The sequence below is a fragment of the Apium graveolens genome, chromosome 5, assembly GCF_009905375.1.
Source record: "Apium graveolens cultivar Ventura chromosome 5, ASM990537v1, whole genome shotgun sequence".
NCBI lineage: Eukaryota > Viridiplantae > Streptophyta > Magnoliopsida > Apiales > Apiaceae > Apium > Apium graveolens.
In genome coordinates this window covers 102,485,311-102,557,399 of record NC_133651.1, presented here as the reverse complement: position 1 = coordinate 102,557,399, position 72,089 = coordinate 102,485,311, and the positions used below count along the sequence as shown (strand labels likewise).

Here is a 72,089-nt window from a genome sequence, read left to right as displayed (position 1 = left end):
ATTAAATCAGCATTACTCCAAACACTCTTTAAAGTGTTTTCGAGTCTTCAAAATGATTTTTTAAAAGTTAGAGCGGATCCCAAAACTCATTTTAATATTTAAGATCTTCTTTTTAAAAAGGGGATTTAAATACTCGCTCAAAACCTGAGGGATCCGGCTCTATGGTGTATTTTATATTCGCAACAAGGTTGCAGTTTTGGTAAATGAATTGATTACTTACCCAACGTTCGGGAAGTAAGTCCATCTATCGAGTCGGCATAAGCAACATGGGCTCAGTGGGCGTCCATGATAGTGTAAGTGGCTCAGTGGGAGTCCATCAAATGCATAAGTGGCTGAGTGGCAGTCCAGCATAAGGTCCTATTGCGACCAGGGTGATGACCAGTGGGGAATTCGTCCATCTACTAGTAGAAAAGGTTACTTATTGGTATCTTTGCCTGATCAGCAAGATATCAGGTTTATGCCAAAATTCTTTCCTTTCCAAATTTATTGGATATTGCAATTCTGTTCATACTTTACATGACAGAGGTTTTCAGGAAACGTATGTATATATATAGGTGTATATATATATCGGGACTTAATGAAGTATATCATAACTTCATTTCCTTCAAAATATTTCAAAGATTGAATCTATTCAAGTCTTATCTTGTAGTCTCATCAGTGTGATGAACTTTTGAAACTAATTATAACTTGAACGGTGGTAGTTCAAGTAGTATTTGGAAAAGATATAAGTATATTGGAGTATCTTGTAACTTCATCTTTTAAACTTATATCTAGTAAATGATTATCTTATGCATGACAAAGATTTTCAGAAAAACGTTGAGACAACATTAGATATATGAGATCACCTTGCAACGATATTTTTATACAGTTATACACTGGAACTCTGTGTGTATTATGCATGGAAGAGGACTTCCCATATTTTGAAAAGTATATGTGTATATATATATACTGAATATTTTGCGACTTCATCGCATTAAGATATCAACTTGGTTCATTTCTTTTGACCAAGACTTTCATGAGTACTATGAGAAGGCTCATATATTGTTAATCATTATACATATTATTTTGGTGGGCTTACTGCTCACCCTTGCTTCTTCTTTCATCACACAACATCAGATAGATAAGATGAACAGGACCAAGCTCCCAATTCGCAAGTGGATAGGAAACGTTCCGCAGCTTTCTGGAACCGTTGAGGCCGCTGTAGCTGAGGTAGAAATTACCAATAGGCTAAGTTTTCAACTAATAATGTACCAGACTTATGTATATTATGAATTGTAATAATGGCAAAGAAATGTAAATTTATTCAGAAACATGTTTAAGGTGCATTGGCATATAATTGTGGAATAAAACGACTTGTGATTATTTTTGGATATTCATCTTTGAGGCTATAACTTGTGGTGTGTGTGTTTAATGGTGGGGTCACAATACAGAGTAGTTGATTATTTATTAAGATTGGGTGTTGTTAAGGGAAATGGAACTCGTGACAACCCGGATCCCCGACCCCGGATTTGGGGGTGTTACATATATCCACTTGAAACGCTTTATTACAAGCTTAAATTGGTGTTTTGGACTCAAGTTATTGGTATTTTGATGTGTTTTTGTGTTATTGCATTTTAGGTATCAGTTATATGAAGAAAAGAGCTTTTAAAGGAAATATGATAAAAGGTGATCAGAATTAGAAGCCAAGGCCATTTTCAAGTTTTAGAGAATCTCAATAGCTTCGCGTGGGCAGTTGAATCGCCTAATTCTGACGAGTAGAACTCAAGTTATGGCCAAAACAAGATTCATCAGAAATTTTTCCAGAGAGGCTCCAAGCGCCCGCCCGGAGAGCTGAGCGCCCGCCCGGGAGCTGAGGCGCCCTCCCAAGGCGCGTCTGGTCGCTGATTTCGCTGAAAAGGCCTTTTTTGAGTGGAATTTGACGATTTTAAGGGTCCAGGTCCACTAGGGGCGTATATATACTTAAAAAAAGGTTTTCATCATCCGGGAAGATTGGGATACCAAGGAGAAGACCTAGAAGCACATAACAACTCTGAAAAAGAAGATCTTGTTTTCAACTTGTGATTCTTTTAATTAGTTGTAACTTTAGATGCTTGTTTTCGTTCTTATTGAACCTAGATCTCGTTTATTCGTACTTTAATTATTATTCAGTTTATTAAGACCTTGTTTTATACCATGCTTTCACTGGAACCCATGGTGATGATGAGTTTAATTATGGGCTAATCGTTGTCATGAGATTCTAGCGGATTTACTTATAGATTTCAATAATTAATTTGTTTCGATATTTTGGTGTGTGGTGATTGATTGATATCCTAGTATTGGTTGTGCTTATTCGTCTTATGTGCGTAGCTAACATATAAGATAGCGTGTTAATCTCTATTGAAGTGACAGTGAATATAGAGGTTTAGAATTTTCCATGCTAGCATAGGTTCATGTATGTGTATGCATGATTCGTAGGTAACTCTAACCGTTTTACTTGCCCTATATAATCAAGATGGATAACTTGTGCTTAAACCGTTATGTTGTCAAATTCTATAGACATATAGGGTCTCAATATAATTGGTGCCTATTCAGCTTCTATCTCTTTTATGGATGTCTGGTAGAATTGTATTCGTGCAACGAAAGTTAGCGTTTATCAGTTTCGTGTTATCTGATTAGTGTCATCACCATCACATGCTAAGATTAAGAACAATGACTTTGAATGAAGTATTTAATGAATTTAGAATCCCATGTTTGTCATATATATAGTAATTCAACCTCAATTCTCTTAGTTAATGTTATTTAGTATAATCTTAGTTTAATAAAAACCCAATTTGTTATTTGTCTTATCATTGAGCGATAACCATACATTGTTGCATAGGTGCATAAATTGAACTTAACATAAACCAGTCTCTGTTGGAACGAATCTGAATTATATCTTATACTACTTGCGAACGCGTATACTTGCATGAATATTAGCGCGTGTTTTCGCCCTAACAATCCTCAGGCTTCTTGTTCTTTTTATACTTCAAGTAAGACTGCAATGTCATGATCAGCCTCATGTTTGATCTAACACAGTGTTTGAGAATAATGAGATGCCTTTCTAGACTGGTTGTTGGACAACCATAAACTACTCCTTTGTGTTGATGTAGATAGGCTTCTGGGAAAGCTGCTATTTATGCCTTTTTGAGCTTTTGGAGTAGTTGAGTGTCTTCTTGAATCACTGAATTTACTCTGTCAATCATTACATCCAGTTCAGATGCTCTTAAGGTTTAAAGATATGGAAGAGTCACCTGGAGATACCTGTCCACACCACCGTCATTGATGTTCATGATAATCCTTTTCTCTAGGAAACTATCAACTTTCACCACCACTGCTATTATAAAATTGATGTTCTTGCAAGCCATATAGTGGTGTTTTAGAGATACTTTTAGTCCTGCAAGAAGGTCATTGAATTCCTGATCTTGATTAGGTCCTTTTGCAGCCATTAATAGTCTTTCTTTGCCAACATTAACTTGAGCACCTGAGCTTTGTCCCACCTGAATAGACTCTTTATTAGATTGTGTCTTAGCATCCCTAGATTTTGCAATCATAGCCTCAATCTCCCCCTTAGTCTTGGGAACATGCATGAGTAGGGGAGTTAGTATTTATGGCCTAATTTGCTCAGATAAAGTAGGTAGTAAAATGTTGAGCTTCCCAATGATGGCCCCCAAAGTAACAGAATTATGCATTTGAAGGTGCTTATGAGAGTCCACCAGGGTCTGGATGTCAGTTTATTGACTCTTGACTAGAGAAGTCAAGGATTGAACTTATGCAGTGAGAGAGGTATTAGAAGTCTGCAATTCTGAGACTTGGTCTTGAAGAGATTGGATTTGCAGATTTGTAGAAGTGGACCCAGGCTGATAAGAGCTAGTAGATGTTGAAGAGCCAAAGGTTGCTTCTACAACCTGTTTGATGCTATCCATGAGCAAAGCTGAAGGCTCATATCTACTTTGATGAAGTTGCTCTAGCTTGACTTTTGTGTCATTTGAGTGAGTGATTTGCTGTTGGAGCACTGTATGAAGAGAGAGGAAGGACTGTCGAGATCTCTCGACTTATATCTTCACTTTGAATTCTCTATACCATTAAATCTGAGACTTGTAGAGATCTTGACTTAGAGTATTTTTCTCCAAACAGATTTATTCAACTCCAAGCTTCTTCAAAATTCTTCTGAGGCATGATCATTTTTATCTTCTTCCGGATAGAATCCTTAGGCTTGATACTGTTTCATGAAAAAGACTCTAGTCTGCTCTTTTGCATTTTTACAGACTTTAAGTGTTACAAGTACAAAATATAAATTTAGATAACAGTATAACTTACTTAGGGTTGGCCCCAAGCTTAACTGATTATTAAAAATAACAGTTCATTAATCTCCTACTCAGATTAGATGTCCATTTGACTTGCTTTATACTTTGATCAGAGATGCTAATGACATTGTTATCTTCAGTGATCTTTGACATCATCAATTATATATTACATAGAGGTCTCTGAGTTCTCTATAAGAGAATTTAGCTTGTCGAGGTCTCTAGTCTTTATATCTCCACTTTTACTTGTCGATATCTCTGAGTTCTCTAGTGGCTTATTGACTTCTCGATAACTTAGAGTTCTCTAGTCAAATTTGACTTGTCGCTAACTCAGAGTTCTCTAGTGAATTTTGACTTATTGATATCTCTGAGTTCTTTAGTGGAATTTGACTTATCGATAACTCAAAGTTCTCTAATGAAGAAATGACTTGTCGATATCTCCAATCTTCATGTCTTCAATTTGGCTTGTCGATATCTCTGAGTTCTCTAGTAGCTTTCCTGAGTTCTCTATAACACTAAATCTGTGACTTGTAGAGATCTTGACTTAGAACATTTTTCCCAAAATAGATTTATTCAACTCCATGCTTCTTCATAATTCTTTTGAGGCATGATCTTCTTGATCTTCTTCCAGATAGAATTCTTAGGCTTGATACTGTTTAAAAGAAAAAGACTCCAGTCTTCTCTTTGACATTTTTACAGACTTTAAATGTTACAAGTACAAAATACAAATTAAAATTACAATACAACTTACTTAGGTTTGTCAATTTGACTTAGTCTTGTTAAAGTACAGTCATGTCTTGTACAACAATCTCCCCCAATTTGTGAGAAGATTGCTTAACACAAATTCATGCATGTTAACAAGACTAACCCCAAGTTTTAATGGAAGTTAAGATTAAAACATACAAATTGACAAAATTAAAACTTTTATACATTATAAGATTTACAAAGTCTAAGAGGTTATAAGCATCAGGTAAAAACTGTTTTTGCTTCTGTTTCTTCCCTAAGGATATCCCTTAACTGAACAAGAAGTTCAAGTTCTTCTATAATAGGTGTTCCACTTAGAGCTTCTACTAGTTTGATCCTGGATTCCGTTGAATAACCACTATCTAGTAAATCAATTCTAAATCTTGAGAATTGGCTAGCTTTGATGTTCAGAAACTTTCCATCTTTTGAAATTATGCCCATTCCTTTAGCCTTGAGTTCTTCTAATCTTTTCATAAATATTTCAATCTCTTCATCATATCTTCTTTTTCTTTCCTCATATTCAGCCTTATTTATTTTTCTTCTTTCTTCCCTTTCAATCAACCACTCAGCCAAAACTGATCTTCATGCTCTTGTAGCAGTATCCTTGTCTTTTAGCAAGCTTATCACTCTCTTGATTTCTGTGGGCGAGAGAGAATCCATCAAAGTACAACCAAGGAAGGTGAAGGACCCATCTTCATAATAAATTTTCACTTCCTTTAAGGATACAACCCAGACTCTAACTATTTCTTCAGCTAATTTTTGAAAATAATCTTCATTTGAGATGCACCAATTCAAGAATAGAAAGTCATTTTGCTTGAAACAATTCCAGAGAGCCCTTTCAGTGACTTCTACTTTCTCTGTAGGCTTGACTTTTCTAGGATTCTCCCAATAGACTTGAGATTGATTTTGAGTGAAGGCTTGTCTAAAGGTAAGGTAGAGATTTTCTTGAGACAGGTTTGGTTTGAGGTGATTGATGTTTTAAGAAAAGAGTTAGCTGTTTGTTTGTATAGAAATTTGGGCTTTAAGGTTTGAGATGATTTGATGTTTGAGATAGTTGATTTTGAAGGTTGAGCTAAGGGTTAAGCTAGTTGTGTATGGATTTTTAGGGTTTAGTGTGGTTTTGAACCATCATGATTCTTTTTACTCTCACTTCTTCTCTTCTTCTCCTCATCCTTTTTGTCTTCATCCTTCTTCTTTTCATCCTTACTGCCAGTTGCTTTAGAAGCTTGACTTGGATTTGAGCCAGAAGGATTTTTCTTGTCCTCCTTCTGCTCATCATCATCCTCATCTTTCCTTAGATTGTACTGAGTGTTTGGCAACATGGAGTCAGGATTCAAGAGATACTTGTCCAAGATTTTTATCATTTCAACATCCTCAGGCTTCTTGTTCTTTTTATACTTCAAGTCAGACTGCAATGTCATGATCAGCCTCATTTTTGATCTAACACAATGTTTGGGGATAATGAGATGCCTTGCTTGACTGGTTGTTGTACAGCCATTAACTACTCCTTCGTGTTGATGTAGATAGTCTTTTGGGAAAGCTGTTATTTATGCCTTTTTGAGCTATTGGAGTAGTTGAGTGTCTTCTTGAATCACTGAATTTACTATGTCAATCATTACATCCAGTTCAGATGCTCTTAAGGTTTGAAGATATGGAAGAGTCACCTGGACACACCTGTCCACACCACCATCATTGATGTTCATGACAATCCTTTTCTCTAGGAAACTATCAACTTTCACCATCACTGATATTATAAAATTGATGTTCTTGCCCAAAGTTTTTTTGCAAGCCATATAGTTGTGTTTTAGAGATACTTTTAGTCCTGCAAGAAGGTCATTGAATTCTTGATCTTGATTAGGTCCTTCTGCAACCCTTAATAGTCTTTCTTTGTCAACATCAACTTGAGCACCTGAGCTTTGTCCCATCTGAACAGGCTCTTTATTAGATTGTGTTAGCATCCCTAGATTTTGCAATCATAGCCTCAATCTCCCCCTTAGTCTTGGGAACAGGCATTAGTAGGGGAGTTGGTATTTATGGCCTAATTTTCTCAGGTAAAGCATGCAGTGAAATATTGAACTTCCCCATGATGGCCCCCAAAGCAATAAAATTCTATATTTGAAGGTGCTTATGAGAGTCCGCTAGGGTCTGGATGTCAGTTTGTTGACTCTTGACTAGAGAAGTCAAGGCTTGAACTTGTGCAGTGAGAGAGGCATTAGAAGTCTGCAATTTTGAGACTTGGTCTTGAAGAGACTGGATTTGCAGATTTGTAGAAGTGGACCCAGGATGATATGAGCTAGTAGATGTTGAGGAGCCAAAGGTTGCTTCTACAGCCTGTTTGATGCCATCCATGAGCAAAGCTGAAGGCTCGTATCTACTTTGATGAAGTTGCTCCAGCTTGACTTTTGTGTCATTTGAGTGAGTAATTTGCTGTTCGAGCACTGTATGAAGAGAGAGGAAGGATTGTTTTAGATTTTTGACTTCCTTTTCAATGGTAGCAAGATCCATCCTTGACATTTGATCAGAAAAATGCTTGAACTTGAAAGTGATCTGTACTTGAGATGTTATAATCTCATTCATTTTATCCTTCACCAGCTTCCTGATCCTATCTTCATGACCAACCAATCTCAGTCCGAGTGCTTTTCCAAAGAGATGGAAAACTTTGAGTTGAGCCTTTAAAACTTCATTGACTGCATCATATACTTCACTAGGTGTCAGTGCCTTAGAATTGCTACCCAGAATTGTCAAATAATCTTCCCTGAACCTAGCTAAAACATCCTTCATTTCCAGATTATAGTCCTTGTTCAACCAAGAATCACTATTGCCATCTTGTTCAGCTTCATTAAAAATTTTGTCTTATTGTGCTTGGACATATGATTGATAGGAGAGCATGATTTCTTGATAGTCCTGCTTAGACATGTCAGAAGTCATCAATTGTTGAGAGATTTATGTTAAGCCTGCAAGCTGATCTACCATGAATTCTTCAGGATTTGACTGAGGTGCAACTTCTTGGAACCAGTTAGAGACAGGATGTGGTTGTGAAGGTTGTGAAGTGGAGGGTTGAGCTGTTAAGGTATCAGAACCATATGTGACTGAAGTCACAGTTTTGCTCATAGATTGCTCTGTGTTTATGACAGTGTATTTTCCTCCACTTGTAGTGGGAACCTCCAATTGAGTTGGAGGGGATTTGACTGGGTTACTGTCATGTACACCAACCTCAAACCCCTGTGCTTCTTGCAAAGCACTGTCACTTGAATGTGATAAACTTGCCTCCCCCATAGCAGGATCATTGGCAATTGTACTCCTAGCATCAACTGCCAAAGCAATTTCTGCTAGGGTTTTGAGGGGAGTTGTTCCTAATTGAGGAACCTCCAATTGAATTGGAGAGGATTTAGATAGCTCCCCCTCAGGAGTAATACCCTCAAACCTTACAGTCTGTAAAGACTGATTTGCACATGACGGTGCATTTAGTATCTCCATGGGGTCTTCAGTAAAAACTGATGAATCCCCCATGGTTTTGATGGTGTCATCAAGGTCTATCCCAGATAGTAGCCTCTCACCATCTAATTGAAGTGTCTGGGTGGTGAGCAAGGTTTTTTGAACCAAGTCACTTGATTTAGCTTACACTTCAGAATTGGATTCAAGTCCTGTTGGTAGAGAAGAAATTTTAGATATGAGAGATTGTTGCTCAGATGTGAGTGTTGGCATCTCCCCCTGAATGGATGAGGGAGCTTCAAAAGATGTGCCCTCACTGTGTATGTCATCCTTATTCCTCCTACCATACACTTGAATTGCTTCAGGTGTAGGCTGTGCAGACTCTGTACAAGGTGCATTGGGGTGAATGCTCTTTTCAATAGACACACTCTGTTGAGAGGATGTATCTAGAGTCTGTTTAGTCCCCATTTTTACAACTGTATCATGTTGGGAGGATACAGAGGTGGCTTGAGTGGTCAGCTCAGATTTCTTACTCTTCTTTGATCTCTTGACCAAGGGTGACTCAGCTTCAGTTTGATCCTCACCACTCTCAGTTATAACTGTTAAGGTTACCTCATTTCTCTTCCTTTTACTCACCTCATCCTTTTGAGAAGATGAGCTGGTTGGTTTCCTAGCTACTAAGGGTTTTGAAGAAATGGTTTCAGCTTGGGAAAATACTTGTGGGTGTTCCTGTGTTTGTACTTCCACAGGTTCAGGAATCATAGTTGTGCTAGATTGTACATTTGATCTCATGTCAGGCATTGGGTAAGGGTAAGTCCTAAACCTCTCCAACATGAATGGAGTGATTTTCAGACTTACATTTACCTTATTCTTTGTAGTAAGTGAACCAAATATTATTTTGGACACTTGCTTATAATTGCCTATTTTTGTGCTATCTATACCATTTAATAAATGTATGTCTGCTACTTTATAATTTAAAGTGGACATAATAAATCTAGGAAAGAAAATTTCCTTACCTCTAGCTGTCAGGGGCATGGTCAGCCTGGTTGCAAGTTCTTCCAGGATCAATAGATCAAGATTCAAGTGTCTGTTGTGTGCTATTGAGTACACCGACTTCTACACAGCACTTGAAATGTTGTCATACCCTGTCTTCCTACATGTAAAGGCCCTCACCATAGAATCAAAGACAAAGGACCACTCCTTCATTAGATTGGTCTTGTTCAAGCTTGACAAGTTGAGTCTTCCACAATAATTGATGAAGTCCAGAAACTCAGTCAGTTCATCAGGAGTCGGCACCTCTACCAGATTTGCAGTTGGCAGCCCCATAGCTCTATTCACATCTTATTCATTGAACTCTATTTGTTGGCCTCCAATTGTGCAGGTGACCACTATAGAGAGAGAGTTATCATTTATATCAGTCATCACTACTGCTGTTGTCCAAAATTCATGCAAAACATCTAGATACAGAATAGGGTTAGCAGTCAAAGCACCTGCAAGGTAAGATTCAGACAACAGTTTCACAAACCCGTTGAAATTGTCAGGAGCTTGGTTAGCATCAGTAAAAGCGAGGTAATTAGTTCATTTCTCTGGAATAGAGGCTCTTGCAACATTGAGTGCCATTTTTGATTGATGAGAGTGAATGGATAAGAATTTTTTTGAGAAAGGAGTGAAAACGAGAGAGAAATCGATTTTTGCTTGAAAGGCTAGGTCACTGAGATCTCGAAAGTCCTAAGTATGTATATGTATCGAGATGTCTAGGTATTTATAGTAAATGCAAATGACTTGTCGAGAACTCAAAAATAGATATTTGCAATTAGTCTATCGAGAAGTCATTTTAAATTACTCTTATAGAGAACTAAAAATTGACTTATTGAGATGTCAAATAAATACTCAGTTTGTCCAAAAATGGACTGAATTAATTCCAACATTTATTTGAATAAATTCAAAATAAAATTAAAATATATTTGCCAAAAGTATTTTACCAAAATAATTTATTAAGTTAAATTATTTCAGTTCTGAGTTATTTGAGAAGTCTAAAAATATACTTGTAGAGAACTCTGTGAATTAATACTACTAGAGAACTCTACAAGGACTTATCGATAAGTCATAATAAAGCTTATCGAGAAGTCACTCGAGAAGTCAGTGAATTGACTTGTCGATGCGTCAGTTAGACTTATCGAGAATTCAGTTCTCTATATACTTTTGAACAACTTAATTCTGCCTTCTGTTGATTTTACATATTAAGGATGTAAATTAACAACTGAGCAGCTTACTTAGAATTTGAAAAATTCTAAGCTAAAATTTTTGTTTTAAAAAATAAATATGCAGAGATTTTCATAATATTTATAATTCATATTTCAGTTAATTTCCAATTAAATCAAATTAATTTTAATTTACTAGAAATTAATCTGCTGCAAAATATTAGCTGAGTTCTTGCCTTAGGGTGAAGAATTAAGCATTCCCATTTACCTACAAGTCTAGTGAAAGTTGCTTCATCCAAAGGTTTAGTAAAAATGTCAGCTAATTATTTTTCTGTTGGAACAAAAATGAGATCAATGGTACCATTTGAGCATGTTCTATAATAAAATGGTACCTTACATCAATATGCTTTGTTCTAAAATGATTAACTAGATTAGCCACTATAGATATAGCACTAGTATTGTCACACATGATAGGAATTTTGTGTAACACTAGGCCATAATCCATTAGCTGATTTATAATTCAAAGCACTTAATCACAACAACTTCCTGCAGCTATGTATTCAGCCTCTGCTGTAGAAGTTTATACAAATTGTTGTTTCTTGCTATACCAGGATATAAGTCTTTGACCAAGAAATTGGTAGCTTCCACTAGTACTCTTTCTGTCAACCCTGCGTCCAGTAAAATTTGCATCTGTGTAGCCAACAGCTTCAAAACCAGTTCCCTTAGGATACCACAATCCCAAATTTGGAGTTTCCTTCAAATATCTGAAAATCCTCTTTACAACCATTAAATGTGATTCTTTTGGATTGGCTTGAAATCTTGCACATAGACATGTTGCAAACATGATGTCTGGTCTACTTGCAGTAAGTAAAGCAATGATCCAATCTTTCCTCTATAGCTTGATGTATCTACACTCTTGCCTTTTCTATCTTCATCCAACTTTTTTTCTGTAGACATAGGAGTAGAAGCAGGTGAATAATCAACCATACCAAACTTTTTCAATAAGTCCTTGACATACTTAGTTTGGATGATGACGATTCCATCACTTCTTTGACTGACTTGTAGTCCAAGAAAGTAACTTAATTCCCCCATCATACTCATTTCATATTCACTCTGCATAAGCTTAGAAAATCTTTGGCAAAGCTTTTCATTAGTAGAACCAAAGATGATATCATCCATATAGATCTGAACTAGGATCATATCTTCACCATGTTTCTTGTAGAAGAGAGTCTTGTCTATAGTATCTCTAGTAAAACCATATTTTAGTAGGAATTCTGACAATGTATCATACCAAGCTCTAGGTGCCTGCTTTAGTCCATATAGAGCCTTGAGTAGTTTGTACACAACATTTGGAAATTATGGATCTTCAAATCCAGGTGGATGTTGCACATAAACTTCTTCTTCTAACTCACCATTTAGGAAGGCACTCTTGACATCAATTTGATACACTTTAAAATTTGAATGTGCAACAAATGCTAGAAAATCCTTATTGCTTCAAGTCTTGCAACTGGAGCAAAAGTTTCATCATAATCAATTTCTTCTTCTTGTGAGTAGCCTTTTACAACCACCCTTTCCTTGTTTCTGGTAACTATACCATTTTCATCCATCTTGTTCCTGAACACCCATTTTGTTCCAATAATGCTTCTATTCTTTGGTGCAGGAACTAACTCCCAAACTTTGTTTCTTTCAAACTGATTAAGCTCCTCTTACATTGTAGATATCCAATCAGGATCCATTAGAGCTTCTTCAGTTTTTTTGGGTTCTATTTGAGACAGAAAGCATGCATGTAGGCACTCATTAGCAGTTGCACTTCTAGTCCTCACACCAGCAGTAGGATCACCAATAATTGCTTCTCTAGTGTGACTTCTATCCCACTTCCTTGTATGAGTTTGTTGACTTGTGCCCTCATCATTTTCTTCATTATTGGTATGACTGCTAGATCCTTCTTCTCTTTCTCCCCCTGAGATTGTGCTATCAAATTCAGGTGTTTGAGATGAAGTTTTATTCCCATGATTTTTATGTTCAGTAGTCTCTTCATTTATCATCTGTTATGCATCAACTTCCTCTTTTCCATCAGAATCACTATCAATATTGAGGTTTTCAATTGCAAGGGCTTCAGCTTCATTTTCATCAAGAAATTCCAAGCCTGGACACTTGTCATCATTAAAAGTCATATATGTGCTTTCTATAATCTTCTTTTGATCCATCACATAGACCTTGTAGGCAGTTCTCTCCAATGAATATCCCAGAAAAATTGCTTCAAAAACTTTTGAGTCAAATTTTCCCACATATTCAGAGTTGTCTTTCAAAATGTAATACTTGCTTCCAAATACATGAAGGTGCTTTACAACAGGCTTTCTCTTAGACATGATTGAGTAAGGTGACTTGCCATAAGCCTTGTTAAGGAGATATCTATTTTGAGTGTAGCATTCAGTGTTAACAGCCTCTTCCTAGAAACTTGTTGGCAACTTGGCATCTTGCAGCATTGTTCCAGCAGCTTCAACTAATGTTCTGTTCTTCCTTTCAACTACTCCATTTTATTGAGGTGTTTTAGCTGCTGAGAATTCTTGAACAATGCCTTTGTTTTTGCAGAATTCAATCAATGTTGCATTTCTGAATTCTGTTCTATTGTCACTTCTCAATCTTTTTACACAATTATGATCTTCAACCTGTTTTTCTATCTTCTTGATGTGCTCAATTATGATGTGTGGAGTCTCATCCTTAGAGTACATGAACTCTACCCAAGTGTATCTTAAGAAATCATCCACCATCACAAGTGCATATTTGTTTTTTGAGATTGACAAGACATTTACTGGTCCAAACAAATCTATATGAATAACTTGCAATGGTGCACTTATAGAATTCCCAGTTTTTGACTTGTGACTTGATCTTTTCATTTTTCCTTTCTGACAAGCTTCACACAGTTCAACTAGAGCAAACTCCATTTTAGGCATGTTTCTTACTAACTCCTTTTTGACCAAGATGTTAATTTCCTTGAAATTCAAGTGAGACAACTTTTTATGCCTTAACTTGCTTTGTTCTTCTGATGCCTTGGTGTAGAAGCAACAAATTCCATCCTTATTTATTGAGTCCAAGTCTGCAACAAACAAGTTTCTTTTCCTTGCTTCTTTCAGAACAACTTCACCAGTTTTCTTGCTGATAAAAGTGCATTTTTCTTTGTTAAATAAGACTTCAAAACCTTTGTCTGCAAATTGGCTAATACTGAGAAGATTCACTTCAAGACCAGCTACTAGTGCTACATTATCAATGGCAACATTTTTAGAAATAATCTTGCCATATCCCATTATGAATCCTTTGTTGTTGTCTCCAAAGATGACCAAAGGGCCAGCCTTCTCCTCAAACTGTGATAGCAGGGCCTTATCACATGTCATATGTCTAGAACACCCACTGTCAATGATCCATATGACCTTCTTCACTTTGCCCTGAACACAATGAGTTTTAAGTGTGTTTAGCAACCCAAGCAGTGTTGGGTACTTTCTTCTTGTTAACTAATTTAGCATAAGTAGAATGAGTTGTTTCAGATAAAATAGAATTCAATGACTGTTGTGCATTTTCCCTATATGCTATAGACCCAATTTTTGTTTCCTTGAGGTCTACTCTTAGTTTGTGACAACTTTTCATCACTTTCAAGTTGCAAGGGATACTGTTAAACTTGCCATAAAATGAGTAGGGATCATTTGCATCCACTTCATTGTATTTGCAGGCTCCTTCAGCTGGCTTGCTAACAACCTTTTTACATAGGTGAGTTAGATGATTCACAGAGAGACATTTTTCATACTTCTTTCTTGGAGCATCTACAACATAAGCAAAATTATTACTTTTGTTTATCCCAATTTTCCCATTTCTGTTTTTCTTCTTCTTTCTTGCATCTTCAGTCCTGGTTTCTTTGACATGTGTCTTGGAGCTTTGATTATCCATGAGCTTCGCTTCAGTTTTGAAGGATTGAGTTGCTTCTGCATCTTTCTTCTTATTGTCTTCATCAGCAATTTCTTGCTTGATAAGCAACTCTTCTTCACTGAAGTTAACTTCACATTCCTTGAACATAGATGAATCAACCTTTTGAACATAGGTGAATCAACCTTTTTCAGGATTGTTGAAACATTTTCATTTACTGTTGTTTTCCCTTTATCACCTATATTTTTCTTCTTGCTGTTCAAGACATCATAATCAATACCAATAGCAATATTTGCACATGGCTTGTTTTTCTCATGGTATTGTCCAATTAACTCAGATGCATTCTTGAAGGACTTTAATTTAACTTCATTCTTTTTCAGCTTCTCCCTTAGCACTGCTTCAATTTCACTTGCACACTTGAGCTTGTTTTTCCGATATGCATTTTCTTGTCTTACAGTTTCAAGCTCCACCAACAATAATTAAGTTTCTTATTTCTCACTTTCAAGCTTCTCATTTATCTTTGTCAATCTGCTAACTTCTTCATTAGCAGCAACCATACTTGTATGAATGTGAAACATTTATGTGCTCATCTTTTCTATAGTTTCCTTATATTGACTCACATAAAATCAATAGTAGTGAGAGTTGGTACATGAGATTTTGATGAAGATGATTCTCCTTACTCCAAGGCCATTAAAGCATAATTTCCAACTTCCTCATCTTCATCATTATCAGAATTATCCCAACTTTTTCCCTCTGTAATATAAGCTTTGCTTTGCTGTTTCTTCAGAAGAGCTTCATACTTTACTTCCAGTTTAAGATAAACTTTGTCTTTCTTTGTTTTCTTGGGTTTCCTGTATTCTATAGAAAAATGGTCTAGTTCATCACAGTTGAAGCACCTTATCTTTGATCTGTCAACATATCCAGTTTTGTAACCATTTCTGCTATCAGATGTGTACTTCCCTTTTCCTTTCCAGCTGCTGTCTTTGTTGAAAGACTATCCTTTATCCTTGAAGAATCTTGGCTTCTTTACTCTAATGTTAGAGAACTTTCTTGCTAGATAGGCCATTGACTGATCAAGCTCATCAAGTTCATCCAAGGTGTAGAACTCATCTTCTTCCAATTCCAGAATGACTTGCTCCTGTGAATCATTAGTTATTTGCTCACTTGTTGAGGCAACTGGAGTCTGGGATCTTGGATCATCATTAGAGGTCTGGATTTCCTTGATAATTAGAGCGATTGAACCATCTACAACATGCCCTTGTCCAGTTCTTAATGATTTTCTTTGAATCATTTATAATTCATAAGTTTTCAAGATTCCATAAAGAACTTCCAGTGTTATTCTGTTTAGATCTCTCCCTTCTCTCATTGCTGAGATTTTCTGTTCCAAATGATTAGGGAGTGTGAGCAAAAACTTCAAGTTCACCTCTTCAGCTTCATAGTATTTGTCATGGAGCTTCAAGTCATTAATCAGCTTATGGAACCTTTCAAATACATCAATGATACTTTCTTTTGGCTTGGCCATGAAGCCCTCATATTGTGAAATCAGTATCCTTCTTTGATTAGATCTAACTTCCTCAGTTCCCTCACAGAGTATTTCAATCTTTTCCCAGATCTGCTTGGCAGTGTCACGGTTGACAATGTTGTTATACATTACATTGTCAAGTGACTCAATAAATATCAGTTTCAAGCCACTATCCAAGAAAACTTTCTCTTTGTCAGGCTCAGTGTACTTAAAAGGGTATTTTGGAGCATAATGAGCTGGAATGACCATATCACCATCTGTTGATTCTTTAACTCTAACCATATGAGTGAAGGATATTGAGTGGCATTTATGACACTTTATAACACTCCATAAAGCTCTGAATTGGTGTATTTATACTCAAGTTGTTGATATTTTCTAGTTTTTTTGCATTTCAGGCATTAATCTGGAATTCAGGTAAATTAGCATTGATTTGATGCTAATATGGTGTTAGGATGGTGTCCAAAGAATAAAGGCTCGTGAAGACCATCTCATTACAGCAAGAAAAGAAGGCAATTTCAGTTTTCCAGAAAACCAGCGTGCCAGCTCTGTGCTCGCGCGTGGTCGTGCCAGAGAAGCAGAACGTCAGTGCGCCCGCGCTGGTGAAGCGCGCAGCCGCGCCAGGTCGGGATTCCAGATTCCTGTTTTAATTAGAAGACAATTTTACTGGGCTTTTAAATTAATTGCGATGCTATTTAAAGACAACAAAAAGACATTTTTCTTAACGGAGCTTAAGGAGAAGACGACAAGAAGACCTATAGCACAATTTAACGAAGGCGAAGATGATCTAGTTTATTTTTGTGAATATTTTGTTCTAAGTTATAATCTTGGATGCTCGTTTCTTATTTTGTTGAACCTAATACTCTGGATTACGTACTTTGTAACACCCCCAGATCCGGGGTCGGGGATCCGGGTCGTCACGAGTTCCATTTCCCTTAATAACACCCAATCTTAATAATTACTCAACTACTCTGTACTGTGACCCCACAATAAACACACACACCACACGTTATAGTCTCAGAGATGAACATCCAAAAATAACCACAAGTCATTTTATTCCACAATTATCTGCCAATACACCTTAAAAGGTTTTCTGAATAAATTTACATTTCTTTGCCATTATTACAATTCATAAATATAAATAAATCTGGTACATCAAAAGTTGAAAGCCTAGCCTATTGGTAGTTCCTACCTCAGCTACGGCGGCATCAATGCTTCTAGAAAACTGCGGAACGTCTCCTAATCGATTGCGAATCGGGAGCTTGGTTCTGTTCATCTTTTCTATCTGTTGTTGTGTGATGAAAGAAGAAAGCAAGGGTGAGCAGCAAGCCCACCAAAATAATATGTATAATGATTAATAGTATATGAGCCTTCTCATAGTACTCATGAAAGTCTTGGTCAAAAGAAATGAACCAAGTTGATATCTTAATGCGATGAAGTCGCAAAATATTCAGTATATATATATATATACTTTTCAAAATCTTGGAAGTCCTCTTCCATACATAATATACACAGAGTTCCAGTTTATAACTGTATAAAAATATTGTTGCAAGGTGATCTCATATATCTAACCTTGTCTCAACGTTTTTTTCTGAAAATCTTTGTCATGCATAAGATAATCATTTACTAGATATAAGTTTAAAAGATGAAGTTACAAGATACTCCAATTTACTTATATCTTTTCTAAATACTACTTGAACTACCACCGTTCAAGTTATAATTAGTTTCAAAAGTTCATCACGTAGATGAGACTACAAGACCAGATTTGAATATATTAAATCTTTAAAATATCATCAAAATAAAATGAAGTTACGAGATACTTCATTTGATACAAACATCATTTTGAAAACTTGACCCTGCCAACACTCAACAATCGCCCAGCCGTAGCCTTTCTATCGAAGTGCTCTGGGTAGTGTTGCAGAAATATCCAATTGGATGATGAAATCATTACGGGAGTTTGCCGCGCCAGGAAGACCACTTACGATGATCAGTCGTAGTAGTACAACCCCACCATTTTCTACATGTAGAGGAGAACCTGTCGGATTTACTTGTCAACCGAACACTGAACTCCTAAGGAATGGACCGCCTTAGCGGAACTTCCAGGCCATTTGGGCCAATATAATAAGGCTGGGCCGGCGCCACTCGACCACTTACGCCACTCCTAGTTCAGATGAAATCCATGACTCTGAAACGTAAAGCTCGTTCCCCCTTTCCCCAAGTAGAAACTTGTTGATACGGCTCCACCAAGAAGTCGTATCTAGTTGGAAAGGAGAACTCACCGATATTTCCCAGGCAATGCCTGTTAATGGATTAACTTGTTCCAAGAATTTTACTTCCCGAGTGTTGGGTAAGTAATCGATTCATTTAACAAAACAGCAACCTTGTTGCGAATATAAAACACACCACAGAGCCGGATCCCTCAGGTTTTGAGCGAGTATTTAAATCCCCTTCGAAAAGAGGATCTTAAATATAAAAAATGAGTTTTGGGATCCGCTCTAACTTTTAAAAATCATTTTGAAGACTCGCAAAACATTTTTAAGAATGTTTGGAGTGATGCTGATTTAACAAAATAAATCAGTCCCAATATATTAGAAAATATCTGAATATTATTGTTTAAATAATATTCCCATAAAGAATAATCTTTATAAAAATAATTGAAGTAGAAGTTTTAAAACTTATACTTGAAATGAATATTAAATAACCAAAGATATACCTATACGAAAGTACTATCTTTATTTGAATAATCAAAAGTGAGTTTGATTATCGACACCTTATTCTTTAATAAAATAAAGAATATATCTCAGCAAATAATCGGAGTCATAGATCCTCAAATGAATATTCAAATAATATTCAATAAATAAAATAAGCTGAGTCATAAGCCCTCGAATGAATATTCGAAATAATATTCAATAAATAAATAAGCTGAGTCATAAGCCCTCGAATGAATATTATAAATAATATTCATTAAAAAAATAAAGGAGTCATACATCCTCAAATGAATATCCAAGTAATATTCAATAAATAATATAAAGGAGTCATAAGTCCTCGAATGAATATTCAAGATAATATTCATTAAATAAAATAAAGTTATCGAATAAACCTTATTCGATTAATAGTTTTGAAAACTATAACCATATATTTATATAAATATATATGTATATATATACATATATACAAAATCTACTCGGGATCCTCGACTCCCGGTTTAGAAAATATTTCTACCTTTTGGGTCCCTATACTAAGGGTATATGCAAGTTACCGCTATCCTCTAGCATAGGTATTATCAACTGAATCAACAATTATATATGGAAAGAATATGAAACAGGCATGCATATATATACCATAGCAGCATGCTTCAATATATTGCAACATTTGCTAATATAAACATCATGCATCTATCGCAAGATAATGCATATACATATATACATCACAACAACAGTATAACGGGTAGAAAACTTGCCTGAGCGACTGGGGGTTACGAATGGCTCGGGACGAGTCTGGTAACCTATAAATAACAAGTAAGTTGGAATTAAACCAAAGTCACTTGTAAATCTATACTTTAACTAACTTAGACTCTAACGCTTGTTTTGCGCTTACTGATTCTCTTAAGTCACTCGAGTACCCTCGGCTCCATCATTTTTAATAATTTAACCTTTACGAGTTTTAAGGCGATTCCTTCGCGAGTGTCTTACCAACTGCCTAACACACTTACCATAAATGTTTCATACATTAATTAACCCTTTTTGGTCTTTAACCTATGTTTCAAAGTAAGGCGAGGGGAAAAGTTTCGTTCGCAAAACGCCGTTACTTGAAACGGTTGTTTCTCCTAAACCGTGCATCGGAATCGAACGAACTACATATCAAAACGAAGCTCGTAACATGAGCTATCTAAACATGGCAGTGGTCATAATCTAGCAGGGGGTTCTCGGGTCCTAATGTTATGCACAAAAACAGTCCAAAGAAAATCGGACGTTACGACGGCTATGTTTACGCGATTACCAATGTTTAAACTACTCCAATTAACCACCAACCAACTCATAACCATCAATACAACAAAACTTCACCTAAACCATACCACATCAGTCCATAATCTACAAGGTTTTCAACTCAAACAACCACAATCAAGACCTATGAACTATAATCAAGATTCAATTACCAAAACACTTCCAAATCAAACCAAACTACTAATAATCACAATCCATGCTTCTCATTTCACAACACCAACCATTAAACTTACTAACAAATAAAGTAAAGGCTAGGGTTTGAAGTTTATACCTTCCTTGGGAGGTGTTAAGTTGCTAGGAAGCCTTAGGGAGCCTCCTACAAGCTTGATATTTCCAAAGAAATCAAGAACACAAAGTTAGGCTTTGAAGTTTCTAAAAGTCCGATTTAAAGAACTGTAAAAATGAGGGTCTTACCATGATTATTTGGACGAAACTTGTGAACAAGAGTTGTAGGCCATCTCAATACCTTTCCAATGAGCTATAGAACACAATATTTGAGTGCGAAATGAAGGAGATACAGCAGTTTTAGTGTTCTGGTTCTGTTTTGGCCGAGAGCATGAAGAACAGTGCCTTGGTTTCTTTTTGATTTTGATGAAAAATGATTTGCTTGGCTTGGTTGGTTTGATTTTTGAGTTTGTTTTAGTAAATTACCTAGTTGCCCTTGATTTTGTGTGGTTAAAAAGCCACCACATCTCCTTCCTTCCCATGTCATGCTTGTGTCATCCTCATGATGTCATCCTCCCCTCCTTGTCCTCTTTCTATTGGTTGGATGACATCATCCCCACTAATCCCCTTGATTAACTTCCTAATCATTTGCCTAATGACCGCTGATCTGTTATACGGTTCGCTTAACTTTCATTTTCGTTTATCGTTTGAGGGATCATACCCGGGATCTTATTACTTAGGTTCCCTTAACCTTTCTCAATATATTATATTCCTTTTATGATCCTCTCCTATAATCCTTTAATTTAAATCCTTTTTATCCTGTTACCTTTTTCTCAAATCTTTCCGTATCAAGTGTATTTCCGGGAAAAATCAAAGTGTTCGGATTTGGATTCTGACGATCTTTACATACACTTATATTCCATATAAAGTACTAATAAAATCTCAGAATATCCATATCAGAACCCCTACATAGTGTGGCATGAAAAGTTTTCTCATTCAGCAAAAACACTATTCATAAGGGTTTCAAAAATTTCCCAAAAATTGGGGTTATTACAGTCTCCCCTCCTTAAAAGGATTCCGTCCCGGAATCAGATAGAAAGTGAATAGGGATACTCTCTTAGCATTGCACTTTCTAATTCTCGAGTAAATTTTCCCACATTGTGGTTCTACCATCAAACTCTTACTAGTTTGATAACCCTTCTCCTAAGCACTCGTTCCTTTTTACTCTATACCCTTCCTGGTTGCTCCATATAAGTTACGTCTGGTTGCATGTCTATGCGCTCATATGCCCCTATTTGTCTGGCATCCGAATTACACTTCCTTAACATTGATACGTGGAACACGTTATGAACTTGCTACAGGTTCGGGGGTAGGGCTAGCTCATATGCTAACTTCCCAAACGTCTTAATATATCCAAGGGTCCAACAAATTGTAGACTTAGCTTTCCTTTCTTTCCGAACCTCATCAATCCTTTTCAAGGGTTTCCAAGGGGATACCTATAACATTACTAGGCCCCCTATTTCATACTCTTTGTCCTTTTTGAGTCAAATCAGCATACCTCTTATGTCCATCTTGGGTTACTACCAGCCGTCCTCTGATTAGATCTATTATATCCCTGGTCCTTTGGACTACTGCGGGTCCGAGCATCTTGCGCTCTACAACTTCATCCTAACATAAGGGAAATCGACATTATCTTCCCTCAAGGATCTCATAAGGTGACACCTCGATAATGACATATGATCTATTGTCGTGATATAACTAAATCCGCGTTAAGTGATCATTCCAAATTCTTTCAAGTCTATTGCACAGACTCTCATTATAGCGTTTAGCATTAGAGCTTTTGCTTCTCAATACCCATTCTTTTCTAGTTCGTAATCGCTACAACCTTCCGTTCCTAATATTATACTAGTTATACTTTTGCTCGTTAGCGTTCTATAACCTTTTAATGACCACGACAACCTTAGTATCACGAATGTGTTTCCATTCCGCATACTACCACCACTTTATTACTCCTTTTTCAGTTGTTTCTATTTTCCAAAATTTGATCAATCAAATAGAAGTAAAGGAATTTGTTGAGAGATCACTATGATCATGAACACTTGTTATATTGCATAGTTAGTACAGAAGGTGGCCAGCCTTTAGTACTTGACAAGCAATTAAACAATAGATGGTATCCTACTAGGCTTCTATCACACAGATAGATAGTCATTCGGCAATACCTCCCCTTCTGGAAGGGTTGTTCTTCTCAACTTACATGAAATGAAAAGAAGAGAAAAGAACGAACTGAAGAGAATTGTATATATAAAAAAAAATATATACTGCCACAAAATATCTGGCTTGGAACCTACCTCTGAATTATAGAGGTTTGTTATAGGAGAACAAAACATAAACGTATTTATATCAGCATCAAGTATTATAGCATCGTATTTCCCATGCCTAAATATTTCTATTCCGTTCATCATTCTATGGACCCATGCTCTTCCTCGAGCTTATACACAATCACCTTTGAAACTCCCTCGACATCGAAAATCAAATCTGGGATCTCATTCTAGACCTCATCGTTACTAGAACCCATTTCTATACCGCAACCTTCTTCGTATAATAATACGACTCTCTATTGATAAGAAAGAATAAATATTCACTAGGTAGATACTCTACTTAATTAGTCTATCAATGATAACTTATACACTACCACGACCCGATTAGTGGTACTCAATCTCAACATCCATTCCAATACAACTCTCACGGTTGTAATCAGCTCGTTACTCGCAGAATCATTGCTGCCTTACTATGGTCCACCACTGACCCACTGTAGTCATTCATTTTCCATGAAGTTTTAATAGCTAACCATACGGAGTCCATTCATATCATATCGAATTCTTCTAAGGAGGTAACATGATCACCGTTCTTGATTCATGAAGAACACTCCTGATCCTGACGTACATTCATGACGTGAAGCAGATAAAAATTGCAGAAGAGTTTCAATCAAAGCAACGATAGCAGGTTAATACCATTCTTAATCATATGCCTTAAATAGAAGACTTAACTCAAAGGTTCGTCTAGTCCTTTTGGAAACATGGTCCTGGCTTATCCCAAGATAGGACCTCCTAAGATAGATAGCCCGTTCATGGCGATTACATGAATTAAACTTTTACCAACTACTATTACGGTTGGGTATTGCACAGTCATCAGAAGGAATGTCAATCTTCCAAACCATAATACAACCTTCACAGTTTTAACCATCATCACTGTATTCCTCTGGCACAAGCGCCTATAATTATCCTCTTACCTTTAAAGTGTCGGCCACCTCTTTGGCCTTTCCTGATATTAAAATTTCCTTATAGTCAATGTCATTTTAACCACCTCCAAATAAATTTTCTACCTTATTTCAATCACTGCTTTTGTGAAGATGTATTCCTTAAAATCTGATGAGTAAAAAAAATAAAAAAATAAAAAAAATATCACCATTTTTCCATAAGTTATTGCCTCAATCTTTAGAGGCTAATCACTGTCAAGACTGACTCTTAATCATACTTAGAACATCTTTTATCTTAAGTCCTAATTGCCCTGAACAATTTCGACCATTACTGGTTCGATCCATACTTTCTCGTGGTTTAACACGTGCCCCACTTGGCAACATTATAATTACGTCATATTTTCTTTATCAACATTTCTATTCTTGAGAATTTTGAATATTACCTTTCTCCTTGTAAAACCTCTAAGGTTATCCTTCAATCGTTCCTCCTGTATTCCCTAGATACAGGGCATATCAAGATACCATTTATTAATACCAGAATCATTGTCTATATACTTCTGAAAAATTTCTCCACTGATTCTTAAAGGTTGTTGTTACCTTAACCCTTTCCCAATCATTCTGTCAAAACTCATACTGTCCCTATTAAGGGTGAAATGCCAACCTTTATGCATTCCCCTAGGATTCATTTTAAGTTACCGATGTTCTATCCTTAATTCCACCTTTAAAAGGTACCTGCATCCTTCCATGGATAAATCAAGTCATATATCCCTGATAAGGGTGTCTTATTCAATCATTTCCACCTCGATAGTCTATACCGAATTTCACAATAGCATCCTCATTCAAGTTAAGGTCAATCCACATGGCCTCCAAAAGATAAAAATGGTTATCCGCTTTTCTTTCCTGATTTGGTAATGATCACATGGATGATCTGGAAGATATTGGTCGTGTTCAACGTGAACTTCTTCTTAATAAATCCTTATTTACTTTTGTTGTTTATCTCAACAGTCATCTCAATGTTGGGATATCTTTCATACCTGGCGTCTCCCTTCCTGGGTATCAAGCCACCGGTCTTACACTTCACATTCTTGAAGGTCACTTCCTTCATCCAATTTTCCTAATTTCTTACTTCCTTGTCTCCTCAGTCTATCCGCGTCTCAATATTTATCCTTCGAACTATCTCAAGGTTTTCCTCGAATTCTCCCAACTTAAAGGGGATAAAATATACATAACTCTTATGCCTTCAACCATCAATTTTAACTCATGGTGAATCACCCTCATCCTGACGATTACATACTCTTCTATTTCTATTTCTACGAGTCTTTAGGGTTTCCTCATACCCAACTCCCTTATCATTCCTCAAACTCTCTTGCCTTTATATTCCTTTCTCTTATCGTTATTTCATGAACCAACACAACATAAGCATTGATTTTAAACATCCCGTCATTCTGGATTCGTGTCTTCAGAACGAATCTTGATAACTTTTACAACTTAGATTCATAATTCATCATACTCGTCTACCTTTGTTCTGGCTCTAAAGCTTTTACACTATTCCATAACCTTGGGAATTACTTTCCTGAAAACAATTGGCTGAACTTTAATCAGTTTATTATAATCTCTTGCTCCGTGCCTTCCTTGGCCTTTCACCAGCAGGTGGTCTCTCTCTTAGGAGGGTGAGTGATAAAAACAGTCTTTTGTGATTCGTCAATCATTTAGAATCTCAAATGATTCCTATATTTCCTTTAGCCAGGCTCTTGCCTCGACTAGGTCAACCTGTTCCTTGGAACTCTGAGAGCTTAATGATTTAAAGGTCATGAAAGAATTTCCTGCCGCATTGTCCCCTCAGGGTGGTGGTTGGGGATAATAGTCTAAGTTCTGTCTAGACAGGTCCATAAATTGCCATATAGGAGTACCGTCTCGGGTCTCCTTTCCTTACTCGACTTTCTGTTTCCTTAGTACGAAATGTTTCAACCTTCTCCCATAATCGGGGTTATCTTATACATTAAAAACCTTGTTTTCCACTCTATTATGTTATGGGTTCTTTCTTTCTTGATGGCAACCTCCCTGACTATCACACTCTGGGTTTGCCCTAAATCCTATTCCTCAAACTATGGCTCTCATCTAAGTTCTCATCCTTAAGCTCTTGAACTTTCGGAACCCAAATTCTATAGGAATACCTCATTATTCCCTTATCATCTTTCTCAGTATTAATCTCATATTTATTTGTTGGCTCTCTGCCTTCATTCATCACCTTTTTCTGGCACAATATGCTCTTTTCCAATAATTCGGTCTCTATTGCAATCTCAAACAGCTTTTCGGTACCGGCTCCGGTTACCTTCACTACTATTTCCATTTTCCCAAAATCTCTTATCAACTCTCCCAAAGACATTATCATCTTGAGTCTCTCCTTTTTACTAATGGCATCAGCCACCACATTGGCTTTCCCCGAATGATAAAGAATCTCCCACTCATAACTCTTGATTAGCTCTAACCGCCTCCTCTGGCGTATGTTGAGCTCTTTCTACGTAAAAAGGTACTAGAGCTCCTATGGTTTGTGTAAATCTTGCACTTCTCTCCATATAAGTAGTGCCTCCAATCTTTAGGGAAAAAACTATTGCCACGAGCCCAAGCTCATGGGTGGGGATATCGAATTTTATATTACCTTAACTGTCTTGACGCAGACGCGATTATCTTGCTGTGCTAAGAAGCACCCTAATTCCTTATGCGAAGCGTCACTTACAAATCACAAAATCTCCTTTTTCCATCCGGCAACGCCAACATAGGGAACGTCACCAACCTTTGCTTCGGTTCTTAAAAGTTGTTCTCGCATTTCTCTGTCCATTCGAACTTCTCAGTCTTACGAGTAAGCCGCGTTAAAGGGGCTGCTATCTTTACAAACTTGAACGAACCTCTGGTAGTGACCGGCCAATCCTACCTCTGGTAGTCGACCCAACCAGGGTCATCAATTCATCAGTGGTCCTTTATCCAATCTCGTCAGGATCCTCCATAGGATCCTCCTCAGCAACTATCCCTTCTAGGACAACATCCTAAACCGCTACATCCTCAATATCAACATCATCCGGTCCTGCGTTAGGACGCTCTATTGGATCCACAATCTGATCTCCAATTAGTAATAAAACATCATCGCGTTGATGTTCCTCAACTTCAGGGTTCGGAGTCCCGCTACCATATACGATAACGAACTACGCTTCTATCGCTACATTTATAAGGGTTCCCATAAGGGTTTTAACTGTCAGTACTACGTTAGGTAGTCCGACTATGAACTTGGCAAGAGTTCTTATTATCTTAGTGAAATTATTATCTTAACGTCCCATCATCTCTGAGGTTTATAACGCTTAGCTCTGATACCATTTCTGTAACACCCCCAGATCCGGGGTCGGGGATCCGGGTCGTCACGAGTTCCATTTCCCTTAATAACACCCAATCTTAATAATTACTCAACTACTCTGTACTGTGACCCCACAATAAACACACACACCACACGTTATAGTCTCAGAGATGAACATCCAAAAATAACCACAAGTCATTTTATTCCACAATTATCTGCCAATACACCTTAAAAGGTTTTCTGAATAAATTTACATTTCTTTGCCATTATTACAATTCATAAATATAAATAAATCTGGTACATCAAAAGTTGAAAGCCTAGCCTATTGGTAGTTCCTACCTCAGCTACGGCGGCATCAATGCTTCTAGAAAACTGCGGAACGTCTCCTAATCGCTTGCGAATCGGGAGCTTGGTTCTGTTCATCTTTTCTATCTGTTGTTGTGTGATGAAAGAAGAAAGCAAGGGTGAGCAGCAAGCCCACCAAAATAATATGTATAATGATTAATAGTATATGAGCCTTCTCATAGTACTCATGAAAGTCTTGGTCAAAAGAAATGAACCAAGTTGATATCTTAATGCGATGAAGTCGCAAAATATTCAGTATATATACATATATACTTTTCAAAATCTTGGAAGTCCTCTTCCATACATAATATACACAGAGTTCCAGTTTATAACTGTATAAAAATATTGTTGCAAGGTGATCTCATATATCTAACCTTGTCTCAATGTTTTTTTCTGAAAATCTTTGTCATGCATAAGATAATCATTTACTAGATATAAGTTTAAAAGATGAAGTTACAAGATACTCCAATTTACTTATATCTTTTCTAAATACTACTTGAACTACCACCGTTCAAGTTATAATTAGTTTCAAAAGTTCATCACGTAGATGAGACTACAAGACCAGATTTGAATAGATTAAATCTTTAAAATATCATCAAAATAAAATGAAGTTACGAGATACTTCATTTGATGCAAACATCATTTTGAAAACTTGACCCTGCCAACACTCAACAATCGCCCAGCCGTAGCCTTTCTATCGAAGTGCTCTGGGTAGTGTTGCAGAAATATCCAATTGGATGATGAACTCATTACGGGAGTTTGCCGCGCCAGGAAGACCACTTACGATGATCAGTCGTAGTAGTACAACCCCACCATTTTCTACATGTAGAGGAGAACATGTCGGATTTACTTGTCAACCGAACACTGAACTCCTAAGGAATGGACCGCCTTAGCGGAACTTCCAGGCCATTTGGGCCAATATAATAAGGCTGGGCCGGCGCCACTCGACCACTTACGCCACTCCTAGTTCAGATGAAATCCATGACTCTGAAACGTAAAGCTCGTTCCCCCTTTCCCCAAGTAGAAACTTGTTGATACGGCTCCACCAAGAAGTCGTATCTAGTTGGAAAGGAGAACTCACCGATATTTCCCAGGCGATGCCTGTTAATGGATTAACTTGTTCCAAGAATTTTACTTCCCGAGTGTTGGGTAAGTAATCGATTCATTTAACAAAACAGCAACCTTGTTGCGAATATAAAACACACCACAGAGCCGGATCCCTCAGGTTTTGAGCGAGTATTTAAATCCCCTTCGAAAAGAGGATCTTAAATATAAAAAATGAGTTTTGGGATCCGCTCTAACTTTTAAAAATCATTTTGAAGACTCGCAAAACATTTTTAAGAATGTTTGGAGTGATGCTGATTTAACAAAATAAATCAGTCCCAATATATTAGAAAATATCTGAATATTATTGTTTAAATAATATTCCCATAAAGAATAATCTTTATAAAAATAATTGAAGTAGAAGTTTTAAAACTTATACTTGAAATGAATATTAAATAACCAAAGATATACCTATACGAAAGTACTATCTTTATTTGAATAATCAAAAGTGAGTTTGATTATCGACACCTTATTCTTTAATAAAATAAAGAATATATCTCAGCAAATAATCGGAGTCATAGATCCTCAAATGAATATTCAAATAATATTCAATAAATAAAATAAGCTGAGTCATAAGCCCTCGAATGAATATTCGAAATAATATTCAATAAATAAATAAGCTGAGTCATAAGCCCTCGAATGAATATTATAAATAATATTCATTAAAAAAATAAAGGAGTCATACATCCTCAAATGAATATCCAAGTAATATTCAATAAATAATATAAAGGAGTCATAAGTCCTCGAATGAATATTCAAGATAATATTCATTAAATAAAATAAAGTTATCGAATAAACCTTATTCGATTAATAGTTTTGAAAACTATAACCATATATTTATATAAATATATATGTATATATATACATATATACAAAATCTACTCGGGATCCTCGACTCCCGGTTTAGAAAATATTTCTACCTTTTGGGTCCCTATACTAAGGGTATATGCAAGTTACCGCTATCCTCTAGCATAGGTATTATCAACTGAATCAACAATTATATATGGAAAGAATATGAAACAGGCATGCATATATATACCATAGCAGCATGCTTCAATATATTGCAACATTTGCTAATATAAACATCATGCATCTATCGCAAGATAATGCATATACATATATACATCACAACAACAGTATAACGGGTAGAAAACTTGCCTGAGCGACTGGGGGTTACGAATGGCTCGGGACGAGTCTGGTAACCTATAAATAACAAGTAAGTTGGAATTAAACCAAAGTCACTTGTAAATCTATACTTTAACTAACTTAGACTCTAACGCTTGTTTTGCGCTTACTGATTCTCTTAAGTCACTCGAGTACCCTCGGCTCCACCATTTTTAATAATTTAACCTTTACGAGTTTTAAGGCGATTCCTTCGCGAGTGTCTTACCAACTGCCTAACACACTTACCATAAATGTTTCATACATTAATTAACCCTTTTTGGTCTTTAACCTATGTTTCAAAGTAAGGCGAGGGGAAAAGTTTCGTTCGCAAAACGCCGTTACTTGAAACGGTTGTTTCTCCTAAACCGTGCATCGGAATCGAACGAACTACATATCAAAACGAAGCTCGTAACATGAGCTATCTAAACATGGCAGTGGTCATAATATAGCAGGGGGTTCTCGGGTCCTAATGTTATGCACAAAAACAGTCCAAAGAAAATCGGACGTTACGACGGCTATGTTTACGCGATTACCAATGTTTAAACTACTCCAATTAACCACCAACCAACTCATAACCATCAATACAACAAAACTTCACCTAAACCATACCACATCAGTCCATAATCTACAAGGTTTTCAACTCAAACAACCACAATCAAGACCTATGAACTATAATCAAGCTTCAATTACCAAAACACTTCCAAATCAAACCAAACTACTAATAATCACAATCCATGCTTCTCATTTCACAACACCAACCATTAAACTTACTAACAAATAAAGTAAAGGCTAGGGTTTGAAGTTTATACCTTCCTTGGGAGGTGTTAAGTTGCTAGGAAGCCTTAGGGAGCCTCCTACAAGCTTGATATTTCCAAAGAAATCAAGAACACAAAGTTAGGCTTTGAAGTTTCTAAAAGTCCGATTTAAAGAACTGTAAAAATGAGGGTCTTACCATGATTATTTTGACGAGACTTGTGAACAAGAGTTGTAGGCCATCTCAATACCTTTCCAATGAGCTATAGAACACAATATTTGAGTGAGAAATGAAGGAGATACAGCAGTTTTAGTGTTCTGGTTCTGTTTTGGCCGAGAGCATGAAGAACAGTGCCTTGGTTTCTTTTTGATTTTGATGAAAAATGATTTGCTTGGCTTGGTTGGTTTGATTTTTGTGTTTGTTTTAGTAAATTACCTAGTTGCCCTTGATTTTGTGTGGTTAAAAAGCCACCACATCTCCTTCCTTCCCATGTCATGCTTGTGTCATCCTCATGATGTCATCCTCCCCTCCTTGTCCTCTTTCTATTGGTTGGATGACATCATCCCCACTAATCCCCTTGATTAACTTCCTAATCATTTGCCTAATGACCACTGATCTGTTATACGGTTCGCTTAACTTTCGTTTTCGTTTATCGTTTGAGGGATCATACCCGGGATCTTATTACTTAGGTTCCCTTAACCTTTCTCAATATATTATATTCCTTTTATGATCCTCTCCTATAATCCTTTAATTTAAATCCTTTTTATCCTGTTACCTTTTTCTCAAATCTTTCCGTATCAAGTGTATTTCCGGGAAAAATCAAAGTGTTCGGATTTGGATTCTGACGATCTTTACATACACTTATATCCCATATAAAGTACTAATAAAATCTCAGAATATCCATATCAGAACCCCTACATAGTGTGGCATGAAAAGTTTTCTCATTCAGCAAAAACACTATTCATAAGGGTTTCAAAAATTTCCCAAAAATTGGGGTTATTACATACTTTGTTTATTATTTATTTTATAAAGACTATGTTTATTATACCATGCTTTCATCGGTACCCCGTTGATGATGAGTCCGATTATGGGCTAATCTTTATCGTGGGGTTCTAGCGGATTTATTGAGGTTTTCTTTAGTTAATTTGTTTCGATGCCTTAGTGTATGGTGATTGTATGATAACCTAGTATTGGTTGTGCTTATTCATCTTATGAGCATCGCAAACTTATAAGATAGCGTGTTAATCTTTAATGAAGTGAAAGTGAATTAAAGGATTTAGAACTTGCCATGCTAGCATAGGTTCATGTGTTATTGTTATGCATGATGCGTATGTAATTCTAACCATCTTACTTGCCCTATGTAATCATGATAGATAACTTGTGCATTAAACCGTTATGTTGTCAAATTTTATAGACATATAGGGTCTCAATATAATTGTTGTCTATTCAGCTTCTATCTCTTTTGTGGATGTCTGATAGTATGGTATTCGTGCAACGAAAGTTGGCGTTTATCAGTTTCGTGTTATCTTATTAGTGTCATCACCATTACATGCTAAGGTTAAGAACAAAAAGGCTATTGAGTATTGAATGAAGTATTTAATGAAGTTAGAATACCATGTTTGTGTTATATATTATTCAATTCTTTTAATCTCTAAGTTAATGTTCTCTAGCATAATTCTCAATAGTTAATCGTAGTATAATCAAAACCCAATTTGTTATTCATCTTAGCATTGAATAATAGCCATATCATTGTTGCATAAGTGCATATATCACAAAGTTAACCTACATCAGTCTCTGTGGGAATGAACTAGAAATAATTCTATATTACTTACGAACGCGTATACTTGCGTGGATTATTAGTGCGTGTTTAGCGACTAACAAGTTTTTGGCGCCACTGCCGGGGACACGGTGTTAACTTTTAGTTTATGTATTTGTCATCAGTGATCGTTAAAGTTTATTGACTCGGACATTGTTACTTACCTACTCTTTTCCTTGTCGTGTTTCAGGTACTCTAGCGAGCGTGTATGCATACGTGTTCGCGGGCTCGTAAGAGAACTCTGGATCAAGCCGAGAAGGAAGCTATAGTGATTCGAAGGGAAGTTTTTGAGGACAAAGAGAAAGTAGAAGAAGAAGAAAAAAAAATTGAGGAACCAGCTTTAGTAGTGATGGGAATCAAACAAAAATTCCTAAGGCTCTTATGGACTATTCTCAGCCTAAGATCAATGGTATTCAGTCGAGCATCATCAGACCAGCCATCTCGACTAACACTTTTGCAATCAAGTAGAGCACGATTCAGATGATACAGAACTCAGTTCAGTTTGGGGGTTCTCGTATAGAAGACCCCAATATGCACATCAGGGATTTCATCGAGATCTGCGACACTTTCAAGTTCAATGGGGTGACTGAAGATGCGATCAAGCTGCGACTCTTCCCATTCTCTCTGAGGGATAAAGAAAAGTGCTGGTTACATTCTCTACCACCAGGGTCTATCACCAAATGGGAGGATCTTGCTCAAAATTTTCTCACTAAATTCTTTCCTATGGCGAAGACTGCTGCAATCAGGAATGCTCTTACTCAGTTTGCACAACAAACTAGAGAATCTCCGTGTGAGGCTTGGGATCGATATAAGGATATGCTAAGGAAGTGCCCACACCATGGCATGCCTGATTGGATGATTATAAACAATTTCTACAATGGTTTAGGTGCACAGTCTCGACCTATGCTCGATACAGCATCTGGTGGAGCCTTATGGGCCAAAAGCTATAATGAAGCTTATGAGTTGATTAAGCTCATGGCAGCTAATGAATACCAGAATACTATGTAAAGAATGTTGTAAAGTAAGGTAGCAAGAATTCTGGAAGTAGATATAGCTACTGCTATAGCTGCTCAACTTCAAGCTTTGACGATGAAAGTGGACTCTTTGGCTAATTATCGAGTTAATCAAATCACTAGTGTTTGTGAACTTTATGCGGGGGTATATGAAACTGAGCAGTGTGCTATTTCTAGCGAATCAGCTCAATTTGTGAGCAACTTTCAGAGATCACAGCAACAAGCTTCAACCACTTATCATCCCAGTAACCGCAATCATCCTAACTTTAGCAGGAGCAACAATCAGATTGCGGTGCAATAATCTTATCAGCCATAAACAACAAAACAGTATAACCCTCCTGGTTTTCAACAACCGCAATATGCCCCTAGAAAACAACTTCAACTTCAGCAGTTACCGCAAGCTAATGAAAAATCTGAATTGGAGGAGTTGAAGCTCATGTGTAAGAGCCAAGATATTTCTATCAAGACCTTGGAGAATTAGATTGGGCAGATTGCTAATGCATTACTGAATCGCCAACCTGGCACGCTTCCAAGCGATACTAAAGTACCAGGAAAGAAGGAAGCTAAGGAGCATGTTAAGGCAATTACATTAAGGTCTGGTAAGGTTACAAATCCTGAAAAAGTTAAAACTTCAGAATCTGAAGTTGAGGCTGAAGAAGAAGAAGTACAGAAGGAAGCAGAAATGGAACTAAGGAAGACTACTGTTGAGCACACTCCTTCTGAGGGTAATACTGGAGAGAAACAGATCTATCCTCCACCTCCTTTTCCTAAGAGGCCGTAGAAGAAAAAGCTAGATAAGCAGTTTGAGAAGTTTCTGGAGGTGTTAAAGAAACTTCACATCAATATACCTTTCGCTGAAACTCTTGAACAAATGCCTACTCATGCAAAGTTTATGAAAGGTATTCTCTCTCAGAAGGTGAAGCTTGATAACTTACAGACCGTTGCTCTCACGAAGGAATGTAGTGCTGTGCTATAACAGAAGTTGCCTCCGAAGCTTAAAGATCCTGGAAGCTTCACTATTCCATGCACCATTGGAAAGGTGTCATTTAACAAATGCTTATGTGACTTGGGAGCTAGCATCAATCTGATGCCTTTGTCAATCTTCAAGAAGTTGGACTTACTCGATCCCAAGCCTACTTATATGACCTTGCAGTTGGCCGACTGTTCTATTACATATCCGCGCGGTATTGTGGATGATGTCTTGGTCAAGGTAGATAAACTCATCTTTCCTGCTGATTTTGTAATTCTTGATTTCGAGGAGGATAAGAAGATTCCCATAATCTTGGGAAGACCGTTCTTGGCTGCTGGATGAACCTTGATAGATGTGTAGAAGGGTGAGCTCACCATGCGAGTGTTGGATCAGTATGTAACTTTTAATGTATTCAATGCGATGAAGTTCCCTATGAAAAATTAGGAGTGTTTCAAGGCGGAGATGGTCGATTCTATGGTTACTTCAGACTTGATCAATTGTTAAGCTCTGATGCCTTAGAAAATGCCTTGTTAGGGAATTCCGGTAGTGAAGACGACGAATGGGATGAGCACTTGCAATATTTGTATGCTTCTCCCTGGAAGCGAAAGATGGATTTGCCTTTTGAATCTCTTGGGTTGGAGGAGCTGAAAAGTTCTCCAAAGTGCCTCAAGCCATCTATTGATGAAGCTCCTACTCTCGAGCTTAAGCCTTTACCTTAACATTTGAGGTATGTGTTTTTAGGTGATGCATCTACTTTGCTTGTTATTATTGCATATGACCTTTTAGGTAGCGACGAGGATAAGCTTTTGAGAATTCTTAGAGAATTCAAATCAGCAATTGGTTGGACTATAGCAGATATCAAGGGAATCATCCCTTCTTATTGCATGCACAAAATTCTATTAGAGGAAGGAATCAAGCCTACCATTGAGCAACAGAGAAGGCTAAATCTGATCATGAAAGAGGTTGTGAACAAGGAAATCCTCAAGTGACTAGATACAAGGATCATCTATCCTATTTCTGATAGTTCATGGGTGAGCCCAGTTCAGTGTGTTCCAAAGAAAAATGGTATCACAGTCATTGGTAATGAGAAGAATGAGCTTATTCCTACACGAACAGTCACGGGATGGAGAGTTTGTATGGATTATAGAAAGCTGAACAAGGCCACAAGGAAGGATCACTTCCCTCTTCCTTTCATTGACCAGATGCTTGATAGATTGGCTGGGCATGATTACTACTGTCTTCTGGATGGCTATTCGGGATATAATCAGATTTGAATCGCTCCAGAAGATCAGGAGAAGACTATATTCACATGTCCATTTGGTACTTTTGCATTCCGGAGAGTTTCTTTTGGGCTATGTGGTGCACCTGCCACTTTTCAGAGATGCATGATGGCTATCTTCTCTAATATGATTGGTAATAATGTAGAAGTGTTCATGGATGACTTCTCAGTTTTTGGAACTTCTTATGATGAATACTTGCATAATCTTGGGTTAGTGTTAAAAAGGTGCATTGAGACCAATTTGGTTCTCAATTGGGAGAAATGTCATTTTATGGTGCGCCAAAGCATCATTCTTGGTCACAAGGTTTCTAGTAAGGGTCTTGAGATGGAGAAAGACAAGGTGGAGGTTATCGAAAAACTTTCTCCACCAATTTTTGTTAAGGGAATTCGCAGTTTTCTTGGTCATGCGGGCTTCTAAGGTGTTTCATCAAGGACTTCTGTAAGATTTTAAAGCCGTTGTGTAATTTGCTAGAGAAATATGTTCCTTTCAAGTTTGATTACGAGTGTATTTCTGTGTTTGAGATCCTAAAGAAGAGTTTGATTACGGCACATGTCATAACTGCACCTGATTGGTCTGAACCGTTTGAAATGATGTGTGATGCAAGTGATTATGCAGTTGGAGCAGTTCCTGGGCAAAGAAAGAACAACATATTTCATGTAGTCTACTATGCGCGTAAGACTCTTAATGGTGCTCAACTGAACTACACCACTACTGAGAAAGAACTTTTGGCTATTGTCTATGGTTTTGAGAAGTTTCGATCTTATCTGCTTGGGATGAAGGTGACAATTTTCACTGATCACGCTGCAATTCGATATCTCGTCTCGAAGAAGGACTCGAAGCCTAGATTGATTAGATGGGTTCTTTTGCTTCAGGAATTTGAGTTGGAGATCAAGGACATAAAAGGTACTGAAAATCAAGTTAATAATCAACTTTCTCGTTTAGAGGATCCAAGTGCAACTTCGCTGGATAAGACATTAATAAATGAGTCTTTTCCCGATGAGCAGCTATTTGGATTTCAAGAGCAAGAACCGTGGTTTACAGACATCGTGAACTATCTTGTGAGTAATATCATGCCTCCCGACTTGTCGTACGCTCAAAGAAAGAAGTTTCTTCATGAAGTCAAGTGGTATATGTGGGATGAACTGTTTCTTTTTCGATAAGGAGCTGACTAAATCATCAAGAGATGTATTCCTTATAGCGAAACGGGGGGGATCTTGCGTGATTGCCACTCAATGGCTTATGGAGGACATTATGGTGGAGAAAAGACAGCAGCTCATACTTTTCAAGCATGTTTCTTTTGGCCGACTCTTTTTAAAGATGCTTATCAGTTTGTTTTGAAATGTGATAGATGTCAACGTGTGGGTAATATGTCCAAAAGGGATGAGATGCCTCTTAATGTGCTTCTCGAGGTTGAAGTCTTCTATGTTTGGGGAATTGACTTTATGAGACCATTTGTCTCATCTTGTAGCAAATAATATATCTTGGAAGAAGTTGAATCTTGATTTGGATGCAGTAGGGAAGAAGATGATGCTTCAATTAAATGAACTCGACGAGTTTCAACTTCAAGCATATGAAAACAACAAAATGTATAAGGAGAAAGTCAAGAGGTGGAACAATAGGGGTCTAGTGCTCAAATCATTTGTGCCGGGACAACAAGTTTTATTATTTAACTCTCGTCTCCGTCTTTTTCCTGAAAAATTAAAGTCAAGATGGTGAGGGCCTTTCATAATCAAAACTGTGTTTCCACATGGTGGAGCTGTGGAGATTTTTGAGAATGATCCAGGCCAAGCATTTAAGGTAAATGGTTCTAGGTTGAAGCATTACTATGGTGACACGGCAAACCACGGGGTGGTTAGTGCCGTTTTATTGTCCGTTTGATCTCGCATTCCACGTCAAGCTAACGACGTAAAGCAAGCGCTTCTTGGGAGGCAACCCAAGTTTGTAGTACATAGCGGGGCAGCCACGCCACTTTTCCAGAAGCAGAGCACCTGCGCTGCCTGGTGGGGCGGCCGCGCTGAAAAGTCAGACGCACGGCGCGACCGCGCTACCCCCTGAGTCCAAAAAAAATAAAAAAATCAGAATAAGAAGAGAAAATCGGGGACTTTACTAAAAAATCAAATTCTACCCAATTATTTCTCTTCCACACCCCAAATTTCCCTCTCCAAATCAAACCCATTATTCCCACTAATCCCATAATCAATTCCCATTTCTATTCCATATCTAATTCTCTCCCAACCTCCTATATATACACACACTTATACACAAACGTTTCCATCACTTCTCAAATTCTCAAACACAATTCACTCTCAAATACTTATATTTTATTCTCTCTTATTCAATCCCAATGGCACCCAAAAGACAGCGAACTCAAGTAAGCAGCATCACCACTGATTTTTCGAGTGTAGGTGGCGTGAGGCCAAGGTTTTCAACTCCCGAGGCTGAAGCGGAGTATACGAGGCTTCTCTCAAAGCCTATAGCCAAGGAGCGGGGTTTTCTGGCATCGGGGAAAGATGGTAAGTTGTGGGAGATGATTTTGGAGATGGGCTGGGTTATTTTTTGTGAGGCATCCACTGCTGTACCCATGAGTGTAGTTCGTGAGTTTTATGCTAATGTGAAGGTGGAGTACAGTGCTGAGGCGATAAGGAGGGTGATTGAGCAGCCCGCGAGGAATCCCGGTCAGGATATTTGGAACGAGAAGACTCCAGATGAGTTTGATTTGGATCTGATAGTTGCTACTCTATATGTGCCTGAGACTCACTGGAAGTTCAATAGGGGCACAACTGATTATTCCACGTTCCCTGCTTCATGCATGAACATGTTTGCACGTGCATGGAATTCATTTATTTGTGCTAACATCATGCCATCTTCTCACGTGCATGATGTTACTGTGGAGCGTGTATGTTTATTGTGGGGTATTCTGTAGGGTGAATATGTGGACCTTTGTATGGTTATTCACCAAGGGATTCTGAGATTTTTGCGAGGGAATACTACGGGTTCTATACCCTATGCGTCCGTTGTGACGAAGTTGTGTGTGGCAGTTGGTGTTCATTGACCTGCACATGAGCAGCTCCAGATTATCAGTGCTCCGATTGATAGTTCGACGCTGCTGAACATGACATAGTGGTATGGTGGGAGCCCGATCCTAAGGGGCTAGGATATTCTTATGACCATCTTCCAGGTGGAAAGCCAGCTCCTCAGGCATATGCTGGTGGCACGGCGCAGGCGAGCAAGGCAGCTTGGAGAGCTGAGTTGGGAGAGGACGGTCCTTTGACATCGCAGCAGCAGGAGCAGGAGGAAGCAGGAGCAGATGTTGAAGTTGGTTTGAGTTCGATGCAGTATAGGTGTTTAGCGCGGAGGATGGATGCGATGCATGACATCCATAGTCGGTTTGCTCATGATCTCACCTAGGCATTGGGGACTGCTTTCAGAGCTACATGTGTTGACATACAGTGGCCAGTATTTGGTGAGGACTCCGTGTACCCACCTCCAGACACACCTGACACTCCACCCATTGGGGGTGAGGATCCTGATTCTGAGTAGGTATGCATGATTCCTTACTATTACCTTCACTGAGGACAGTGAAAATTTTAAGTTTGGGGGAAGTAGTTGAAGGAATATATTTTGTGTGAGTCGCATGTAGTTTACGTATTCATGATAGTTAGTGCATATAGTTGCATATTTGCCATGTAGTAGCTTTTTTTTGTTTTTGTAGTTTTTTTATGATAGTTTGTTCATATAGTTTCATGTATTTGCATTGTAACATGATCCCTTAGAAGATTTTTCCGATTGATTTGTGATATTGATGCTAGTGTAGTGATGTCGTATTTAGTGATGTTAAGTCTTATCGAATTGACTTGCATGCTAGAGACAATTGTATTTCACTAAGTCTTATAGGTTGATTGAGGATTAGATCATGGTCATGGTTTATTTATTTGTCAAGGTTTAATCGCTTATTTATATTTAGAATTTAGGATATTCTCTTAATAATAAAGTAACATGGATATTCAAAAATTAGAGAAAATTTGATTTTATTGCTAGTTGTTGTGGCTAGGTGTCAAATGGCTAGTAGCCAGCTCATTTTATATGAGTAGTCTAGGGTTGAGCGAGATGGAGCGAAACGCACTCGTTCAGAAATTTGTGAAAAAAGAGAAAAAAAATAAAATACATAAGTGTTATGTATAATTGATCACGAGTGGGCTCTTTAGTACTCGAGTTATTAAGTTCTTAGGGGACTTTGTGCCTAGTAACCTAAGGCTTTTATAGTCCGGGATCCGCTAACCTAACGTTCGCTACATGAGTACTATTGTAAAAGTCTTTTGTGGATTTCACTCATTGCACGGTCAAATAAGCATATTTGTGTTATTCATGTGTTATGCATAAAAGCATGAATCCATATAAAACTCCAATATAAGAATTGAAGTGTTATAAGTTATTTTTAGTCTAGCTTTTATTTTATCTATAACCTTGCGATTGCTTTGATGAGTAGTGAGTCATGATTATTGATCTAGTTGCGATGGTATATCTGTAAGCATTTGCACACACGCACGTCTCTGGTTTGTAAGTTGATTTGTGGGGTTTGATTGATCTTTATGCGAATAATTGCATTTGTTGAGATGTCGCTTATTGATTGGTTTAGTTATTCTATGAGGATCGTTGCATTCATATAGTTTGCATTTATGTATTTTTATTTTTTTGTTCTTTGAGTCTGTTTATGCTTGAGGACAAGCATCGATTCAAGTTTGGGGGTACGCTGAGTGGAATTTATGACACTTTATAATGCTCCATAAAGCTCTGAATCAGTGTATTTGTACTCAAGTTATTGGTGTTTTAATATGTTTTCTAGTGTTTTTGCATTTCAGGCATTAATCAGGAATTCAGGTGAATTAGCGTTGATTTGATGCTAATATGGTGTTAGGATGGTGTCCAAGGAATAAAGGCTCATGAAGACCATCTCATTGGAGCAAGAAAAGAAGGCAATTTCAGTTTTTCCAGAAGACCGGCGCGCCCGTACTGTGCTAGCGCACGGCCGCGCCAGAGAAGCAGAATGTCAGCGCGCCCGCGCTGGTGAAGCGCGCGCCCGCGCCAGTTCGGGATTCCAGATTCCTGTTTCAATTAGAAGACTATTTTTCTGGGCTTTTGGATTAATTGGGATGCTATTTAAAGACAACAAAAAGACGTTTTTCTTGACGGAGCTTAAGGAGAAGAAGACAAAAAGACCTATAGCACAATTCAACGAAGGCGAAGATGATCTAGTTTATTCTTGTGAATCTTTGTTCTAAGTTGTAATCTTGGATGCTCGTTTCTTGTTTTGTTGAACCTAATACTCTGGATTACGTACTTTGTTTATTATTTATTTTATAAAGACTACGTTTATTTTACCATGCTTTCATCGGAACCCACGTTGATGATGAGTCCGATTATGGGCTAATCGTTATCGTGGGGTTCTAGTGGATTTATTTATGGATTTCTTTAGTTAATTTGTTTCGATGCCTTAGTGTGTGGTGATTGTATGATAACCTAGTATTGGTTGTCCTTATTCGTCTTATGAGCGTCGCGAACTTATAAGATAGCACGTTAATCTTTAATGAAGCGAAAGTGAATTTAAGGATTTAGAACTTGCCATGCTAGCATAGGTTCATGTGTTATTGGTATGCATGATGCGTAGTAATTTTAACCATCTTACCTGCCCTATGTAATCATGATAGATAACTTGTGTATTAAACCGTTATGTTGTCAAATTCTATAAACATATAGGGTCTCAATATAATTGGTGTCTATTCAGCTTCTATCTCTTTTATGGATGTTTTGTAGTATGGTATTCGTGCAATAAAAGTTGGCGTTTATCAGTTTCGTGTTATCTGATAAGTGTCATCACCATTACATGCTAAGGTTAAGAATGAAAAGGCTATTGAATGAAGTATTTAATGAAGTTAGAATCCCATGTTTGTGTTCTATATTATTCAATTCTTTTAATCTCTTAGTTAATGTTCTCTAGCATAATTCTCAATAGTTAATCGTAGTATAATCAAAACCCAATTTGTTATTCATCTTAACATTGAATAATAGCCATATCATTGTTGCATAAGTGCATAAATCACAAAGTTAACCTAAACCAGTCTCTGTGGGAACGAACTAGAAATAATTCTATAATACTTTCGAACACGTATACCTGTGTGGATTATTAGCGCGTGTTTAGCGACTAACAAAGGGCCCATTTTTGAGAATCTTAATATAGAGTGGATTGGCCATCCTGATAGACAACAACATTTTCTTTTTACAAAGAATGTAGTTAGCTTTGTCAAAGGTAGGAATTTTGATGTAACTAATTTTCTATGTATTCATTCTTCCAAGATCTTGAATCTATTTACTTTCAGATTTTGCTCTGATATCACTTGTTAGGTGATGAATTACACACAGAGGGGGGGGGGGTGTGAATGTGTTTTTGTATTTTTATGCTTTTCTTGAACTGTTTGTGGTTGTGAACAAAGTGAATCAAATATTGTAGCGAATGCGTTCATACAGAAATTAAACATGTAATAATAAAGAACACAGATCTTTCAAAACTCACTTAATTTTATATTAAAATTAAGAATGTTTTGCTACAAAATTTCTAGGTTCTTTGTTGATAAAGAGCTTAGCTTCTTTATTGAGAGAATACAAGAGTTCCTGATCTAAATTGTTACTTCTAACAAAGGACCAGTGTTAACTTTATAATTTATTTAACTGTTGGTTTGTACAATATATAATAAGACATGCTATTAGCTTTAGTAAACCGTCACTTGTCATTTCCATTTAAGGAATAGTATATCTTCCATTTCTGGCTTAACATATCTTTGCATATTGTGTTAACTTTGATCTTCCTTTGTCAGTTAATCTTCACCCTCGATCTTACATACTCTTCAAACTGTTTTTTGTAGACTTGTCAATCCAACTGGTTGGATTATTTGTTGATTATAAATCTTGGATATTGAACTGGTCTACAATTTTATACTTTGAGATTTTACCTCGAGATCTCCAGTTTGGTCTATAGAGAACTTGACATCTCGATAAGTATATTGGCTTATCGAGATCTATAATAATCCATTGTAACTTTGACTTGTAGAGGTCTCTGAGTTCTCTATAAGAGAATTTGGCTTGTCGAGATCTCTAGTCTTCATATCTTCACTTTGACTTATCGATATCTCTGAGTTCTCTAGTGGCTTATTGACTTATCGATAACTCAGAGTTCTCTAGTCAAATTTTACTTGTCGATAACTCAGAGTTCTCTAGTAAATTTTGACTTATCGATATCTCTGAGTTCTCTAGTGGAATTTGACTTATCGATAACTCAGAGTTCTCTAATGAATGTTGACTTGTCGATAACTCTGAGTTCTTTAGTGAAGGAATGACTTGTCGATATCTCCAATCTTCATATCTTCAATTTGGCTTGTCGATATCTCTGAGTTCTCTAGTTGCTTTCCTGAGTTCTCTATAAGTCATTTTGGAGTTCTCGAATGACTTCTCTATAACACTAAATCCGTGACTTGTAGAGATCTTGACTTGAAACATTTGTCCCAAAACAGATTTATTCAACTCCAAGCTTCTTTATAATTCTTTTAAGGCATGATCTTCTTGATCTTCTTCCTGATAGAATTCTTAGGCTTGATACTGTTTAAAAGAAAAAGACTTCAGTCTGCTCTTTGACATTTTTACAGACTTTAAATGGTTCAAGTACAAAATACAAATTAAGATTACAATACAACTTACTTAGGGTTGTCAATTTGACTTAGTCTTGTTAAAGTACGGGCATGTCTTGCACAACAAGGTTCATAACATAATTGTTAGTTATGAATACAACATAGAGGGGGGGGTGAATGTGTTTTGGATTATTTTTAAGCTTTTTGAACTGTTATGGATGGTGAACAAAGTAATCTAACTGTAGAGATAATATGTTTTAATAAGAATAATAAAACATGCACATGAACACACTATCTTTCAAAACTCACTTAATTTTATATTAAAATCAAGTATGTCTTGCTATAAATTTCTGGGTTCTTTGTTGATAAAGAACTCAACTTCTCTCTTGAGAGTTACTAGATTTTCTAGATCTATTTTGTTACAACTAAAACAAAGCATCCAGTGTTTATTTTATAGAACATTAAACACCAGTTTTACACAGCATGCAATATCATGTACTAAGCTCTACTTTAAGTTAACTAAAGCTTTCTATTTCTGGCTTAGTATATCTTTGCAAATCATGCATGTCTGCGAATTTACTTTGTCAGTTAATTTTGGACTTTGATCTTGCACTCTTCAAGCTGCTTTTATAGACTTTTCAAATCATTGATTGATTTGTTTGTTGATTGATAATCTTGGATATTTAACTGGTCTGCATTTTGTACTTTGAGTTTTATATCGAGATCTCCAGTTTGCTATATAGAGAACTCGACATCTCGATAGGTATAATGACTTATCGAGATCTCTTATTACTCCATAGTTGATTTGACTTATCAAAGTCTCTGAGTTCTCTATAAGAGAATTAGGCTTGTCGAGGTCTCCAATCTTCATGTCTTCATTTTGGCTTATCGATATCTCTGAGTTCTCTAGTGCAGAAATGACTTGTCGATATCTCAGAGATCTCTAGTGATATTTTGACTTATCAATATCTCTGAGATCTCTAATGTTAATTTGATTTGTCGATATCTCCAATCTTTATGTCTTCATTTTGACTTTTTGACATCTCTAAGACATTTCTATAAGCTTTTCTTGACTTCTCGATAAGTCATTCTGGAGTTCTCGAATGACTTTTCTATAAGGCTTTAATCTGTGACTTGTAGATTTCTTGACTTAGAATGTTTTTCCCAAAACAGATTTATTTAACTCCAAGTTTCTTCACATTGTCTCTGAGGCATGATCTTCATGATCTTCTTCCAGAGTTTATTCTTAGGCTTGAGACTGTTTACAGAAAAATACTCCAGTCTAGTCTATTTACACTTTTACAGACTTAAGCGATACAATACAAAAAGCAAACTTAGATTATCATACAACTTACTTAGGGCTGTCAATTTGACTTAGTCTTATTATAGTATAGGCATGTCTTGCACAACAATCTCCCCCAATTTGTGAGAAGATTGCTTATCACAAATTCATGCTTGTTAACAAGACTAACACCAAGCTACAATGAACAATAAATCTTTACATAAAAATTGACAGAAAAACAACATTTATACATTAGGTGATTTCTTGAGTTTGACAGATACATATATCAGACAAAAGTCTCATCTCCCGTTTCTTCTCTAATGAGGTCCTTCAAGTGTATAAGAATTTCCAGTTTCTCTATGATTGGTGTCCCTCTTAAATCTTCTACAAGTTCGAGTTTGTCATGTAATGAGTAACCATTCAATAAATCAATCATAAACCTTGAGAATCCGCCAGCTTTGACATTTAGAAATTGTCCATCTTTAGTAACTCTGCTCATCCCTTTAGCCTTGAGATCTTCAGATTTTTGAATGTACATTTCTTTGTCCTCATCATACTTTCTCTTCCTCTCCTCACTTTCAGCCTTGTTTCTTGCTCTTCTTTCTTCCCTTTCTACCAACCATTCAGCCAAAACAGATCTCCATGCCTTAGTTGCAGTATCCGTATCCTTCAGTAAGTTTATCACTCTTTAGATCTCTGTGGGTGAAAAAGTGTCCATTAAGTTGCAGCCAAGAAATGTGAAGAATCCATCCTGATAGTAGATTCTTACTTTCCTTAGTGTTACCACCCAAACTCTGACCATTTTTTCAGCTAATTGTTGAAAGTAGTCTTCATCTGAGATGCACCAGTTTAGAGGTAGAAAATCACTTTGATTTAAAGCTGTTCCAGATGGCCCTCTCAGTAACTTGCATTTTCTCCCAACAGACTTGTAGTGAATTTTGGTTGATGGCTTAACGGAAGGTAGGCTTGAGATTTTCTTGAGAAATTTTTGACTTGAGGTGATTGGTATTTTCAGAAAGGTGTTAGCAGTTTGTTTGTACAAGAATTTAGGCTTTGAGGTTTGAGGTGATTTGGTAATTGAGTTTGTTGGCTTAGAGATTTGAGCTTGGTTAATTTGGATTTTTAGGGTTTGTTGTTGTGGTCCAGAGCCATCTTCCTTCTTCTTCCTTTTTTTTTCATTTTCCTTCTTCTTCCTTTTTCTTTCATCTTCCTTCTTCTTGTCATCACCTTTCTTCTCATCTTGCTTCCTGTCATTGCTGTCAGTTGCTCTTGAAGATTGAATTGGATTTGAGCCAGAAGGTTTACTTGGATTTGAGCCAGAAGGTTTTTGCTCATCATGCTTCTGCTCATTATCATCCTTGTCATCTTTTAAATTGTATTGTGAGGTTGGCAACATGGTGTCAGCATTCACAAGGTATCTTTCAAGGATTCTGATCATTTCTTCATCTTTTTGTGTTTCAGATTAGATTGAAGTGTCATAATCAGCTTCATGTTTCCTCTAACACAGTTTTTAGGAACATTGAAGATCTTGCATTTCTTGGTTTGAGAACAGATGTAGGCCACCCCTTACTTGGATATAGATAAACTTCAAGAAAAACATCTATTTGTAATTTATATCTTAAATTATAAAAAATAAATTAACATGTAAATAATTTATATTATTATAAATATATTTGATTTTTTCGATTGTGTAATGCCATAAAAATAAAATACACAAATGATTACATAATTTTTCATTCTATTTTCGAATCACAACCATACATCCTTTATTTTATGGTCATATCCTATTTTTATATTATTCTATTTCCTTAGTACACACGCCCCCTTATAATTTTACATTTCAATTCATTTTTGTATGCAATTTAGGGTTAAAATATTTATTTTTATTATGGCTCAAATAAAATTAAATATGATCACATTTAATAATAATTTTATTAAGTTTTTTTAAAAGAATAATATTATATATTGTCCTACTTGTTTAAAGCATAAACATCCCTAGGAGAAAAGAAAACCTCCAAAAAAATAGAAAATGGGCATTTTAACCATAAATGCTGTCGGTTTCATAATCCAAATAGACCTATGATTTCTTATAAATTCAACAATATTCAAAAGAAAATATTAAAACCTTTAATCTCACAAATAAAATAGTAAAATCTAATAGTGGACCCCACACTAATCCCTTGCTTTGAACTCTGACATAAATAATAAGTATATCTAACACACAGCTATCATCAACACATCAACTCCTCTCCCATCGTATATTACATACACATTACATTCATATGTAATATACACACACACAACCCGCACGCCTGCGTAAAAACACAATCTTTCATTCTGCAAACACATCCATGGCTTACGATAACGATCCGTAAGTTCATACACACACTTTTTGATTTCAATCTCAATTGACTTTAATTTTGATTTTCAATTGACTTTTTTAAATTCTAGGGTTTTGATTGTATGTAATTGTTTGTGTGTAATTCTTTGTAATTACAGGTATAGAGATGAAGACGGAGAGCCATTGATGGACATGGACGACGCGTACCAATCCGATCAAGAACCGGAACCTGTGAATCAGTTAGACGATGACGACGACGGCGAGTGGCGCCGCCGAGATCGCTCGCCGACGCCGGTGTACGATGAGGACTCCAAGTCGAGGCCACGGAAGCGGTTGATTAAGAAAAGCGGCGGCGGTGGTGATGTGGCGGTGCCGGATTTTGGATTGGGGGATGAGGATTTGGATGATGTGAGGGATGAGTCGGATGGAGAGTTTCGAAGCGAGTCGGTGAGGAAGAGTGGAGGGAAGGATAAGAAGAAGGGGAAGATGGAGAGGAGAGAGAAGAGTGGGGGAGAGAGGAGGGACAAGTTTAGGGTTAAAAAGAGGGGTAGAGATGATGATGATGGGGATAACGAGGTTAAGGAGATGTGGGATACAATTGCCGGGGGCGATTCTGAGGTTTGTTTTTCGTCAAAGTTTGCGTTTTTATGTTTCTTTATGTGTTTTCCATTGGTCTTGCTTTTATGGTGCTATGAATGTTTGACAGACCTAGTTGATTTTTTTTTGTGTGATATTAGTTTGTTTTTCCAAGTTTGCATAATTGTGCGGGAGGATTGTTTTCATGATGGGATTTTGGGGTGGTTCAAGGGGCGGTTTCTATGAGAGTTACTTTTGTGTTGTTTGGCTTGAAATTGAGGAAAGTTGTCTTTTGGTGCTTTTGCTTGTTTGATGGTTGTGTTATTTGTTGTGGACTTGTTTCTCAGAGCTAATTATTCATATAAGTATATGTTAATAAGTTTATTTCTCTCTCGTTTTTTAATTGTGAAGAGTGACTATGTTAATGAAGTTACCAATAATGTTTTGGCAATGATAAATGTGAACTACCGGTGTTCTATTTTTTTATGTAGGATGATCAAGATGGTGTTAAGATGGCAGACGATGACAACTTTATAGATGATACTGGGGTAGATCCTGCCGACCGCTATGGCAGTGACAATGAACCACATTCTCCGGGCAATGCTCCTCAGGTAGGATTTTAGCCCTTTCTATAGTCAAGTTTGTAGTTTCTATGATGTTTTACATAGCTTTTCACCAATAAAGCGAATACTGTAAATTTTAGAAATGTTCAGTTCCATATCAAAATATTTCATGCATTGGTTTTGGCAGGCAGAGGAGGGTGAGGAGGATGATGAAATGAAGGATCTTTTCAAAATGGGCAAAAAAAAGAAGAAAAGCGAGAAAAGTGCTGCTGAAATTTCACTGCTAGTTGAAAAAGTCATGGCCGAGCTGGAAATATGCGCAGAAGAAGATGCCAAATTGAACATGCTGTCCAAACCTGCCATAAACAAGCTTAAGAAGCTCCCTCTTCTTACAGAAGTTCTTTCAAAGTATGTTCGTTAATGATATTTGCACCTTCTGTTGCTTGATAGTGTTGGCTGTCTATACTTATCTATTCCCTTTTTGATTGGTCGTCGTGCAGGAAACAGCTACAACAAGAATTCTTAGATCATGGAGTACTAACTCTTTTAAAGAATTGGCTTGAGCCTCTTCCAGATGGGAGCTTACCCAATATTAATATCCGTGCAGCAATATTGAAGATATTGACCGATGTATATCACTTTGCTTTTTGCATCAAATTCCACTTGCATATTGATAATATTAATAATCTTAAATTACATTCATCGATAATGTTAACATAGAAATTTTTTGTTTATCTTCCAGTTTCCAATTGATTTAGAGCAGTTTGATAGAAGGGAGCAGTTGAAAAAGAGTGGACTCGGGAAAGTAAGTCTGTCCATTGGCCAATACAATTTTTTTTTTTGTGTATTATCAAAACTATTTTGTGAATAACACATTCTTTCCTGTTCAGGTTATCATGTTTCTGTCAAAATCTGATGAAGAGATCACAGCAAACAGGAAAATTGCCAAAGATTTAGTTGATAAATGGGTAATTTCCTTTCCCTCCCTATTGTAATACGTTCTCCTCCCTGACACGTAACTCCGAACTCTTGTACTGGAAGAGAAGCAGACTTTTGTTGCATATCTTGGAGTAACTGAAACTTGGATTAATAAACATTTTTTTTCATTTGAACTTGTTTGTTATGAGTCTCCCAAATTTATGTTTATCTGCTTTGAATTTATGCTTTATGATAGATGCATTGTACTCGTGTAAATGTGGATGTTCTTGATGCAGTCTCGACCAATATTTAATAAGAGCACAAGGTTTGAGGATATGAGAAATTTTGATGACGAGAGAGCAAACTATCGAAGGCCATCAGGGAAGAAGTATGTATCTCATGCTATTTTGTGTCTCTAGTATTTTATTGTAGTCCTGTAGTAAAAACATACATAATGGGTCTATGTTGTTGATGTATAAATGGTTCTGATTGACGTATGAATTAAATTTTTGACAGGCCAATAAATAAAGCTGGTGGGATGCAATCAAGAGATGATGATTTTGATTTGGCTGAATTTTCACAGTAAGTCATTGCCATAAATAAGACAATTCGATTTGTTTGTTGTATGCTGATGATAATAATTATGCCTAGCGATTTGCTCAGATTATAAAGTCTAGTATTTTGCCCCTGTCTATGTCGTATGTTTAAAATGTCCGTTTCATGGAAAATGCAGGGAATCAAAGTCTAGCCAGTCATCTTCTAGGCAGCATGCCTCGAGGCCTGAGGCCATGCCACTGGATTTTATGGTGCGTCCCCAATCCAAAATTGATCCAGATGAGATTCGCGCCCGAGCTAAACAAACTGTCCAAGATCAGCGTCGCCTTAAGGTAACACTACTTCTATCTTGAAAACTTGCTAGAAGAATCAACCAAGTAGTATTGATTACGTAGGAAATTAGTGGGTTCAAGAATGGTTTACTTGTTTGTAGAATAAGGAATGCTTATTTTTTTAAACCTAGCAGGAAATTTGGGGCGGTTATGGGATTAAATTTTCTTGGGACCAATCCCCACGATAATTATTGTCGTTATTTCCAGGCAATAGTCATCACTTGATTGTTTGAGCTGAACATTAATAGATGATATAAGGAAATTGATGTCTTACACTGTTTTTATTTTAATTATTGTAGAAAAAGTTGAATTTCCTGTTTTTTTTAATTATTCCATTTTCATTCCTGATCGTATACCTAGATTGTGTTTCTGATATGGTCCTGTTGCATAAATGTGATCCCGATTGGTTCTAATCTTTAAACTTGATATTGTGGATCTTTCAGATGAATAAGAAGTTGCAACAGCTAAAAGCCCCTAAAAAGAAGCAGCTCCAGGCTACGAAACTCAGTGTGGAAGGCCGGGGCATGGTTAAGTACCTGTGAGGCTGAACTTAATATCCCCGAAGGTGTTTGGAAGATCCCTCTGCATATAGAATGTAGAATCCATTAAAGTAATGGGTGAATGTGCTGTTGTATCATATCATTCAGCTGTGTCATTTATCTGCTTCATGGCATGGCAAGAGTTCCTGGGATCAAGCTCTACTACCATTTATACATGAGGGGTAGGAAATGGTCAAAGTACAAAAGAAAACCAATTTCCTTGAATTGTAAGCTTTTATTTAATAAGTTGTAACTCCTTTTTTTCCCCTTACAAATACAGTTACATTGGATTCCCTAAATTGTATTAAAATGCTATGCTAGTTGTGTGGCCTTGCGGGTTTGAGTATTTTTGCTTCCTTCTTTAACTAATTTTCCTTGAATTGTAAGCTCTTTTTTTGTCAGGTTGAATTGTGAGCTTATATTTTAACAAGTTATACCTCCCCCCCCCCTCCATTTTCAGATACAGTTACTTTGGATCCCATAGGGGCCTAAATTGTATAATAAAATGTTCTGATATATGCAGCTTGCATATGCGTGTTATCAAATATTGTGCAATGTATTAATCATGTTAATATTTCTGCCTTAAAATGTGATATTGTTTACTTAAACATTGTGTAAATTACTAATGTGCTCAATTTTCTGATTCTCTGTAAATTACAAAAATAGTTTTTGATGTTCTGCAGTGTGATATTTCCTTTTAAAAACACGTTTAACAAATAATAACCAGAATCTCTGTTTTCACACGTCAAACTGTACATATAAATGTTATGAAATAATTAATTTACACGAGCAGCAGCCAATCATTTCATTAATTATTTAAAAAAATTTGTCCAGGCCAACTTTTTGTCTTGTTAACATTCATTTCATTTTTAATCATGGACAACACTATTAAGAATTAGTAATTCTACAAAAGAATTTAGGAGGTGACTAGGGTCCCTGCATTATGTTTTTTTGACATAACAAAAACACATTGCACTAAGTTACACTACCTGTACGGAGTATATCACTTTGTTCTTACAGTTTGCTGCTGCATCACTAATACTGAAACTGGTCTGGTAATGTCTGCAGAGGCCAAAATATCTCCTATCGATCCTAACTCCGGCAGGTCGCTCCACTCCGATAACCCCGTCAATAAGGGTGAAGTCTCACTTTGCCTCCGCCCCACCATTAACAGATCAAACTCACCTTCCTCCACCATTGTGTTTATTATCAATGCTGTGTCTGGTCCGTCTTTCGATTTCACCTCTCTATATTGTATATTATTCTGGTTTGCTCCTTGCATCTTTATGTCCCTTAATGTTTCCGTGTCAAGAATTGTGTCCCATTGATTCTCTTGTACTGCATTTGCTGCAACTATTCGAACTACTGTTAGGCAGGAGCCTAGTGCTTTTACCATTATTCTTTTTGCATAGGCTACTGCTTCACGGTCATCTGCACCGCCTAGAAAAATGACACCAATATGAAATAAAGAATCTTTTTCATCGTCCAATGATGCTTGTTGAGGTCGGATTTTGCGACGATCTATAAGAAGGCCTACTGAACATGGAGCCATTTCTAGTACTTGTCTGTTTATTGTTCTCTGTACACTACTATCATATATAACTTTGCCTTGTTGATTCCATTTTCGATGGAATGGAAGTATGATTAGTGACACTAACTTGTCAAATGCGAGGGAACAAATGTCATGGTGCATGAATATAGGCAATGACATTGCTGTGAACACTTGAACATTGGCAACTCCAATGCTCTGTGCTCCAAACTTTTCGAAAAGACCTATGAGTTGACGCGAGGGTGAGTTGGTAGTTGCATTCTTTTGGCCTAAACCGTGGTTGATTAAGACTGGTGTGGCTCGTCCCACGAGTTCCACGAGGTGGAGGGCGTAGATTGCTAGAGGACTTTCTTTACAAGGATTAGAAATCTCAAGGAGTTTTATGGCAGCCATGGCATCGTCTACTCTGTCAACACAAGCGAGTACACGTAGCTCAGCATTGTATGGAGTGTGATGAATGTTTCTTTTCTGATAGCCAGAGTATGCTCTTGAATAATCGTTGAGGAATCCCACAGAAAGGTGTGCCACTAATGCCATTGCAAATATTGATAGAATCAGCACCGTAAAGCTTTCCCTATCAATTGTCTGCATGGATTAAATTTAGTAATATCAGAGATTGTTTGGCACATAAAACTAACACAACATAAAAAGTGACTTAAAAGTTTAAGAGCACAAAAGTAGATAGTTTTGACACTTATAAGTGTGGGCAAATGTTAAATTCACACTAAATGTACCTGAAGTCTATAGATGCCTTCGTACAATGCGCCTTGGACAATGCCTTGTGTAGCCATGATTATGGATAGATTAACAGCATCTCTTATAGGCACTTTGACCGCCACAGCTGCTCCACAAACAGCCACTAATTTTGATGCAGTAATAACAGAAACAATATAGAGTACCGAGTGTATGAAGGACGAATCATAAAACACAGCTAAATCTATCTTGATTGCACAATATGTGAGAATGAATGGTGCCAGTAAGCCTGATATGAATGTGTCCATCATATCAGAAATCGCTGAACCTAAAGGCGGTCCAGAAGGCACAGCCAACCCGATCACAAATGGGGCAAAATGAGACTGCAGACCAACATTATCACAAGCTATAGCGCTCACAAGAACACCACAACAAATTAAGGAAATATAGTAATTCTTGACAGGCTTTCCTTCAGGTGTCAATTGGATAATTTTTACGAATAACACGTGACTGAAGGCCGAAGCAATTGTTACAAGAAGACTCTCAATAAGGGTAAGAAGGATTACAGGAAGTCCAAAATCTGCAGTAAATAATCTGTAAGTAGTTTGTCCTAGAACTTGAATGACATTAAGCAAATCACATACCAACCCTGCAGCTAAGGCAAGGCGACCCAGCTCTGAATTCATGATTTTTAGGTCGATGAGAAGTGCGACAATGACAGGGAAGGGGGATATTTCTATGGTTCTGGCGATAGCTCTGATAGCAGGCCTTCTGTAAATTGGTAGGTAATATTCCAACATGTTATGACTCGAAAGGATGGTGCTTACAATTAAAGGGCATACTGCAGCAGAAATGCCAATGGACCAGCCCTTTTTTCCGGCTTTTGGAACCAAGTTTGGATCCATCTTCACTCCAACTAGAAACATGTAGAATATGAATCCCAATTTTGTCAATGTCTCAAGAACAACATCATCCTCCGGGAACAATATTCGGTGCTTCTCAATTCCCACTATGTGTCCCAACAGTGTTCTTCCTAGTATAATTCCTGTCTGCATTAACGCATATGCTGTTAAAGATAATATGTTTAGATTCGTTTAATAACATACATATATATATGAACATCATACTAGGAAAAACAGGACAAAATTTCGAATGTATACCAGGATTTCAGAAAAATTTCGAGGAAAATTGAAGCGCCTGAACAAGAAATGGAGAGCTTGAGTAAGGCTGAACATTAGTGCTAACTGTAACTCAAGGCGCGGTAAAATATAAGTAAGAAAATCTTGAAATCCCAAAGCAAAAAGACCAGGTGAATTAAGTGATACATCATAGCTGCACATTTGGTCGTATCGCCTGACATTCTCTCCTTGACTTCTAAAATCGGCATGGTCCAGCGATGACATGATTGATATATCAAGTACATGCCCAACTCAATATCATACTAATAACTGGATTGAAAACAAGAGGTTTATGATTCTAACCACATGCATGCAAATGAAATTTAAGTTACATGAACATTGAAATAAAAATAAAAAGCAAGAAGGTGAAGATTGAAACAAGTTGTTATGAGCATGTCAAGATTCATGTTAATGATAGCAGAAATAATCTATGATGAGCAGGAAAATTAGGAAGGGCAAACCACCAAAAAAATAGTTGAAGAGGGAGAATATGGTAACATATTAAGAGGGAGGGGTGTAGTTTTTCCAACCCCACCAATCCAAACCGAACCGACCCTATTTCGGCCGAACCAAACCGATTTTTTTCAACCCGATACATATTTGGGTTGAATAAATATCAACCCGATTTAATTGGGTTGGATATGGTTTTCGATAATTTTAAACCAATCCAATCCAACCCATTAAAAAATATATGTACATGCTAATAAGTTAATCCAACAATTATGTTTGGGCCTATTACATACATCCATTTATTTGTAACTCTAAATGTAACTTATAACCTCCGTGTTCGTACTTTATTTCGTAACAACAATAGATGTTTGATTAGTGTTATGTTTTTGCATTTATGATTCATTCTAATATTTAAAGCGTAAGCAATATTATTAGTCCTTTTGGTGTCAAAAATTAGATGCTTAAGACTATTTAATATGGAGGATTGTAATATTGTTTTGAACTATTTCTAAGTGTTTTAGACTTTGAAACTTTATGTTTTATTATACTTTTTTATATTAATTTTGTATATTTAATAAACCGATCAAACCGATCCAAACCGAACCAAACCGAAATATACAAATTGGTTTGGGTTACAAATTTAAACAGTTTGAGTTGGGTTGAAATTTTGAAAACCCAAATTAATTGGGTTAGGTTGCTAAATTCTTCCAACTCGTCCAACCGGATCCGTGTAGACCCATATTAAGAGGGGAGGAAAATATGGTAACATCTTCGATAATACTTTCTGATCCTTACTTGAAAGAAAAATGGTCAAAAACAAAAAAAGTAATGCTAGAGTCCTAAAGGTTAAAATTATTTAGGAATACTTTATTATTTTTTTTGAAAATAGAAATTCTCATTAACTAGAAAATTTCAGAAGGTAACATCTTCAATAAAATATTGGGAGGAGACATGAAATAAGTGTAACAACCTAGTAAACATGAGAACTTTATTGTTAATATATTATTTATTATTCACTTAATATTAATATGAGATTCTTGGTGCATATATATGAGTTTATAAATTAAAATACACCAGGTATCATTTAAGAACTCTTTTGGAATCTTTCATCAAACACATGTATAAACAAAATTAAGGGGGTTAAATTCGCCTTTTTTAATCTTGAATTTGGAACGTGCCGGCTTTTGAAAATTGGAAGCAAATCTTAAAGTTTTTTTTAGCAATTGGTCATCCAGTTAGAAAATGTCTAATTCATGTATTTTTTAAGCAATTTAGTTTTAATTTCTTTGCAATGAAATTGTTTTACATTTTAAAACAGTTATTTATTTACGGTATATTTGGTTTTTATTAAAATTATATTCATTAGAATTAGATGTTAAAAGATCATATTAAGATTAGAATTCTACCTAATATTAAAATATTTTTTAAAACAATATATTAGAACTTACATTTTAATTTAGCAAAACTAATACTATATATCAAATTTAGGTTTATAACATATTAATATTTCAGAATTCTAACTAACACAAAAACATTAAAAATGATAATAAAATGATTTAAGATAATAATCTACTTATTTTGACCCAAGATAATAATTTATTTTAAATTAGGAAAATCAATAAAGTTAAAAGAACGGTGAAACTAAGATACAATAAATATATAGCCTTCACACTTTTACTTCACAACACATTGTAAAAAATAGTTTCAAAAAAAATTATAAGGTAACTCATTAATTTTGGAGGCCAGGTGTAAAAAAAGAAGAAAGTTTCTAAGTATTTATTAAAAAATATTTATTATATATAAAAATAAATAACTTTATATAGAAATAAATTATAATTTATTTAACTTTTTTGCGATATTGTTAATTTTATTTATTTAAATAATTTTAATTTTAAAAATATTATTTTCTCAAATAAAAGGTAAACATGTGTAATAAATATTTTATATTTATATATACAAGAAACGATAGTATATGTGAATGAAAAGGTAATATATATAATTTTATTTATTAATTATAAAATTTATTAACATAGATATTTAAAAATAATATGCGCCTCCATGATCAGTAGATACTGTGATCGCATCAGTCATCTATTACCGTAATTTTTTTTTCTATTTTTCATGTTATTAGGAATGCAACAAAAATTCTAGTGATCACTCAGAAAAAGTTACTAGCGTGATATTATTTAAATTATGTAATCGTCATCATATACCTCCTTATCGAATGATTTGGTGTGAATATATTTTTAATTACTTTGATGTTTCATAACTATGGTAGGAAATTTTTGTTACGACTTCAGACCTTAGCGTAATGTTGTTCGTTCATGTGTATGTATATTAAACGTTGACGAGTATAGTGGCTAGCCATATCTTTACATTAGGTTTTACAAAATTACTTGTGTGTACGAGTCATATCGTGACTCAATGTAGTTAATGTAGTTATGTGATTGAGATGTTTTATAGTAATTTTGACATGCTTGATTGTATATGGTTATTGAAAGTTTAGTTAGAATAGTTTAGTCTTGCAAGTTTACGAGTTTGATTGTGTTGATATAGTTGTCGAGTAAAGTCTAATTTGCGATTTTTTATTTACAAGTCTTATAAGATGGATATTGTTGAGGATGATGTCTGGCAATTGGTTATTCATGTCTTTCACCGATAACAGTTTATAATGGTATTCGTGGGAAGATTGGTCATATAATCGAGCCGATGTTAGCACAAGCCAGGATAATAGGACATATATCGGGTGTTGATATTGATGATGAGTTCGTTTATCAAGAACAAATTGGGTTGGTTGGTCTCCACCGTCCCATGATAAGTGAGATATCAACGATTTTTGATAATGATGGTGTGGAGGTAAATGCATTTGTTGTGGCTAACTATGAATATCACAATGATTTTTTTAATTGTTAGGTATGAATTGCAACACAGAGGGGTGAATATGTTTTCTTGATTTTAAATTAACTATGATGGTTTTTGGCTTATGGAACAAAACGGTTGTATAAATTTGTAGTGATAAAATACTAGATGCAGACACACAAGAAGATTATCAAAAACTCACTTGATTCGTATTAAATCAAATTTTTCTTACTTCAAATCTGTGTTCTTGAAAATAAGAACTCAGTTACTTCTCTTGAGAGAATTACAAGATTTTTCTAGATATGTTTGTTACAATTAAATAACGGACCCGTGACATGCTTTATAGATCAACATGCACGGTTTACATAACTTGCACTAAAATAGACTAACACATTTTTTAAAGCTACTTTTTCTATTTCTATTTCTAGTGTTAGCATATCTGTGCAGAATCTATTAGGTCTGTTACTCTCCTTTTTCCAGTTCATCTTGACCCTTGATCTTGTATTCTTCAAACTGCATTTGTAGGCTTTCCAATTCAATGATAAAATTGTTTGTTGACTGATAATATTGAATCTTCAAGTTGTCTAAATTCTAAATTCTAAAGTAGTTTATAGAGACCTCTTTTGTTGTGTAGAGATGTCACATATCGATAAGTAAAATGACTTATCGATATCTTAAGTTCTCTACATGTAATTTTGACTTGACGAGATCTCCAGTTCCACACATAAGCTTTTTGACTTGTCGATATCTCCAGTGCTCTACATAAGAATTTGACTTGTCGATATCTCCAGTTCTCTACATGAGAAATTGACTTGTCGATATCTATAGTTCTCTATATAGACTTTTTAATTTCTCGATATCTTCAGTTCTCTACATGTAGATTTACTTGTTGATATCTCTTAGGAATTCTCTACAAGTCATTTTAGACTTCTCGACATACTTCTCTACATTCCTTGATCTGGGGCTTGTAGATATCTGACTTAGAACATTTATCCTAGAATAACATTATTCAACTGCAAGCTTCTATACTTCTCTCTAAGGCATGATTAGGATTGATCTTCTTCCAGTGTTTATTCCTTAGCTTGATGGTTGTTAATAAAAAAATCTCCAGTCTAACCAACTTAGCATTTTTACAGACTCAAGAAATACAATTCCTGAATACAATTAGATTATCATACAACTTATCATTAGGGTTTTCAAGATGACTTAGTCTTGTTATGTATAGGCATATCTTGCACAACAATCTCCCACAATTTGTGAGAAGATTACTTGTCACAAATTCATGCCTGATAACAAGATTAACCCCAAGCTAAAATTAAAGAAAATAAGAGTGACAGATTTACAAAGTACAACTTTTATTCTTGCAATTACATACAGAATTGAATTACATGATTGTAATAACCCCAATTTTTTGAATTTTTGAAACCCTGATAAATAGTAACTTTTTGCTCATTGTGCTGATTAAGGAAAAGTATCAGACCATGCTATATAGGAGTACTGTTATGGAAATTCTGAGATCGTCCATAAAGTAAATGAGTGTATGTAAAGGTCGTCAGAATTCAAATTCGAACACTTTTATTTTTCTTGAAAATCCACTAGATACCGAATGAATTAAGTATAAGGTAATATGATTAAAAGAAATTTAATTCAAGAATTATAAAAGAGGATCATTAAAGGAATATAGTATATTAAGAAATGTTTAGAGAAGTCCAAGTAATAAGATCCCGGATATGATCCCTCACACGATCAACGAGAACGAAAGTTAAGAAAACCGTAAAATAAATAAGCGACCAAAAATCAAGCTTGTACAAAAAGCAAGGGGATTAAACAAGTGGACTAGAACACGACGACATCACCTCACCATGGGAATTTGACAAGTGGCAAGAGGATGATGCAAGGATGATGATGTAAGCCTTTGGAGAAGATATTTTTGCAAGAATGAATCTTGGTTAAGTATTTTAACTCCTTAAGTAACCAAGGTTAAGCTTTAACCAAGTAAATTAGCTTATAAATACAAGTAACCAAGCAAAGAAGCCTTTCATTTTCCTTCCTCACCATTGCTCTCGGCCAAAATAAAGGCAACACCTTAAAATTGCTCTATCTCTTTTGATTCTCACTCAAATATTATGTTCTATAGCTCTTTGGAAAGGTATTGAGATGGTCTACAATTATTGTTTACAAGACTTGTTAGGTCATACAACACTGTAGAAGGGGGTTGAATACAGTGTTATTACAATCAAATCGATCTTGAACACACGTAACAGTAAACGGATATATTCAATATAATAAACTCTGTTACAATGGAACTGTTCTCTCTCAGTGATGAATAAATATCACTAAGAGCTGCTAGGTTACAATGTATAATCTTCTCGATAATGATAACATATATAGTGTAAACCCGAAGTTTGTGTTTATATAGTACACAGTTACAAGATAACTTCTAATTGATATGGAATATAATTCTGTCTCCTAAAATATATCAATCAGACATCTTATACAAGTCTTCCAGTCTTCTAACTCTTTCCATGCATATCTTCTTTTGTTTTAGTATCGATCTTCTACTGTTAATCAACTTCCTTCCTTAACTATAAGTCCTCCCGCACTTAAGTTCTGATATGACCTTAAATTCTGATATGAAGTTCTGACTTCCAGTAAGTCCTGATTCCAGTAAGTCCTGATTTGTCCTGTTGTTAAGTTCTGAAAACTAAACACAAATCATATTAGACATTACATCTCAAATATATCTAACAATCTCCCCAACTTGTAAATTATGTAAAATATACAAGTTAATAGATTTGATGATGTCAAAAACATTTAAGTACAAATGCAATGTGAGTTTAACTAGATAACTAACTACAACTTACAGTCCTTGTAGCTTTTACCAATCTCACTGAGTCAATCTGAATCCATGATGATTCTTGACAAAGTGTGATATTAGCTTTTCTTCTTTAATCCTCAGGACTTGAGAAAGTGTAGTCTTGACTTGCTTCATCTCTTCATTCTGACTTCCAATCTGGTAGATTGCAGTCCTTAAAGCAGAGATATGGTTTCTTTCTAAACCATCATTGTGACGACTGAGAATTTTGCGACATAATTAAGTGAATAAAATGTGATTTATGTGTTGTGATTATAAATTATGTGATTAAGTGATGATTAATTTTCTTTATTGTATATTAGTATCTGGGAGCGTAGATAGAAGCGTTCCAATTTAAAGAGTCAGCTTAGGAGTAAAGCTGTGTTGTCGGGCCGTCAAGTAGAACGAAACCCGTCATAAAAAGGGATTAAAGTATTTAAAATGTGAAATATGTGTTATTATGTGAAATGAAATGTTTAAGTAAGGTATTTCATTCTAGTAACATGTCGGTTGATAAAGGAATTTGAGAAGCGTAATTGAAACGCTAAGCGTCGGGCCGTCAGGTAGAACGTGACCCGGTACACGTAAAGATGAATAATAATAAAAAAGGAAAAATTTCATGATCGGACATGAGTTGTGATGTGTGAGTATATGTGCTTGCTTGTTTATATGCATGATTACGTGATCTGTTAATATTTTTAAGGATTTAAGGGAATGATTTGATTTTAAATAAGGTTTATTTAACCTTTGCACATTTTTATAAAATTATCTGAGTAAGGTAAAGGCATGGAATTTGTTTTGTTATCTTTGAAATAGTCCTAGAGACTTTCTAAAAATGATAGACGGATTTATTTTATGATCGTTGCATTTTAAAATGATTTTTATGTGTGAAAATGCTATTTTCAGCATAAACTTGTGAAAATCATATAAAATCAACCGTACGCTCAAAAGTTTATTATGAGTAATGGTTGGAAAGCTAATTTTGAGATCTACGTCTTAAAATTGTCATTCGAATTTTCAACTTTATGAGAGAGATATATTTAATATTCAATCATTATTTTATAGGAGTAAAAAGGGAATGGAAATTAAGCAAAAAAGGGGATTAGTAAGTTACTAAGATACCCCTGCCCTCTATTATATATAACTTATTTCTTTCCTCCCTTTCTTTCTTTTCTCTCCCGTGATACTCTTCTCTCCCTCTCTTTCTTTCTCACTCTCTCTCTCGGTCACTCTCTCTCTCTCGGCTTTCTTCTCTCTTTCGGCTTTCTTCTCTCTCTCTCTCTCTGTATATCTCTCTTCCCCTTGCTAAATCTCACCAATCCTTCATAAATCCTCTTGATAATTATATATATGTAGGAAGAAGAGTGTGCATGTGTGTATATACACTTGCATGTAGGTGTATGTGTGTTGTGCGTGCTCGATGTGTGTGTTCACCGAGAACCTCTCAGTTCTTGTTGTTGTTATCTTGTTTAAGCATGATTCCTTGCAAATGATTGATATCTAAGATGCGCATGCTAGTTATTTTGAGGATTTGATGGAAAATTAGGGGTTTTGTGGTTGGATACCCTCGAATGAGGGCACCACCGTGAAGCCACCTCCACCGGTGATGAACTCCGGTGAACCGGTGGTGAGTGATGATGTTATTACTGAGCTCTAATACACATAAAACTTAATTTTGGTACTTGCATGTGGTGATTGTCTAAAAACCGAATGGGTTTTTGATCTTTGAAGTTATTAAGTTGATTTTTGTTTATGGATTGTTGTTTTAGAATAATAGTGAGAAATTATATTGGTTAGTGGTTTAAAAGAAGTAAATTTGATGTTGCATGTTAAGGTTTGGTTCGGTTTTGTATAAATAAAAGGGAATTGGATTTTATGACTTGATTTTGGTATAAACTAAGTTTAATTAGTAAGAAAAGAGATTGCATGTTGATTTGAAAAAGGAATTAGTGATGCATGTAAGTTTAATTGGAAAATTCGATTAGGGTTTGAGTCTCTAAGTGATGTTTTGTTGAGAAATTTGAAATTATGATTTAGGATGAGTTAAAGAGAATAAGAGTTGGATTGATCCCAAGTTTTAATGCAATTTTGATATATGCATGTCATTGTTGATTCTTGGATTGTGATTTGTGGTTATAGCCGAATGAAAAATGGGTATAAAAGGGTTTGGTTTGATGCTAAGTGAATGCATGTGTGATTTTTAGAAATTATGTGATTTATGTGTGAGTTTTGGTTCGAACTTTAATGTTAAAAGAAAGACAAATGATTCTTTTAAAAGGTTTTGATTGAGCTAAATGATTATGTGTGCTAAAGTGGAAATTGATTGATTTTATGGTTGGTATTTGCAATAAGGCCGAATAGGCCATATGAACCTAGAATCAAAACTTGATTTATGGTAATCAAAGAATGATGGAGTGTATATAGGTAAATATCTTTGGATTTGTTTGTTTGATTGTTGTTGTGGTTCGGATTAAGGAATAAAATAAAAGGGGAATTAAGTTGTTTAATTTTAAAGAACTATAAGTGATAGTTATGGTTGTAAAGATTTAGTTGTGAATGAATCGCGTACTCGTATGAGTTATAATAGTTTGATTTGAAGAATAGTTAAGGTTAAGCGAGTATAAGTTGATTATTGAGTATATAAAGATATAAAGGCTATGAGAAAGGAATGTGTTATGTGCTTTATGCATATGTGTATAAGCTATACCCGTAGAGTTTAAGTCAAAAGTATAATCGAGTTATCGTATTGAGTGAATTTTCCGGGAATGTGAGTTGAGAAACTAATTAAGGTTTTGGTTTTGGATTGTAGATTCGGAGCGTGAGGGCATTCAGGCTGGGAAAGAGAAAGGAATACTAGGTGGAAGTAGTTCAACTTTCGGGAAAGCAAATTCAGGCTGGGAAAGAGAAATGAATGATAAAATGGTCCAATCAAGGGTTCCATAATTATTTTAAAAGGAATTGAAAATTCCTACTCAGTAATTGATTCTTTGAAAATGAAAAAGGTTTATATTTCTTTGAAAATAGTTGATTGTGATATTGTGAAGTTTATAGCTTGTGAACCCTGATTTTGATTCTGTTGATTATATATTTGATTCCTTATAATGAAAAGATTGTCGCTTTCCATTTGAAAGATCATTCGTGATCCTGTTAATGATTTGTGATGAATGTCGACTTTCACCCTTTCTTGAGCCTTATTCCTTGAAACCCCAAAGTTTTTTTCCTAAAACCCTTTCATAGCCCAAAAGATAGAAATCTGCCACCTAGAAATGATAAAGTAGAATGCCCCGAGATCAGTAAAGTATATTATGGATTTTATATCGTAGAACTGCGTTATAGTTACTTGCTGAGTTTTATACTCATATGTTTTGTTTAATCTAACCATGGTAGTTAAGCAAGAAGATGGCCAGACTTAGGCGCACTGCTCGTAAGAGCATACCTGGTGGTCCCTATCGTGTTGAGGGCTTCCGGTTGCCAGAGAAGGTAGTACAGATTTGAGTGAGCAAGCGCTTAGTCAGAGTGTTGTAAAGATACAATGGCTTATCTGTCGGTTCCAAACCGGGATCGACTATGTATATTTGGTTTTATTTTGGGTTGTAAGTTATATTCTATGATTGGTAGTTGTAATCTTGTCTCATACTTTATCCTATTTGATCTTGTTAGTAGTTAATCGGGGTTTATGCTTATTTAATTAGTTGATTAAAGGAGTGTGGGTCCTCATTTTCCAACCCCGAGATTGAGGGCGTCACAAGTTTGGTATCAGAGCTACAAGATCTAGTCCCTGAGATAAGTTAGGATTAAAAAAGGTATTTTGGGTATATATTTATATCGCGAGAGAGTTCGACTCATATAGAGTTGAGTTAGACTATTAGGTATAGTCTAAGGAAAAGTGTATATAAGCTAAAGTGGTGACTAGAGTTAGGGTGTGAGTTAGCTAGAAGCTTTATTTAACCCTAACGCTGTTTCTTGGTTGCTGTTTTGTGTTTTCTCTCAGGATCCCAGTAGTGGTAGTGATTCCGATTCAGAGATTTTTTGACTGGTACCCCAGTGGACCCCATTCCACCCTCTCCAGAGGAGCCCGTGTATGTTAGTTCAGATCCAGAGGAGGATCCTTCTGAGAGTAGTGAGATCCCTATGCAGATTTCACTCTTGAGGCCAGATTCAGAGACCCTACCCCTGAGCCAGAGTCTGAGATGCCTAAGATTGTGCCTGTTAGTGTTGGTAGCAAGTTAGCCCAGGACCGAGACTTTGTTTACTCCCGTATTCCTGAGTTGGGAGCTTTGGTTGATAGGTTGATTCGAGACTTTAGGCAGAGGACTTCAGTAGTGATGGAAGAGTGGAGAGCTAGGATTCAGTTGGTGGAGCAGGTTGCCCGGAGGAGATTGGATGAGGGACCATCCACTAGTGATGCTGATGCTGAGGCCCGGAGGCTGTATTAGATCATTCGCTGGATGTTGGTTGTGTTGAGAGAGATTCTGGATGATTAGATGTTAGGCGGGACTTTTGGTTGAGCCCGTAGTTGTTCTTTTTCAGCGCCGGTAGGCTTTGGGATACTTGGTCAGATGCCGGGATCCCTTTTTCATTTGTTGTATCGTATTTCGGAACTTTGTAGTGGTTGTTGGAAGTTAGGGATATATAGGGGGATATTTTCCAGTTTTTCCTTTGTTTAACCCTGTTATATTATTGTACCTTATTCCTGAACTTGTGATAACCAGACTTTTATTTATGTACCCTTGGTTTGATGAATCCATTATATATCTTGTTTTCTATTGTGCACCCTCAAGATCTGCATAAACTGTTCTGAATACCATGATTTCATACAAATGTGTTTAAAAATTCCGTAATATCACACCTTGTGCCATGAGAAAACAACACTGATATGAGAATTATGTAGTAATAGGATTGCATGTGAAAAATTGGGTAAAGCTTAAAACCCGCAAAAAGAGATTTCATAATAAAATGTTGTTATATATGCCATGCTATCGTATTGCTAAATAATTGCTCAATCAGGTTTGTGAGAAATGGCCAACTCACCAGATCACCAAGAAGAAGAAATTCCAACCCAAGACCCAGAAGTAAATCCAGAAACCACTATGATGAGCAGACTTGCTCAGCTTTTGCAACAACCCGTAGCCCCTAAAGTTGGAAACTTCAAACACTTTCAATCTGTTCATCCCCTAGAATTCTTAGGTTTTCCAGATCCAATAAAAGCCCAGTCGTGGTTAAGAGAAATGGAAAAAGCATTTGAGTTAGCAGAAGTTAAGGATGACAAGAAAGCCCAGTATGCGAGTTATTACCTTAAAGATGAAGCGAGCTTCTGATGGGAATCTTTGAAAGCATTGCTGGAAGGAAAGGACTTAACATGGGAGAAGTTTACTGAAATGTTTCTAGAGAAATATTTTCCAAGTTATATGCAAGATCAGTTAGAGATGAAATTTCTGGATCTTAGACAAGAAGATATGTCGGTAGCGTAGTATGAAGTGAAATTTTTGGAGCTATCTAGATTCGTACCTGAGTATGTAAATACGGAGGCAAAGAAGGCTAAGAGGTTCCAATAGGTACTTAAGCCATGGATTAGAAGTCAAGTGGCATTGTTGGAGATCAAGAATTATGCCACCTTGGTGTAGAAGGCAATGATAGTAGAAGGAGAGCGTGAAGCTGCGAAGAGAGAAAATGAAGAAAGGAAAAGGAAGTTTGAAAGCTCGGAGCAAGAGCAAGGAAGTTCAAAGTTTAGAGGGAAATTTGGTAAGAATGGTGGAGGTCAGAACCAAAAATTTCAGAAGTTTAAACCTGGTAACGGAGCCCAGAAGAACCGTATCCAGAAATCAGGACAACCGGGAAAGGATAATAGACCTCAGATTCAAGAATGCAAGGTTTGTGGAAAGAGACACCCGGGAAGATGTAATAAGTTGGACGTGACCTGTTTCAAGTGGAACCAGATTGGGAATTACTCATCAGAGTGTCCAAATGGAGCAAAGAAGCCTGACTTGGCTTGTTTCAAATGTGGAAAGGTGGGCCATATGGCCAGAGATTGCAAGGAGCCTGCTCAGAAGGCCAATGTTCTCAGGATTGCTGGACCGCCATCTCTCCCAGCACTATCAGCTCAACCCAGAGCTAGGACCTTTAATATGACAATGAAAGATACGGTGCAAGATGTGGACGTGGTGGCAGGTATGCTTGTTATTAACTCAGTAGAAGTAAAAGTATTGATGGATTCTGGAGCTACTAGATCTTTCATCTCTAAAAGTATTCTTGATAAACTAAATTGTGTTGTGTACCCTCTAGAACCTAATTTGATTATAGAGGTAGCAAATCAAGAGAAAGTCATTGTTAATAAAGTTTGTCCTGATTGTGATGTGACTATAGAAGGTCGACACTTTTCTGCTGACTTAATTCCTTTTAAGTTAGGAAAATTCGAGGTTATATTATGAATGGATTGGTTGTCAAACCATGAGGCGCAAATAGAGTGTAAAAGTAAGAAGGTGAGGTTAAGATCAAAGGATGGTGAGGAAGTAATATTCAAAGGGAAAAGACAAGAAAAGAAATTTCTAACGGCTATCGAGATAATGAGATTATTACGTCAAGGATGCGAAGTTTATTTGGCTCATATTAAGGACGTGGAAAAAGAATCCGTGAGGATTGAAGATATTCCAATAGTAAGAGATTTTCCTGATGTGTTTCCTGACGAATTGCCTGGACTACCTCCAGATAGAGAGATCGAGTTTACGATTGATTTGGCTCCTGGAACGGAACCAGTATCGAAAGCTCCCTATCGTATGTCGCTAGTCGAGATGAAGGAATTGGCAGCGCAGTTGCAAGAATTGTTGGATAAAGGAGTAATTCGCCCGAGTATATCCCCGTGGGGCGCACCGGTATTGTTTGTAAAGAAAAAGGATAGAAGTATGAGGTTGTGCATTGATTATCGCGAATTGAATAAGTTGACGATTAAGAATAAGTACCCTCTACCGCGAATCGATGACTTGTTTGATCAGTTAAAAGGAGCTTCGTGTTTCTCCAAGATTGATTTAAGATCTGGGTATCATCAATTAAAGATTAAAGCGGAAAATACACCCAAGACAGCATTTCGAACAAGATATGGACATTACGAGTTTTTGGTAATGGCGTTTGGTTTGACGAACGCGCCAGCCGTATTTATGGATCTTATGAACAGAGTGTTCAAGCAATATTTGGATAAGTTCGTCATAGTGTTTATCGATGATATATTGATATATTCCAAGACGGAAGAAGATCATAAGGAGCATTTGAGGATTTCCTTGGAAATTCTGAGAAAATAAAGGCTGTTTGCTAAGTTTTCGAAGTGTGAATTTTGGCTAAATGAAGTGCAATTTCTTGGGCATGTAGTTAATAAAGAGGGAATCAAAGTAGACCCAGCCAAGATGGAAGCTGTGATGAATTGGGAAAGACCCAAGACTCCTACGGAAGTCAGAAGTTTTCTGGGATTAGCCGGATACTATAGAAGATTTATGCAAGATTTTTCTAAGATTGTTGTTCCATTAACGAAGTTGACGAGGAAGAACGAGAAGTTTGTGTGGACGGAAAAGTACGGAGAAAGCTTTCAAGAGTTAAAGAAGAGGTTGGTAACCGCCCCATTGTTGGTGTTACCTGATAAAAAAGGAGAATTTGTAATATTCAGCGATGCTTCATATAAAGGACTTGGATGTGTGTTAATGCAACACGGGAAGGTAATAGCATATGTGTCAAGGCAACTCAAGCCGCATGAACAAAAGTATCCCACGCATGACTCGGAATTGGCAGCAATTGTGTTTGCCCTTAAGATTTGGAGACATTATTTATACGGGGAAAAGTGCGAGATCTACACAGATCATAAGAGTTTAAAGTATATTTTCACTAAGAAGGAGTTGAATATGAGACAAAGAAGATGGTTAGAATTGATCAAAGATTATGATTGTGCGATAAACTATCATCCTGGAAAGGCAAATGTGGTAGCAGACGCTCTAAGTCGCAAGGAAAGATTGAATGTGTTAACTTCATCAGAAGAATTGATCAAGGATATTGAAAAGATGGAAATAGAAGTGCAGACTCCAGAATTTGGAGGTGAAGCAATATATGCGATGTCATTTCAACCTGAAATTTTGGAAAAGATCCGATGTTGTCAAGAGCAAGTGATGAAACACGAAAAGGACAAGTTGTCAGGAGAAGAAATCAAAGCTCAAAAGGATGAAAGCGGAATATATCGTGTTAACTCACGTATTTGGGTACCTAATGTCGTGGAGCTAAAGGACGAGATTTTGCATGAAGCGCATAACTCGAGATTCTCAATTCACCCTAGAAGTATGAAAATGTACAAGGATTTAAAAGAGAGTTATTGGTGGCCAAATATGAAAAAGGAAATTGCGGAATGGGTAAGTAAGTGTTATACGTGCCAAAGAGTAAAGGCAGAACATCAGAGACCAAGTGGATTGCTTCAACCACTGGATATACCAGAATGGAAATGGGAGCATATCGCGATGGATTTCGTGGTAGGATTACCTAAAACCAAGTCTAATCATGATGCGATTTGGGTGGTAATCGATCGATTGACGAAATCAGCACATTTCTTGCCAATAAATGAAAGGTTTTTGTTAGAAAAATTGGTCAAATTGTATTTGGATGACATCGTGATGCGTCACGGAGTTCCTGTATCTATCGTGTCTGATAGAGATCCAAGGTTTAACTCGAGATTTTGGCGATAATTTCATGATCATTTGGGAACTAAGCTGAAAATGAGTATGGCATATCATCCGCAGACTGACAGACAAAGTGAAAGGACAATATAGACGATTGAGGATATGTTGCGAACTTGTGCAATAGATTTCAAAGGAAATTGGGAAGATCATTTGCCATTGATTGAGTTTTCCTACAACAATAGTTATCACGCAAGCATTGGCATGCCGCCTTATGAAGCGTTGTATGGAAGAAAGTGTAGATCCCCTACATATTGGGATGAAGTAGGTGAGCGCAAATTAATTGGCCCAGAGCTAGTGCAACAAACGAAAGAAAATGTGAAAATGATTCGAAAAAGATTAATTGCTGCTCAAGATCGACAAACAAATTACGCAAATTGAGAACGAAAAGATGTAAAATTCGAACCTGGAGACAAAGTCTTGTTAAAAATATCTCCTTGGAAAGGTTTAACCAGATTCGGAAAGAAAGGGAAGTTGAGTCCTAGGTATATTGGACCATTCGAAGTACTAAGACGAGTTGGGAAGGTGGCATATGAATTAACGCTACCTCCGCAAATGCAATATCTTTACAATGTATTTCATGTATCTCTTCTAAAGAAGTATAATGCTGATGTGAGCCATGTGATCGAATTGGAACCAGTGGAAATTCAACCAGATTTGTCTTATGTGGAATAACGAGTTCGAATCTTAGACCGAAAGGAGAGGACACTTAGAAATAAAGTTGTACCTCTAGTTAGAGTATTGTGGAGAAATCCAATAGTGGAAGAATCAACTTGGGAATTATAATGTGAAATGCAAGAAAAATATCCCCATCTATTTGCTTAGACTAGATTCTAGGGACAGAATCCTTTTAAGGAGGGTAGATTGTGACGACTGAGAATTTTGTGACGTAATTAAGTGAATAAAGTGTGATTTATGTGTTGTGATTATAAATTATGTGATTAACCGATAATTAATTGTCTTTATTGTATATTAGTATATGGGAGCGTAGATAGAAGCGTTCCAATTTAAAGAGTCAGCTTAGGAGTAAAGTTGTGTTGTCGGGCTGTCAGGTAGAACGGAACCCGTCGTAAAACGGGATTAAAGTATTTAAAATGTGAAATATATGTTATTATATGAAATGAAATGTTTAAGTAAGGTATTGCGTTCTAGTAACGTGTTGGTTGGTAAAGGTATTTGAGAAACGTAATTGAAACGCTAAGCGTCGGGCCGTCAGGCAGAACGTGACCCGGTACGCGTAAAGAGGAATAATAATAAAAAGGGAAAAATTTCATGATCGGACATGAGTTGTGATGTGTGAGTATATGTGCTTGCTTGTCTGTATGCATGATTACGTGATTTGTTAATATTTTTATGGATTTAAGGGAATTATTTAATTTTAAATAAGGTTTATTTAACCTTTGCACATTTTTATAAAATTATCTGAGTAAGGTAAAGGCATGGAATTTGTTTTGTTATCTTCGAAATAGTCCTTGAGACTTTCTAAAAATGATAGACGAATTTATTTTATGATCGTTGCATTTTAAAATGATTTTTATGTGTTAAAATGCTATTTTCAGCATAAACTTGTGAAAATCATATAAAATCAATCGTACGCTCAAAAGTTTATTATGAGTAATGGTTGGAAATCTAATTTCGAGATCTACGTCTTAAAATTTTCATTGACAATAATTTTCAACTTTTTGAGAGAGATATATTTAATATTCAATCATTATTTTATGGGAGTAAAAAGAGAATGGAAATTAAGCAAAAATGGGGAGTAGTATGTTACTAAGATACCCCTGCCCTCTATTATATATAACACATTTCTTTCCTGCTTTCTTTATTTTCTCTCCCGTTATACTCTTCTCTCCCTCTCTTTCTTTCTCACTCTCTCTCGGTCACTCTCTCTCTCTCTCTCTCTCTCTCTCTCTCTCTCTCTCTCTCTCTTTCTCGGTATATCTCTCTTCCCCATGCTAAATCTCACCAATCCTTCATAAATCCTTTTGATAATCATATATATGTAGGAAGAAGAGTGTGCACGTGTGTATATACACTTGCATGTAGGTGTACGTGTGTTGTGCGTGCTCGATGTGTGTGTTCACCGAGAACCTCTCGGTTCTTGTTGTTGTTATCTTATTTTAGCATGATTCCTTGCAAATGAATGATATCTAAGATGTGCATGTTAGTTATTTTGAGGAATTGATGGAAAATCGGGGGTTTTGTGGTTGGACACCCTCGAATGAGGGCACCACCGTGAAGCCACCGCCACCGGTGATGAACTCTGGTGAACCGGTGGTGAGTGATGATGTTATTACTGAGCTCTAATACACATAAAACTTAATTTTGGTACTTGCATGTGGTGATTGTCTAAAAACCGAATTGGTTTTTTATTTTTGAAGTTATTAAGTTGATTTTTGTTGAATAAAGTGATTATGGATTGTTGTTTTAGAATAATAGTGAGAAATTAGATTGGTTAGTGGTTTAAAAGAAGTAAATTTGATGTTGCATATTAAGGTTTGGTTCGGTTTTGTATAAATAAAAGGAAATTGGATTTTGTGACTTGATTTTGGTATAAACTAAGTTTAATTAGTAAGAAATTAGATTGCATGTTGATTTGAAAAAGGAATTAGTGATGCATGTAAGTTTAATTGGAAAATTCGATTAGGGTTTGAGTCACTAAGTGATGTTTTGTTGAGAAATTTGAAATTATGATTTAGGATGAGTTAAAGAGAATAAGAGTTGGATTGGTCCCAAGTTTTTATGCAATTTTGATATATGCATGTCATTGTTGATTCTTGGATTGTGATTTGTGGTTATAGCCGAATGAAAAATGGGTATAAAAGGGTTTGGTTTGATGCTAAGTTAATGCATGTGTGATTTTTAGAAAATATGTGATTTATGTGTGATTTTTGGTTCAAACTTTAATGTTAAAAGAAAGACAAATGATTCTTTTAAGTTTTGATTGAGCTATATGTTTATGTGAGCTAAAGTGGAAATTGATTGATTTTGTGGTTGGTATTTGCAATAAGGCCGAATAGACCATATGAACCTAGAATCAAAACTTGATTTATGGTAATCAAAGAATGGTGGAGTGTATATAGGTAAACATCTTTGAATTTGTTTGTTTAATTGTTGTTGTGGTTCAAATTAAGGAATAAAAGAAAAGGGGAATTAAGTTGTTTGATTTTAAAGAACTATAACTGATAGTTATGGTCGTAAAGATTTAGTTGTGAATGAATCGTGTACTCGTATGAGTTATAATAGTTTGATTTGAAGAATAGTTAAGGTTAAGCGAGTATAAGTTGATTATTGAGTATATAAAGATATAAAGGCTATGAGAAAGGAATGTGTTATGTGCTATGTGTATATGTGTATAAGCTATACTCGTATAGTTTAAGTCAAGAGTATACTCGAGTTATCGTATTGAGTGAATGTTCCGGGAATGTGAGTTGAGAAACTAATTAAGGTTTTGGTTTTGGATTGTAGATTCGGAGCGTGAGGGCATTCAGGCTGGGAAAGAGAAATGAATACTAGGTGGAAGTAGTTCAACTTTCGGGAAAGCGAATTCAGGCAAGTAACTCTAATTACTTGTGTAAAAGGTTATAAAAAGGATATTGTTCATGCCATGTAGAGTATTGAACTGTTAAAGTAATGTACCCCTGTTATTGATTATTGAGATACCTTGTCATTGAT

The 72,089-nt window shown here is 36.2% G+C and overlaps 2 protein-coding genes and 1 non-coding gene across 3 annotated transcripts; 1 reads left to right on the top strand and 2 right to left on the bottom strand.

Moving 5' to 3' along the window:
• Positions 1-32,822: 32,822 nt before the first annotated feature.
• On the bottom strand, positions 32,823-32,929 carry LOC141663161 (small nucleolar RNA R71). Its single transcript, XR_012551245.1, has one exon. It is a non-coding gene; the product is annotated as a small nucleolar RNA R71 (small nucleolar RNA).
• Positions 32,930-46,522: 13,593 nt separating this feature from the next.
• Positions 46,523-50,475, top strand: LOC141724332 (protein IWS1 homolog 1). The gene is made up of 11 exons (XM_074526440.1): positions 46,523-46,676; positions 46,805-47,264; positions 47,714-47,833; positions 47,973-48,193; positions 48,286-48,415; positions 48,528-48,590; positions 48,676-48,753; positions 49,000-49,091; positions 49,220-49,285; positions 49,437-49,590; positions 50,034-50,475. Exons 1-11 carry the CDS (start codon positions 46,657-46,659, stop codon positions 50,130-50,132), a joined length of 1,503 nt encoding a protein of 500 aa, XP_074382541.1. The 5' UTR covers positions 46,523-46,656; the 3' UTR covers positions 50,133-50,475.
• A 515-nt stretch (positions 50,476-50,990) lies between these two features.
• Positions 50,991-53,860, bottom strand: LOC141661589 (cation/H(+) antiporter 3-like). The gene is made up of 3 exons (XM_074468595.1): positions 53,532-53,860; positions 52,413-53,420; positions 50,991-52,263 (listed from the first exon to the last, which is right to left on the bottom strand). Exons 1-3 carry the CDS (start codon positions 53,772-53,774, stop codon positions 51,133-51,135), a joined length of 2,382 nt encoding a protein of 793 aa, XP_074324696.1. The 5' UTR covers positions 53,775-53,860; the 3' UTR covers positions 50,991-51,132.
• Positions 53,861-72,089: the final 18,229 nt, after the last annotated feature.

What these genes read in the sequence shown, in the direction of transcription:
- LOC141724332 (XM_074526440.1), top strand. Translation starts at nt 46,657, where the DNA reads ATGGCTTACGATAACGATCC. An exon ending in TTGCCGGGGGCGATTCTGAG is followed by an intron (nt 47,265 to 47,713) that starts GTTTGTTTTTCG and finishes TTTTTTATGTAG; the next exon opens with GATGATCAAGATGGTGTTAA. An exon ending in CTTACAGAAGTTCTTTCAAA is followed by an intron (nt 48,194 to 48,285) that starts GTATGTTCGTTA and finishes GTCGTCGTGCAG; the next exon opens with GAAACAGCTACAACAAGAAT.
- LOC141661589 (XM_074468595.1), bottom strand. Translation starts at nt 53,774, where the DNA reads ATGTCATCGCTGGACCATGCCGATTTTAGAAGTCAAGGAGAGAATGTC. An exon ending in GAAATTTTTCTGAAATCCTG is followed by an intron (nt 53,421 to 53,531) that starts GTATACATTCGA and finishes GCGTTAATGCAG; the next exon opens with ACAGGAATTATACTAGGAAG. An exon ending in AAGGCATCTATAGACTTCAG is followed by an intron (nt 52,264 to 52,412) that starts GTACATTTAGTG and finishes TAATCCATGCAG; the next exon opens with ACAATTGATAGGGAAAGCTT.